The sequence below is a fragment of the Anolis carolinensis genome, chromosome 3, assembly GCF_035594765.1.
Source record: "Anolis carolinensis isolate JA03-04 chromosome 3, rAnoCar3.1.pri, whole genome shotgun sequence".
Taxonomy (NCBI): Eukaryota; Metazoa; Chordata; class Lepidosauria; order Squamata; family Dactyloidae; genus Anolis; species Anolis carolinensis.
In genome coordinates this window covers 51,399,332-51,471,420 of record NC_085843.1, presented here as the reverse complement: position 1 = coordinate 51,471,420, position 72,089 = coordinate 51,399,332, and the positions used below count along the sequence as shown (strand labels likewise).

The following is a 72,089-nucleotide window of genomic DNA, read 5'->3' as shown; positions in this document are numbered from 1 at the left end:
AACAGCTATTAAATAGGACTTCATACTACTAACAATAAAATCTGAAGGAAAAGCAGATGTATTGTTAGGTTCTGGGTAAATCTAATTAGTTAAGTATCACTGAATTAAATCCTACAGTATAGAGATTTGTGATAGTAATATTGTGTTGAAACATGCTGTAGATACCACAAGTGATCTTTTATACAAGGGTAGTATTGTTACCATTAGTTACTGTTCTTTTGCATTGTCTTATTCTTCCGATTCTTTGAAATTGCAATGTACATGTACATCATTGTGCATGAATATTGCTCATTTGTTCTGCTCTATGTTGCTCAGGGTTTTTTTGTTGTTGTTTTTTGTAAAATTATAGGAAGAAATAGTGCCTTGGTATATGCATCTTGTCTATCACTACTTCCTTTTCAAGTACATATTGACAATTTATGATTTTTCAATTAACAATACTTTTTTATTTCAAGAGATTGCATAGGTTGCTTATGCAATTTTGTATGGGATGGGTCTTGAAATGAAGCACTGAAAGTCATGCAATGCATTTTTATTTATGTCCCAAATTTCAATCTAACTTCACAACTGAAGTTCTTGACATAACTTTGAAAGTTTTTTTCCACAGTGATGAAAGATAATGGTGTTTACCAGAAGGAATTCCATCTATGTTTCTCAGCTGCCCTTCACAGTGAAGGGCATCTTAGATTTATATTCAATAGTCTTTGCTGACTTCCAGCCAGGGGTGTAAACTGAGGGGGGCAAAATAATTACACTGCCCTCCTATGAACTTTTCTTTGAGTCCCCAAATTTCTAGCATAGCAGTAACCTAAAACTTCAGTTGAACATTAAGAAATAAAACTTAGCCATCTGTAGAAAAAGAACAGGGAAAATGCCAAGTGAAGGCAAACACAGCAGTGATGAATTCTAGATGTGAACAGTTTTCATCATCTTACTCTCTGTAATACAAAAAAAGGGGGGAATGTGGGATATTTTCATTAGTAGTGGCAGAATTCTTATTTTGCCTCGTCCCACAGTTATACTCTTGCTCTACCCTTGGCATTATGTTTACAATTAATTAATTAATCACACTCCTGATGGCACTTCTCATTGGGAATACTTTATAATATGAGTTCAGAACTAGAATCAGAAATTGAACTGTTTTCTACTCGTTAAGTAAACATTTTGAACAGGATTAGTGGCAGTAGCAATAATAGAAATATCTATTTAAACAAAGACGAGCCAGTTGCTTTCACCATAAAAATACATTCATATCTAACACAACCATAGTCATTGCATCATACTAAAAGAGATAAAGATGAATTATATTTTTATGTGCTTTTGCAAACATTCAATATTTAAATTGGGTGCACATGTACACATCTTGTCCAGCACAAAAAAGCAAAACCTTTATTTCATCATAATCAAAGCAGCTCTGCTGTTTGTGGTGGGAAACAAGATATGTATTGTTTAAAAATTTCCAAGTTGGGCAACTCTTTTAACTGTTCTCTAGTACTAAAATCTGATTGCACTTACTAAAGTACTGTAACCCTCCCCCTTTTCCCCTCCTTTATCTGCATTGGTAATACACACATACACCCTTCTTCATTTCTGTCCCCACATATACTTCTTAACTCCATCTGGATTCTTTCCCCATTTTCTCAGTTGCTCATCTATATCAATGTCTTCATCCTTTCCAATATTTTCAGCAATATTTGTGTTGATTGTTATTGTCATCACTCTTCATTTCTAGTGTCCAATTTCCTCCATCCATCTCTTCTATCCTTCTTTTAATAGTCCTATAATTGTATATTTTTGTTGGGCATAACCACATAACTATAGATATAATGAGATATTTTGTGATAGGACCAAAGTCTAAACACAAAATTGATTTATACTTCTTTACACATCGCCTAAAGGTAATTTTATACAAAGTAATTTTATATATGAAACAAAGCTATGTACACTGAACTGTCACAAAGCAAAGGTGTCAGTTTTGGAGTATTTTGGATTTTAAAATTCCAGATATGGGATACTCAACCTGTATCATTTCCCCAAAAATGCTGCATTAAGTCGTATTTGGAAAACAGAATCATGTAGCTAATATTGCATGGGTTCCAGTCTCTGATACACACCCACATTGACCTTACCTATTATTAGCTGTGGCACTTCCTACCAATTATTCCAGCATTATTCAGTGCTGACAATAATTCCCTACCTTTGGGTTTGGGAAAATGCAGCCATGAGCAAAATTGTTCTCCATTTGATGGCAAGCAAACTGAAAACATTAGGTACAAATTCAGTACAGCATGTAATAAGGATCAGTATCGTAGGACTGGCACAGTAGCAGGACCACCAGCAAAGTTCCCTATTGCATGGTGTTTAGCAATATTCATTGCTGGTCCACAACCTCCCTGTAATGAAGCTTGTTAATAGCCTCCAGTCATGCCACAGTCTTCTTGCAATGCAGTCTGGGCTTCTGTGGCACCATCCATTCCTTTTCCCTGAATAATTTTTAAACTTTTTATTCCAAAGAAAGCACTTCACAATTGTGAAGTGTATTGAAAATAAAAAGGAAAGAAAGAAAGGGGGGAACAGCACAGTAACTCATTCACAAATGCAGCTTTGCACTACCAAGACATGCAACAGGGTCACTTCACAATGATATACAGTTTTTTGGGGTTTGGGGTGGGAATCAATGGTCATCTTGTAAACTGCTCGGAGATTGCAGCTAATTTCTGACAGTAAGTAGTCACTATCCTGCATGACAGGAACACCCCAGAATACCAGCTCACATGCAGTAAGCTTCCTGGTGAATCTAAGATTCACAAAGGAGCAGGATGTTTTGATTAGTCGGGATGATACAGAAAGTATGTCATATCATCTTTTTTCTCCCCGAGTCCTTACATTTGCTTTTCCTCCTGTCAGAAATTAGCTGCAATCTCCGAGCAGTTTACGAGATGACCACTGATTCCCACCCCAAACCCCAAAAAACTGTATATCATGTGAACTGTCCCTGTTGCAGTACAAATGCTTTGAGAATGGCTTTATTTTGAAGGAACGATTAAAACCCATTAGATCCAAGTTGTTGCCTGGTAGAGAATGATGTAAAAGGTTTGAAATGCTCGAGGCGTTTTGGACTGTCATGGCTCTGGGAAATGTCATGATTAACATTTGCACTTTGAAATGTATCATAACACCGTTTCTCCAAGGTAATTTAAAAGTAAATACTAAAGTTGCTAGAAGTCACTGGTTAATGATTTCAGTCTTAGAGTAAGTGCTTACAGTTTTGAACTCCAAGAAACTATGGGAGACTAGGGTTTGAATCCTTGCTCAGCAATGGAAATCTGACGATTTGATGCCGTTCTTTATTTGTTTATTTTAGTTGCACATCTACAAGGGTGATGAAAAAAACTTTTTTTGAGTAAACTGTCCTAAAGATCTATAAAGTTAGAGGTTATAAGATCTTAATAATTTTTCCAAACATTAGTACTTAACAAGTTTGTCCTCTCTGGATATACTTTATGTGTTTCAAGTCAATAGGCCCTTTTTCAAGGTCCAAAGAAAATTCAGACTGAAGTCCAAGTTCAAACCTGCTGGTAGACATCCTGGATTGGATGTCTTTTAGGAAGCAGCTGAAGACCTGGATGTGGGACCAAGCTTTTGGCCCATCCTAAGATACGGTTGATATAATCTGATGTATTCGCTGGATTAATGTGTAATTGAATACAGACTGGCTCTGACTTTTGGCCCAATGCTACTGGCCCTGTTGTAATGGCCACACAGTGTTTTACTGTTTTAAATGGAGTATGATATTGGTTTTTAAGTGTGTTTTTACGATCGTTTGTTTTACTATATTTTGTATTATATGTGGCATTAATCTTGCCATTATGTAAGACCGCTCTGGGTCCCCCTGGGGGAGAAGAGCGGTATATAAATTAAATAAATAAATAAATAAATAGGCTGAATAAAATGACAAATGCAAGAGAAATGGCTAATGAATGAATTGATGTTTCCAGAGGTCATTTTGTTTTCATTTCCAGGGTTGATGACAATAAGATGATACCACAAAATTGAGTGGAGTGAGCATCTCTGCAGTAATGTCTTTGAACAAGATACAGTTTTCCTACTAATGGAAAGTTAATTTTCAACATGAGGCTTGAAAGTATGTAAGGGCCAATTACATTTCATTTCTTGTGGAGTGGCAGTGGAAAGAGGAGAGAGAGATTGCATAGTTTATTGTGTAAATCTATGACTGCTCAGTAGAAAATCAGTGGCTCAGAATTTTTACTTTAACTACCATGGGCTTAGACAAGAGCCAAAGCATTAATCCACAATCTTTTATGGAACTGATATCACTAAAATGTAAACTTTCTTGAAATAACACATGTAGAAAAAGGTAATTTGGATCTATACATTTCTTTAAAACTCTAAACAGATTCTAGCTTAAATAAAGAGTTCAAACCAATAGAGAAAATATATAACAATATAGCCAATGCCTTGATAGCATTTTTGTAATTTGTTATTTTGTTTATTCCCTCATTTTTTCTCAGAACTGTGACTTAGAACACTATACAAAAACTAAGAAATAAGAATTATTTTTAAAAAGATTGTGTGGCATCCTATACTGTAGTTATGAATTTGTAGCCTAGAATCTTTAACTGCTATGTTTTCAGTGATACAGGAGTCCCTTCACACTTTCAAGGGTTAAGGGCTCAGGACTCCTGAAAAAATAGAAAAATGTGAAAATAAATAAAAATATCAAATGCTATTTTAAAACTTAAGAGAAAGCTTTTCTAGGGATTTGCAGGATCTCCAGTGTGATTCCGTGGTCAATTTTTAGAGGCTGATCTATAGAACAGTGTTGAAGAACCTACAACAAAGCAATAAAGTGGGTGATAAACACAGCAATCTGCAAATCTGCGAATGCTTAACTCGTAAATGTGGAGGGATCACTGTAATTATGATAGCAGAACTGTTGTGATTCTCGATAATGTCCCAAAGAACCCTCCTTGATAGCCAGCAGCCATGTTGAGCAATGGAATTCAGTTCAGCAGACTTCACTGAGACAGTCCTTAAAATGGTAGGCTTTCCACCAGAATGACAACATTGACACAGAGAATTGTAAGCCAGAATGGAAGGAGGGAAGGGCACAAATATCAATCACAGGTGAGACACTTAAGCAGGCAAGGCACAATTGGAGACAGGGATAGCCTTGTCTCTTCCATAAAAGGTTGTGCTGAAAAGCAACTGCCTATTTTGTATTATTTTCTACTCCTAGGGCTAGAGAACGTAGGTCAGATTGGGGTTCAGATGGACTGGACAGCATGCCTAGAATCTGGGCTAAACTCAGCCAACAGGGTGACATGGCAAATCTCCTCTGCCAAATTCCTACCAGGGCCCCATCTACACTGATCACACATGTCGGTGTAGAGGAAAATCAGCTCTGTGGTGGCACAACACTGAGGGAACAGATACATTTCTTCTGAAATTAAACTGGCCATAATTGTCTGTTTCTGGAATCAGAAGACCAAGGAACATGGGTTTTGTTGCCATGGTATCTGGTCACAACATCTGCACTGTTGCAGTGGTCTCTGGTCACAACATGTGTCCTACCTTTCTGTCGTTGGACAGGGCAATTGGGTGCTCTGGAAAAGAAAGTGAAGAGAGCCCCCCCACCCAATGCCCTATTTCCCCAGCTAATGCCTTTTCCCAGGCTGATCCTCCTTAGCTACCGCATTCAGGCAGAATCTGCCGCCATTAGGATTTTTGGGCTTATTTTTGATATGACATTGCATTAAAAGTATAAAATCCTTTTAATATATATTCATTGTGATACAAGTGATATTATATAATTTGAAAGGATAAATCACTAAACCCACCAAACCACTATCTATAAAGAAAAGAAAAAGAAACTATTGACTCGCTGCAAGGCAGTAAGTTTCCAGATTGACTTGGGATGTAAGTTTGACAAGAAAGGCTTAAACAAACCTGTGTATGCCCGTTATTTTCAGATGATTTACTTGCCGCAGTTGCTCATAACATAAAATACGACAATCTGTCATTAGTATAGAGTAAAAAACCAACAACAACCAAATTCCCAAGATATTATGTATCATGTTTAAACAGTGAGAACTTGCTGCTATTATTTATTCATGTCGCTATAAATTATTCTCATCAAAATGAACCTAAGTCACGTAAATGCTGATTGGGAAAGTAACTGCTAACCCTTTGGTTACTCCTGTGGCATTTATTTACCTTTCTTAATCAATTTGTTCTTCTAATACTGAAAGCCAAAGATTAACAGGGTTGAAGAGTCTTAAATCAGTGTCCTGCAATGAAACAATGTAGTGAAAACATTTATTATGTCAAAGGTGAAGTCACAGTCTGTAAATTGTTGATGACTTAACATTATTTCATCACTAGAGTGTTAAGCTTTAGCTTGTATATTCAAATATAACTGTAGAAATGAAGTGGAAGGCTTTCTCTTGTGCTTAATGGCTTGTAGTCAGGTAATGCAATCTATTTTAAGTCTGTTTATTCAGAGGCAAACACCTTTGATTTTACCAAGACTTCCTCCCATGTATACTTCCTATTGAAATCCATGATAAAATGATAGTTTCTGAGAAAAAAGCACCAGATCATCCCATCTTGAAAACTAAGAAGAATCAAATCTACTTAATATTTGGATGGAGACCACCCATGAATACTAGGTATTGTAGGCTATATTTCAGAGTTATGGATCACTGCTGAGCAGAGCCGGTCCAACAATGAGGCGAATTAAGCGGTCGCCTGGGGCGCAAAACACACGGGGGCGCAGTCAAGACTGTTTTTTCTGTTGATTTCTTGTAAACATGATGTTTTGGTGCTTAATTTGTAAAATCTTAATGTAATTTGATGTTTACTAGGCTTTTCCTTAATCTCTCCTTATTATCCAACATTTTCACTTATCAAATGCTTTTATTTTTCAGTGATTGGTTTGGGGGGGGGGCGCCAAAATTCTGTTCGCCTACACTTGAAAAATACCTAGGGCCGGCTCTGCTGCTGAGTATTCCTTGCCTAAAAGAATTAATGGGCTTACTATAAGTCAGCTTGAAGACACATACACAGTTTGAGAGAAGCTGAAAGTCACCGAATTTTCCTAGAAGGAAAGTTACTGACCAGGCATGGAACTCCTATCTTCTGTTATGGACTTTATCCCACAGGCATGAGGGAAGAGGTGGGGGAAGCAGGAGGGAAAGCATCCTTAAGAATAGGGACCCAATCTACCCAGGCAAGGTCCATCTTTGGGGATGGCAGTCATCCCACAACATTTTCCCATTTTTCATCTTTCCATCGCTACCCGCCTCTGGGATGGCATGTGGCCACCCCAACCCCCCCTAAAACATCCCCTAAAAGTTGTAAAACCTTACCTGGTCACTATTACAGCAGTCCTGGAGTCCTCCTGGCTCATAGAAATGATGTGCCAGGAGATGGGGGGCAGGAATGATTATCCTCCTGCCCCCCGCCCTCCAATCTCCTAGTGCCAGGAGTAAATGAATAAATGAATGAATGAAACTTTATTTATAGCTCACCCTATCTCCCAAACAGGATTCAGGGCTGCTTCCCATAAAATAAACAATTGCAAACATTCAGTGCCAAAAAATACATAAACAAATCAAAAGCAACTCAATACATTATAAAACAACTTAAGTAAACAAGACAATACATTGCACTCTAGGACACCAGGATCGCCGTAATGGTGGTGTGGTATGTTTTTACAACTTTTAAGGGCTGTTTTGGGGATTTTTGGGGGGAAGGGGATGAGGGTCATCTCGCTCCTCCAGGCTTTTTGAAGCATGAAGAAGCAAGATGAGTGTGAGGACTGGCCTCCGGGTAGTCCCAGGACTACCTGGGAGTCAGTTCCCACAGGACCAATACCCCATTAGGACAAGGCCTTTCAGGAAGGCCCGGTTTCAATGGAGTATCGAAGTAATTTGGGACAAAGCAGGGTTTACATGTTTTCTCCCGAATTCATTCACTTTTATCTGAGGTGTCCCAACCAGGAGGAAATTAGGGTGGAATAAGGTCTTATGTCTATCTTTTGGCATCCTCTTTAGCAAGGCATTTTGTATGCTGAAAGGCCACAGACTATTAATTAATGGATGTGGTGAGAAAGTAATTAGTCTTTGTATCTGATCTCTGGGATAATGCTGGCTTTTGAAAAATATTATTATGAGCCTTGATTTAGGTTAGGCCAGGAAGTTGATGGCTGTCATTCTGCTAGTGTTTTATGCAAATGTAAAGTCCTGTACAAGAAGCGCCGGTGCGAAGTGTGTTAAAGCACTGAGCTGCTGAACTTGCAGACCGAAAGGTCCCAGGTTCAAACCCCAGGAGCTTCTGCCAACCTAGCAGTTTGAAAACATGCCAATGTGAGTAGATCAATAGGTACCGCTCCGGCGGGAAGGTAACAGCGCTCCATGCAGTCATGCCAGCTACATGACCTTGGAGGTGTCTACAGACAACACCGGCTCTTCGGCTTAGAAATAGAGATGAGCACCAACCCCCAGAATCAGACATGACTGGGCTTAACGTCAGGGGAAAACCTTTACCTTAAAGTCCTGTACACATAAAATTATACTGTTCCAGCCATGGCCTAGCATTCTAGTCAGTTTACAGTTGTGTAAACAGAGTTCTGTAAGTTCAACAGTTGAGCATATAACTAGACATTCTTGTACTACTTGATTCACTGAGTTTGCAGAAGCTGCAAACATGGCACAATATTCATTGCACAATGTCCGTATTGACCAGAAAAATGGTGTAGCACAGCAATGCTTAACTATGTCAATGTAGATATTCACTACGCAAATATGATATAGGATCTTGGCTCGTGCTTGCATTTCTGAATATGAATGTAATTGCTGCAAAAATAATTCAGGTTAATGTGTGTTTGTTTTTTTTGTTTGCTTGATTGCTTATTTATTTTTGTACTAAAATAAGCCAAGTCATATCTATATAGCACCTAAAGGTTTTTCCAGATTTATATGGACATTTTGAGAAATCAATTTTTGTCTGCCTACGTTACCTTCACAGAGGATATGGGCAGCCTGGATCTAAAGGGAAGTTATTTTTTCATTGCTAATGGAGTTGAAATTTTATTACCTTTCTTGTAAAGTCCTTTGCTCCTGATACTCACATTGCCAAGTGGTCTTTATTGATATAATTTTGGCTACCTCAACACAACAAAAATAACATCTGACAAAAGATAGGCCTTTAATTCTAACATTGTCAGTTTCCTTTTTCTCTATGATTTTTAACATCTTTGCCTGATGAAAAAGCCAGTGAAGCATCAAAAACGTACATGATTCATTTTCTGTATTTTGGTTGACTGGTCAAGGTATCACTATTTTATGAATTTTATTGTAAACAGGAAAATAACATGATGGATTTTCTTCTTTTTGCTTGAATAATATAGGTATCATTATTTTGTAGCATTTGTTGTAATAAACAGGATAAATTGTTTTATTTTTATATCTTTTTTCAGTTTGCTGGGGAGGGGGGTTGGAACCATATTTTTATACTATTCTGAAATCTGTAAAAATTAAAGGCAAAAAATAGGCATTGTCTATGTTGATATCAGTACATGATCCTATCCTGAAGTAACAAATGAATATATAGCAAATGTTTCAAATAAGAAATATGAGCAATTTATGTGTATGTGTCAAAGCACTTTGTAGGCTGGCAAAAAAAGAGGTCAAGCTGAAGAAGAAAATACTGTCTTTTAAAACACTGTAGTTTCATTTATACACTCTCCTTAAATTTAATGAAGATTGAAATATGGCTATAATGTGATGAATAGTGTCTCTTTCAAATGGTGATGTTAAGCACTAATGTTTCTAATGATATAATCTTTCTCTAAACCTTTCCTCTTGTTTTAGTTTTACTGATGTCAATAAACAACATAGCAATTCAGTACATGTCTATTCAAAATTAAGACTCATCACTCTGAATTCAGCTTACAGTGTGTGTGCGTGCAGGATTTTAGCTAATTCTACCTGAACATAACAGTCGTCAACATCTACCTGAAATCAGTATAAATGTATATAAAAAGCTCCCTTGTCTTATGTCATCCTCAGATTGCCTTGGCAGAAGTTTTGTGCATCTTCACTTCTGCATGGAACAAAAATCTGGCCTTGATGACAGATCGACATAACTGGAGGCACTATTACTATCAGTTTGATCCCCATTGTTTGAGAAAACCTATTACATGATAGGGCATTACGTGATAGGGCTGTTACCATTTTTAGTGGTTCTTTTAGCTGGTCAGATCTTGGACAGCTTTATTAGAGTAAAATGTGGAGTTGCAGATCTCCTTTTAACCTTTTTGCTATTATTTTTGGTTTCTCTGACTTTAGGGAAGGGGAAAGAGGGAGGAAATGGGGAGTTTTCTGTCTGTCTAACTTCACTGGGGAACTCAGAGGCAAAGTGGTTCTATCCATCACCTGCCTCTTGAGCACAGTTGTAAGCAGGATGTGGCATCTCACATTGAAAAGAAATACTTCAAATGTATTTTTTTTGGGGGGGGGAATAGACCCTAAAAATATGATGTTCTGGATTATTCTTTGTTCTTATCCATTAGAAATGAACACATCAGGGAACCTGGCAGAAGCAAAGTTCACAGATGTTGATTCAACTCTTTTGACCTTGACTACATTCTATACATTTTTTTTGTTAGCATTTCCCCCCTCTAAATTCTACCTAATATATATATATATAATATTCAGCTGGATAACTGCCACATCTTTAAATTTACTCACAAGGTCACAAGTACATTTCCAATACTTAGTTGTACTTTCACTTGTGAGAAGTTACACTCTTTAAAGTAGTGCCTGATGATGATGATTCCATTCATGATTTTAGTCCAAACTTTAAAGGAATTATCTGAGGCATTACATTTATTTTGAGAATAGAGTTCAGCACTTTAGGCGGTTGAAAGTTATGATTAAAATCTGGAATGGATTTACTGTGTCACCGATGCTGAAATCACAGGTTGACAATGCCATAAAGCAAATAAAAGTTGTTGTTTTTTTCTTTTGCCATTCTACAACTTTCCAAGCTGGCTCTCTAAGCTTCATAATCTACTGTTCTATCCCTACTCATTGAAGGAAAATGATATTTCCATCTTCTAAGATTTAGAATAGAACAATGTAATTATAATATTTCAACATAATTTTAATGGTCATGGCTTCATCCTATGGGATTTGAGGATTTGTAATTTGGAGAGTCACTCAGCATTCTTTGCCATGGAGCTAGGAGACAGCTCTAGAGATCTTCACAAGAAATTTTAAATAATTTGTGAAACTACAAATCCCAAGATCTAATAAGATGCAGCCACAACAGTTAAAAAAGTATCCCAAAGATATAATTGTGCAGTTGTAGATAAACCCCTGTTATTTCGATAGATTCACAGTTAAGAGAGTTAAAATGCTTTGTCACCTTCAATCAGCCAGAGCTCTGGCCTTTGAACTGTTTGTATTTCCTCAAAGAGCTTCAACTCTGACCATCTCACTATTTCCTGCGATGATAATCATTGTCTGGTGGATTTTCTCCTTCACATAGCCTTAAAGTGATAATGTAGGACAGAAAGTCACAGTCCTTTCCAAACCATTACTTAAAATGATTTATTATTCTAATTATTCGGATACACTCAAATATACTCATGAGCTTATTATGTTTGTTGTGACTTTGATCTATTTTATATTTAGCCAGGGGGCATGACCCTTGAAGAAAAGGCTTAGATAGCAAGGGCAGTTGGTTAGAAATAAAGTCCCTAATAAATTACTTATTTTGAAAGTAAATAATCTGTGCTGTTGTATTTATTTGTGAACTGTGGCAAAGGAATGAGGAAGGAATTCAGTCTGGAGACTAAATTAAAATAAACAACAGTGAAGACATAGTTCTACACTTTTGCCAACAACTTCAAAATAGAAATAAGGGGGTAATTTTGAACTCAACTTGCCTCTTTCATGCCCTGAAATGACCTCAGTCTTGAGAAGTGAAGTACAAGCAAAGAAAAAAGAAAAAAGAAAAGAAAAGAAATCTAACCAGATATAGCTAGAAGTTTAGAAGTTGTTTAGACTTTTATCCTTTCCTTTTCTTCCTCCAAGGACCACAAGTGATGACAGGCAATGGCCTCACTCCACCTTTTTTCCTCTGGGCAACTATCTAATATAGATTGGATTGAGAGGTTCTGAGTAGCCCAAGATCAGACAATGACCTTTATAACTCAGCACTTATCTGAATAGCAATATTCCCAGTCCACGAGAAGTCAGGCTGATCACTGCCAAAACATTTATGAGGCTGCATGAGTCAAAATCAAATTATGAGATATAAGCTTATCTGCTTTGATTAGTTACACTTAGAATTTTCCATTCAATTATCAGTTTTTGACTGAAGTTCCCATAAATTCATTAAGAAACAAAACAACCCACCCCCCACCGCAACATTGTGATTGAAGATAATTTGTTTTCCATAATGCAAGGAAAATACTTGGTTCTTATAATGCAGTGGCTCTCAACCTGTGAGTCCCCAGATGTTTTGGCCTTGAACTCCCAGAAATACTAACAGGTAGTAAACTGCTGGGATTTCTGGGAGTTGTAGGCCAAAACACCTGGGGACCCACAGGTTGAGAACCACCATTATAATGCAAGGACACTTCTTGGTTTTCTCTGTTAGCATAGATGTTTGCATGGCACAACAATTCATAGAGGAATAATATCAATACACTATGCTATACTGCTAAAAATTTTAAAAATTCACTCAAACCCATAATTTGTCTATAATGTGTCCTCCAAATATAAACTGACAAAGTCACCTCTGAGTATTCCTTGCCTTAAAAAATGCTATGAAAGCTATATGCTTACCATAAATCAATATAAAGACACATAAATGTAGAGAGATCTGTTTGATTTTAAAAGTGTATTGTATTTTCCATGATCTCTAATTTTTACTTCACATTCAGAGGAAGTTTGCCTTCCGAGAGACTGTGACATGCCAGGGTCATCTAGTAGGTTTCTGTAGTCGAGTGGCAATTTGAACTCTGGTCTCTAGAGTTGTAGTCCAATGCTTAGACAACTACGCTACAGCGGTTCTCATACGAAACTATTTGACTGAAAAGGCAAAAATAAAATATATACAAAGTGGAAAGTTATGGTTTTTCTTGATCTGTCATGAAATTTCTACATCTTGAACCAAATCTACCCTTTTATAAGTTAAGACTTATACATTAGAAAGTGAGGTGTAACAGAGAAGGAACAATAAGTACATGAGTTTCAAACAACTTCATATGGCCAAGACAACAAAGTGCTGAGCATTGAACTAGCATATTTGGGGGTGTATCATATCCTTCTACAATCCCAATCTGGATTGTCATTCACTATATAGCTATGTCCCCTCATACATGATGTAGTAGTTTCCCTAGTTTTTAATGTCCCTGCCTTAAAATAGTGAAATGTGTGTTTTATTCCTCAAGGCCTTACTGGCAGTATGAGTTGCAAGATTATTATTCAGGTGCGTGGATTGTTCCAACTTTTTTGCCTTTGCCCATTTCAACCCTCAACAGTGTCTCGGCAACAAAATAAAACTCTCAGTTGAAGACGTTTCCCACCTTTGTAATTGCTGGCACCTACCATGCTTGGGCATATGTCATTTAGTACTTATAATTGCTCAAGGCTGAGCAGTCTCTTGGACTGAGACTCTGAGTCACCACCTTAAATCCCTCTCGGTGCCTCCGACATTGCATCAATCCAGATCACCAAGGGAAAATGTATCACACCAGAGGCCTTGATGTTTAAAATGGCAGCCCACATCTACCAATAATTATTTCTGGATAAGTTTGCATTTAAGGGACTATTGAGGTAAGAGAAATGCACTAGCACAAGCAAGGAGTCAGTCCTGTCTATTTTACAGAGTGAAAGTCCAAGTTGACTTCTTTTCCCCTCTTTCTGCACCTTCTATCTGGAGGACAGGCATGCCCTTTGGACATATTAAGGTAAAAAAATGTAGTTGTGCTTCGCATTCCTCACTACAGTCTGACAGTGAATCTCTCCAAGGGCTTCTGGACTCAGCCTCTCACACTTTACTTTTCCCTCGTTGCTCTGCCATGTCTCTGTCTGATGTCAGTTCTGAAGTTTCATCTAATTTCACATGCATGTCCAAGGAAAGAGACTGGCTGACAAAAGGTATGAAATAGAAACATACAATATTTGGAATAGAAGAAGATACTCTTGAAGACAGCATTGTCAGATTTCAGCCCCTGAAAGAAGGGGGGAAATAAAGGGTTCTTAACAAAGCAGCCAACAAAGTAGTTAAGTTACAGTAAGGGTTGTAATAATCATATTACTCAGCCATTTTACTATACTCTCAGAAAACAGAATGTTGATGAGCAGCAAAAGAGATTTAAAAATGGGCTTAAAGCTAACCTTAAAAACTGTGACATAGACACCAAGAACTGGGAAGCCCTGGCCCTTGAGCATTCTAACTGGAGGTCAGCTGTTACCAACAGTGCTTTGGAATTCAAAGAGGTACAAATGGGTGGGTGGTGAAAGGGAGAACCATGTCAAGAGAAAGGCTCATCAAGCCAACCTTTGTTGGGACTGCCTTTCATTCAGGGCTTCCCAGTTCTTGGTGGTAAACAAGCCTTTCAGGGCTTGTTTACACTTGTCTCAAAACTTTGTTTTTTTTCTGAATGCACAAGCACCCCATTCTCACATTAGCAGGAAGCCTGTAGTGGCAATGCCATGGAGGAGGAGACAATGAGTGGATGTGGTCCAGGGCTGTTTTTGCAGATTTGATATGTAAGCGTTGAATGCAGGACTGCACTGAGGGCAGATTAATGCAAGCTAAAACACTGCAACTTAGAAACAGCAAATGTTTTGATTGCTTATTTATTTTTGCTTGAATAGGATTGGAATCAGGGAATTCCCTACTCTCAGTACATAAGAAAGCCACTGTGCTAAATCAGCTCTCTTGGGGTCAGTCCATCTTCAGTACTGTGGGATGCTAAACATTTCTAATGATGCCATTAAGTTACAAAGAGACTCAAAATTCATAGTATTGCAAAACTGAGAAGGTTATAACCTTAATTTTCCCCAGTTATTCTGTGGGAAGAAATAGAGGGATGGAGGAGAAAACCAAACACCTGGTCCAGCTCCCAGTAGACTACTCCTTCAAAACAAGACTATGTAGCACCACTTACCCTGAGGGATGAACACTGGGGTGCTTCCATATATCCACTGCCATGTAGAAGAGAACAGAAGAAAAAGGGAGGCCGGCAAATATAATATCAAATCATTGTCCTGCTCGAGCTGTGCTGGATATTTTTGTTTTAAATGTCTGGCTTTTGTCTGTGTTACATATTCATATTGTGAGCTGCTTGAAAGATCTCAGTAGATATGCAGAATCCAAATTGATATAATAAATACATATTTAAAAACTTTACTTGGTGAACATGTAAAATAAGCTCTTTTAAAAATTTCATTGATTTTAATTTAACTGCATCCTGGCAGGTTTCTTGAGCATCTATATCTGTCTATCTATATCTATATCTAAATATCTGTCTGTCCAGAAATCCCTCACTATCAACACTATCAGTCGAGAAGCCACCACTGAGAAGGCCCTGTCTCTTGTCTCCACCAGTCGTACCCGTGAAGGAGGTGGGGCTGAGAGCAGGGCCTCCCCGAATGATTTTAACCCCCGAGGTGGTTCATAGAGAGATATACATTCAGACAGGAAAGCTGGGCCAGAACCATTTAGGGCTTTATAGGCTAACGCCAGCACTTTGAATTGAGCTTGGAAGCAGACTGGCAACCAGTGGAGCTGGCATAACGGGGGTTGTGTGCTCTCTGTACCACGCTCCGGTGAGCAATCTGGCTGCCACCCATTGGACCAATTGAAGTTTCTGAACAGTCTTCAAAGGCAACCTCACTTAGAGTGTATTGCAGTAATTTATACAGGATGTAACCAGAGCATGGACTACTGTGGCCAAGTCTGACTCCCCAAGGTACAGGGGCAACTGGTGCAAAACCAGTGTCTGTCATGAGTAGTGGACTGGATGATGGCAAACAAATTGAAACTTCATCCAGAGAAGACAGAGGTACTCCTGGTCAGTTGGAAGGCAGACCAGGGAATAAGGATTCCGCCTCTGGCGGATGGAGTTACATTTCCCTGAAGACACAGGCTCACAGTTTGGGGGTTCTGCTGGACTTGGAACTGAACCTGGAGGCCCAGGTGTTGATGGTGGCCTGGAGAGCCTTTGCACAATTAAAATAGGTGCACCAACTGCACCCATTCCTTAAGAATTCAGATCTGGCTTTGGTGGTACATACCTTAGCTACACCACATCTGGATTACTGTAGCACGCTCTACATGGAGCTGCTCGGAAACTCAGTTGGTCCAAAGAGCTGCAGCCAGGTTGCTAACTGGGGCAGGCTACAGGGAGTGGCCAACTCCCCTGTTGCAGCAGGTCCACTGGCTGCCAGTCTGTTTCTGTGCACAATGCAAAATGCTGGTTATAACCTTTAAAGTCCTAGATGGTTCAGGTCCAGGCTATCTGGCTGACCATATCCCCTTGTACAAACCTGCTTGGGCCCTGAGATCTTCGGGACAGGCACTTAACTCAGTCCCACTCCATCTCAAGCTCGGTTGCTGGGAAGGAGAGACTGCTCCTCGACTCTGGAAATCCCTGCCCAGGGAAGCCAAAATGGCCCCCTCCCTGCTGTCCATCCAGCAGCAGGCTAAAACCTTTTTATTCAAAGAGGCTTTTAAAGATGCAGATTTTTAAGATCAATTCAGGAGGTGTTGTGGTTTTTAACTTTGAATTTATTTTAATGGTTTTAAACTGGGATTTTAAAATACTTTTTATATTTAATCCTGTGTTAATGTCTGCTTATTTGAATATTTTAAATTGTTATGCTGATGCTCTTATGTTAAGCTGCTTTGAGTCCTCTTCAGTGGAGATAAAGTGGGGCATAAATAAATATAGTAATGACAATAATAATAATAATAATAATAATAATAATAATAATAATAGTTGGAGAATGTGCCTGATTCTTATGCATAAAGCTAAATGAATCACGAGTGTTATCTCTGATCAACAGTTCTGGGTGACAACTTTTGTTATATATATATATATATATATATAGCTAAGAATTAGTTGCCTTTTGAGAGAGATTATGTATAACTCTGGAATTGTTCATTTGTTCAGGTGTGTCAAACATTCTATTAATAATCTTTTTAAAAAGACACTGGATTCCTAGTTCAATAACTATCTAGCAAAAATGAGGAATGTATAATGGCATGCTATGAAGTGTAAGATATCTGACATGTTATTGGTGTATCTTTTGTTCTTCGTTAACTGAATTCACATAAAAGTGAGACATCAGACTGAAATATTCATCTATCAGCATGGCTTTGAATGCATTATACTACAAATGGAGGATTTAACTTTCTGTTGGAAATAAGACAGATAACTGCCATTTTAAATACGATATTGACTATGCTGCAATTCTACTCACTGGGTAGAAAACTCTGAATGTCATGGGGTTGCATTAGCCTACCAGAGTACTTGGAGATTGTACTCACCACCCCATTTCCAAAATTGTTTTTGGCTCCCAGATGCCTTTTAAGCACCCTATATGGGTTTTCTGAGGGCATTTAGACTTTACTGGGCAAAACTGTACAAAGATCTCACTTAGTTTAGTGTAGCTTCCTATATTCCTACTGTCTTCAGACCTTCTGTATGTACATACTAAATATGCAAAAATAATGTAGGACTTTTCTGTTAGCTGCTAGCCCCATCAAAACTAGGGGTTATGCCACCCAGCTATATGTGCATTCAGTGTGACATCTGCAAAGGAATGCCAACACACAATGAATGTATTAATGTGAAAATGACAGAACCACTGGCACATGCAGATGTGCAGGCAGGACCTGATTCAACAAAAATGTAAAATGTCCCCCCCCCCTCCCCAAGGTATCTCTGTATGAGCTCATTCACAAAGCTTCCAACATTTCACAGACGAAAACTGTAGCCAGGCAACATCAGAAAATGGTCAAGATGGTGATAATTATTAATGAGAAAGAATACACAAACTAGGAGATGCTGTAGGAATTTGCTTTTGATTCAGCCTAATGGAAAGGGGAATAATAATAATAATAATAATAATAATAATAATAATAATAATAATAACAACAACAACAACAACAACTACCTTATTTTTGTACCCTGCCTCCATCTCCCCGAAGGGACTCAGGGTGGCTTACATGGGGATGAGTCCAATAAACATAGTTAAAATAAACACAATAAAATACATAGACAATAGCATAAAACAGAATAAAACAACAGCATTATAACAAAATATAAGAGCAACCATTGAACCAACCAATAAACCTGAAATAACAATCAGTTCCTGGGCATGGGTGGGTGGGCTGGTGCAAATCAGTTTTGAGGATAGGGCTGATGGATAAAGTGTGTGAATCAGACTGCAAAATTAGGGATGGCGGGCAATGTAAAATGGAGCATAATATCTTTAGATAGAGAACAATAGTAAAATGTAAGGATGAGATTTTATGTCCTAGTTGGGACCAAGTTATCTGGGGGATTGTCTAATCAAAAGCACAGTGGAACATCCACATTTTCAGATCTGTATGGAAGATGGGCAAGGTGGGTGCTAGCCTAATCACTCTGGGGAGGGAGTTCCAGACCCGGGGGGGGGGGGCACCACTGAGAAGGCCCTCTCTCTCGTCCCCACCAATCATGCCTGTGAGAGAAGAGCCTCCCTAGAAGATCTTAGAGATCACGCAGGTTTGTAAGGGAAGATGCAGTCACAAAGACATGCAGGCCCCGAACTGTTTAAGGCTTTATAGGTGATAACCTGCACCTTTAATTGGGACCAGAAACTTATTGGCTTAGTGGAGCTTAGTGGAGCTGTTTAAACAGGCAAGTTGACCACTTCCTGTAAATTTCTCCAGTTAACAACCTGTGGACCTGTGTCTTTAGGGGGATTGTAATCCCATCAAGCACAGGTTGCCACTCTATACCCCAGTTGGCCAAGCAACTGACCTGGAGGACCTCTGTCTTGTCAGGATTAAGTTTCAGCCCATCACAGCGGTCAGGCACTGGTCCAGGACCTGAAGGGCTCCCTTGGAATTTGGTGGGAAAGAGTAGTAGAGTTGAGTGTCATCTGCGTAGAGATGCCACTGAACTCCAGAACTCTGGATGACCTCGCCCAGCGGTTTCATGTAGATGTTGAAAAGCATGGGGAATAGTATAGAACTGTGCAGGACCTCACAGGTCAAAGGCCAGGGGTCCAAGCAGGAATCCCCCAGCTTCACCAACTGGGTGCGGCCCTCCAGGAAGGAGTGGAGCCACTGCAGATCAATGCCCCCAAGGCCCATTCCGAAGAGCTGCCCCAGAAGGATACCATGATTGATGGTATCAAAAGCCACTGAGATATCCAGGAGAACCAACAAGGACACACTCCCCTTGTCAAGTTGTCTGCGGAGGTCATTCACCAAGGCGACCAAAGCCGTTTCGGTACTGTGACCAGGCCTGAACCCAGACGGCAATGGGAAAATTCTAACTCCTATTTTTGTTACCCCCTTGCTGAATTGATAAAAAAATAGTAAAAAAATCAACCCAAAAACTTTGCCTCAGCTTTTCTATGGCCAATGTATGTATTTCACTCTTATAATATAAGAAATCACCCACCGGCAAAAGACAAGAGCTTAATCCATCCTGGAAGAAACAAAATGAAGCACTGAAGAATCATTCTCAACTTATCCATGAGTCATATAAAATTCATAATTTTGATATGACCCATAACGTGCACTCAACTTTTACATAGTATTGACTTATATATGAGTATATAGGTAAGCTAAGGACAAAGGAGAGAAACAGGAGAAAGAAGCTGGGACACTTTTAAAACTGCAGAAAAAGTGGGATGTCAGAAGATTAATTTGAACTGACCCTTCCAAATCTAGACAATTAGGGAGCGGCATTTGCATCCATTACAACTATGCTAAATGCTAGTTTCCATACACCAGATGCTTTAAACTCAGACCTTAAACACAGATGTCCTTTAAGACCTTCTCTACTTAGAGGTATTTCAGCCAGGGCTGTAGCCAAGGGCATGGGGTTCAACCCCCCCCCTCCCAAAAAAGACTTTTCAGGTTTTTAAAAAACCTAGTTTACTCATGAATTTTAACTGGTTAACCAAATCACTGCTGAAGTTTATCTGTCTTGAGTGTCCACTGAAGTTTATCGATGGAGTCTGATTTTTAAATTATTTTGTGTTGTGGGACTAGTCTTCATGTTTCGCTAAAAAAAGTTTCTGGTTTTTTTTTCTGGCTACAGCCCTGATTCAGGCCTAAATGTTTAACTCTCATTTTAAAAAGTACTTTTTAAGTATGCAGTTTTTGAGAGAACATTATTTATATATGTATTTTTTTCTTGTAGAGCTGTAGGGAAAAAATGTAGACATAGCTTTATTTCAACTTAAATAAGAATGAAAGAACTTTACACAAAATTGTAATGTTCTTAAAATAAAACAGTAGCTTTCTTTTATATAAAATAGTAAGTTCTTTAAATATTTTCTATGCTGATCTCTTAGCCTCTGTTTTTGCTAACAGCACACTGCACTGAAGGAGACTGATGGGACAACTGATAGGATACACACATGTGCAGTGTACACAGCTAGATTCCCACAATGTGGTGATGTCCAGAACAAGTTTGGGATGTGGAAAGAGGACATCTCTCTCTCTTAGAAAGAGGACATGTCTCTCTTTCTAAATACAGACTAGTACTGCTGTACAAATATATTCCTTGGAACATAAGCAGAAACTGTGGGTGATTTGAGACAAAAAGCTCTTATAACGTCATAACTTTGCTGTATAGGCTGACTTTTCACACAGCCTATTCTATTGGATTTCAGGTTGCAATTAACTTGACTTTGACACTAACTTCTGTTAATTGGGAAAGGCTTCCTCTGAAAGTCATTATGAATTAAAAGTACCACAAAAACTCAACACAGTTGATAATAAGATGTGCTATTTTTATTTAAGGGGGTTTTCTTTTCTTTTCTTTTTTTTAAAAAAATCACACTCCCTCAGTTTCTGGTAGGGAAAGGAAAGAGCAACTCTTAAGAAAGGAAGACATGGGAAGATTCTTTATAAATAATAGTTATCATTGGTGATGAAGTCATAGTGATAGGATCCTGGGATGGACTTGCACAGGGAAAATGGCCATATGGATCCAGCTTGTCCCTCAAAATGGAGCCAACTGAAGCAGCTCCTCAAAAACATGAGGCAATTGCAGGACATTAACATATGAAAGTTGTTATCAGAACCTCCTCAAGCTGGGGAAGGGAGAATGAGGAAAGTCATAAAACTGAGTCATGTTTCAGCTGGGGAGCACTAATACACTCCCTGGGAATACCTTGGCTTCTCATATCTGCAATGGGATACACCACCTTTGACCAGCTAACCAGCATCCTGATTGGGCTGATCATTCTTGCTGTTTTCAGGGTGCCTGGAATGGGCTTTTTTCTGAACCACTAGGAACTAGTGCTGATGTCCCCTTGTCCTCCCAACAGCTGGTAAAAGATAACTCCCTCTGAGCTGGGAACCTATGCTATGAAACAACAACAACATATTGTAGAAGGCTTTCATGGCTGGAATCACTGGGGTGTTGTGTGGTTTCTGGGCTATATAGCCGTGTTCTAACAGCATTTTCTCCCAATGTTTCACCTGCATCTGTGGCTGGTATCCTCAGGAAATCCTCTGAAAATGGCAGCTACAGAGGCAGGCAAAACATCAGGAGAAAATGCTGCTAGAACACAGCCATACAACTCGGAAATGACACAACACCCCAACAACAAGATAACTCATCAACTCTGTACCATCTAGGACTGTCAGGCCAGAATCCAAACCCTGGAAGCTATACACTGTCCATAGTAGAGGTGTGCACAAAGCCAAAAATCTGATTAATTTGTTTTTACAAAATTCGTATGACCCCCCCTCCCCCGTTTTGATTCTTAAATGTTTTGAAAAACTTGCAAGCGGTCTGTATCATATCTATCACAGAGTTCCAAAAATGTTGTTAGTGTTTCATTATGTTATTTTAAAAACTTACAAGAGCTAAGCTAATGCTATACCTGGTGGAGAAGGAGGCTCTTAGGGGCTTGGAGTGGCAATTCTCCATCTGTCACCTGCCTTTATGAGAGCAGGCCCTGTCCTGTATTGGGCCTGGTATGATCTACATGCCTGATAGGGGAGGAGACCCCGCTGAATGCCTCTGGCGTGAGAGTACCTGTTATCCTAAGCAGGGCCTTCTTTTCTGTCAAATGCAGGGCAGGGCCTGCTTGCTCCATCTGCCTCCCAGTCTTACAAGCAGGACCTGTCCTGCACCAGGGCTGAGGAGAGAGGTAGCACTAGCACAGGAGGCCTTTGGTGGGGCCTCCTCCCCCGTCAAGCATGCAGCTCACCCCAGGTCCAGTGCAGAGCAGGGCCTGCTTGCAGCCCTCGTTGGGGCCTCCTCCATCAGGCATGTGGCTGCCGTGAGAGGGAGGCTGATGGTGAGTGGGAGAGAGAGGAGGGGAGACCAGCCCTGCTGTTGCTGCAAGGATATAAGGAGGGATAAGGAGGTGGACACAGAGAGAAAGGACACTCAAACCAAACAAACTTCTTTCTGAAAACTCAGAGGTGGGTATTTTAATTTGTTGTGTTTGACGAGGGTGGCTCGGTGGGGGGGGGGAGGGGCATAGAATCATAGAATCATAGAGTTGGAAGAAACTTTGTGGGCCATCCAGTCTAACTCCCTGCCAAGAAGCAGAAAAATCGCATTCAAAGCATCCCCAATAGATGGCCATCCAGCCTCTGCTTAAAAGCCTCCAAAGAAGGAGCATTCATCACACTCTGGGGCAGAGGGTTCCTCTCCTAAACAGCTCTCACAGTTTGGAAGTTCTTCCTAATGTTTAGGTGGAATCTCCTCTCTTGTAGTTTGAAGCCATTGTTCTGCATCCTAGTCTTCAGGGCATCAGAAAACAAGTTTGCTCCCTCCTCCTTTTCCCTCAAATATTTATACATGGCCATCATGTTCCTTTCAGCCTTCTCTTCTGCAGGCTAAACATGCCCAGTTTTTAAGTCATTCCTCATTGTTCTCCTGGCCCTTGATAATTTTAGTCGCTCTCTTCTGGACACATTCCAGCTTGTCAAATCTCCCTTCAATTGCGGTGCCCAGAAATGAACACAGTATTCCAGGTGTGTTCTGACCAAGGCAGAATAGAGATATAGCATGACTTCCCTGGATTTAGACACTATACTCCTATTAATGCAGGCCAAAATCCCAGTGGCTTTTTTTCTTTGCTGCCACATGACATTATTGATGCATGTTTAACTTCTTGTCCACAAGGACTCCAAGATCTTTTTCACTTGTACTGATGTTGACCCAGTCATCCCACATTCTATATGTTTGCATTTCATTTTTTTCTGTCTATGCATAGTATCTTGCATTTTTCCTTGTTGAACTTCATTTTGTTAGCTTTTGCCCATCTCCCTAATTTGTTAAGATCGTTTAACAGATTATCATAAAAAATCAAAAGAGGGTCGTAAATCTGGTCATAAGTATGGATTTAACAAAACATGATTCATGCCCCTCTTACAATTTTTTGCACAGCCCTAGTCCACAGAATTGTTTAAGAGGAACAGGAGGAGACAAGGTAGTTCATGTAAACCCCTAGAGAAGTGACAGAGCCATTCCAAATTAGTCTGCGGCACAGCCAGCACAGTAATGTATCTGTTTATATCTTTTCAAGGTATTACTTTTGTCCTGAGATTCTTCCCTCTTGTCCTAGGAGAGAAGAACAGAGTTTGAGATCTAGTAACTCACTGATATGGCAACAACAGAGCATACATTAAAAGAGAGAAAAGTGTAGGAAGTTCATTATAGCTGCAATTGCAGTTTCTATCAGAAAAGCAATAACTTGATAGCACTAGAGCCATTCAGAGAAAATGCTGGGAACAGAAAGCTGTCTTAGATTTTTCAGTTGTTGACAATTTGAGTTCCTTTTTTTCTTTTGAAAGGCATGAGATATTAAAATGATATTGAGACAGGAATGCAGATTACAGTGAGGTAGGAGCATGATGGGTGCACATTTGCGATGTGATTTTTCCTGAAATTTGTGCACTCAACTGTGATTTGGAATTGACATAATGGGAACATTTTTGCCTGATCTGTTACTAGTAATACATCTAAGCCACGGCATTCTTCAGAGCCTATGTTTAACAGGCATTTTCTTCCAAGTGGAAATTATCTTCTCCTTATTGTGACAGGGATATATTTGATCAGAGGGTCAGAATTTACTCTTACTTTTCTCTAGCCACAGCAGAGGAAGTTTATTTGAAGAATGTCAACCTCCACCTGCAGGCACGAAGGGAACAGATAAAAAAGAAACGCTGGGATTGTTGTTAAAAGTGAATTCTCTCCCTATGTAGAGAGAAACAAAAATATCTGTTCTGATATGAAAGACTTGTTGCATCGTAAATGATACAATTGCTAGAAAATCACTTTTGCTTCAAATGGCATGAAATATAAGCTATGAAACATTATATGGATGAAACAATTAAGATTTCTTTTTCCTCTTAGGCAAAAGTTATCATTGAGTCCCATATAATAGTTAAAACAATCTCTTCTCTAACCAGGTCATATTCACACAGGGATTTTATGCGGTACTATAGTGTTGGATTTTGTACAATGATATGTAGGCTGCAAAATATGAATTATATAAAATTATATAAATTTCCATGAACTAGCAGAGCCTCAGTCTTGAAAACACCCAGAGGGCTGTTTCCTCTGTCCCACCTTTTTCTTTGTTCATCAGAACTCATCCTGGGAAGTAGACTGACCACACAAAAGGGATTGTGCATAATCTCTTTACTAAATATATTGCCTTCAGGAGATACAGCTAAGAAGGAAATGACTAAGGACCCCAATCTCCCTGATACGATCAAGGTGAGCCAAGCCCATTCATAAGATTTCTCTGTTCATGAACCCCCAGAGGTCCACGTCATTCATACATTCTCAGATTTGTATTTAATACTTTTCTCGCAATCTAGCAATGCCAGCAGATTGCCCTTTCCAGATTCTGCAACCTCAAAGAAGCCAAAGAGGCTGCATCCCCTTCGCTTTCCAAAGTATAGCCTGGAATGTCAGTCTAGCCACACCTGGATGTGTGTATCTAATTCACCTAATCCCATCACAATGGGACGGGGGGGGGGGGGTGAGAGGAAGGAGCACCCATAGATGAAGATCCTTAATAACACAATTAGACTGAAGCTTTTCCATTGGTAAATTTCCATTTCATTGATATATTCCTGCTGTCACTGAGAAGCTTTTCTCACTCTCACTGATATCCACTGATGAGAATCAGTGCACAAGTTTCGAGAGATGCTTTACCTATTGTACGGTTTATTAATCATAATTTCTTATTGTCTTTACTGGGACCACACCTCTCTGTGTACCCAAGACAAATTGTTAAGTCAATCAGTAATTCATTTACATGTTACCTCACCACATTCCTAGGGTTCTCGCCCCTCTCAGGAATGGAACAGTGAACAGGCTCAGACTTCAAACTACGTAGGATCCTTCCATTTTCACTGAGTGGCAACCAAATTGTGTTGGGAATTTTATAATGTTCTTAATCAGAGACCAGATGAGGGACTTTATATGAATATACATATGGAAGACTTGGCAATTCACAGCTATGGACTGGTTAAAGCACACCTGAAGTTATTGCAGTATGGTTGCAGAAAGAATTGGGTCACATTATGGCAGATTTCAGGAATCCATATTTGCAGTATGAGGGAAAACCAGTCTTGAACATTAAATAAGGGATTGAATGAGACAATATGTTAAATGAGCTGCATGCAGATAAGCTTTCCTTCAATTTTGTTTACCCCCAAAGAACTACCAGGCCCCAATCCAGTCCAGAGTCACTTGTACACAGTGCCACAGGATGAAGATGCTTAAACATTTGCTGTTGTCATCGTCTTTGCTGTTCCTACCTCTGCACAAGACCTAAAATGAATGAAAGAGAAAAATCCACTAGCATGAATGGAGTTTCTTCTTTTTAAATTTCCTGATGAGTTGTAGTGTAGTGATTTGACCTTTAGACTATGACTCTCAAGATCAAAGTTCAAAGGGCTGCTTGGCCATGGAAACCCATTGGGTGCCCTTGGGTAAATCACATTCTCTCAACCTCAGAGAAGGGCAAATTCTCTGAACAAATCTTGCCAAGAAAACACTGCAATAGATTCACCTTAAGGTTACCATAAGTCAGAAGTGACTTGAAGGCACAGAATAAAAATGAGGGGTAATATTAACAGGAGAAAAACAACTGGTGAAAATTTATGTCCCTCTCTCACCTCTGTGTGTTGTGCCTGATTCAATCCTCTGCAAGCATATTTCAGATTCTTTTTTTAAATCCCTACATTTCACTGTACATATTTAGCATCTTTTTAGGTCAAGTAATGGCTCTGCCATTTTTGCTGCAGTAGTAACATGTATGCCCCTCTTGATATTGAATGAAGCACATGAGTATATCCTGCACTTGCTTTTCATGTCACTGCACTACTATCCATTAATTCTTGGTGAATCTATTCAATCCCATATCTTAAAGACTGGTTCACCCTCTAGTTACCACTGGAACATCTGGCACTAACTAACTAATTAATTAATTAATTAACTGCTCTGGCATGTTAAAACTAATGAGTTTTGAACTGCTTGTTAGCAAGGTATTAATACCCTTCATCATGCCAACATACCTCCTGCAACCACATGCTATGCAAGTTTAATCAGAAGCAAGTGGCACCAAGTTCAATGAGATTTACTCCAAGTAACTGTATAATGGATTGCAGCAGCAGTGTGCTCCAATCATAGGGAAACATCACTCAATTTTGTATTGACCAGCATTGAATGCTGCAGAAAGCAATTTTTAAGTGATACAGAATGTATCATGATCAAAGCAATTCACATACAATCGTTCTCTGTAAGTTAAGTGTTATGATGATGATGTTAGCTGAGAAAAACTGAGGACTCCTTAAAATAAGAGATAGTAGAAGAAACACATTGCTTTCAAGATAATAGAAACATGGGATAGTTAGTCCTCAGCCCTGTCTTGCAGATAGGTGATAAGCATGTGAATCATAAAATAGTAGAATGGTCGTAAGAAATATATATTTTTCCATTTCTGAGCAAGTTAACAACATATGCTACAATTCTGAATGAATTAAAAGTGATGCCAAAATTATTTTACATTATTTTTAAAGAATGTAACTATCACACCATAATTGATTCATATAACAAATAAAGTCTACAACTGCATCCAACACCTCTATAACCAACAGAACGGATATACAACATTGAAAAGAAAAGTAATGAACACCTATCTGTGTGTCACTCATCCAGATGAGTAACAGCAAGGCTCTCTCTCTCTCTTCCCCCCCCCCCCCCTTCCTCCCTACCAGCATATAATGCAAAGTGCCATCACAACTAGAAAAGCTTCCCTACATTAAATATTTCTTAACTGCATGTCCTTGGAGTTTCCGTGAAACATCTATTCACCTCTCTGTCCAGGAAAAAATTCTGAATAAGCTAATTGAAACAGGCGTTGGAGGTGACCCCATGAATTTCATAAGATTTTCTTAGCCAAGGAATAGATGAAGGTGGTTTTGCCAGGTTCTTCTGTCATAAAGCTTACAGCACACTTAGCAAAAGATAGAGTCCCAGGAAAGGTTTAAAGGTTCTAAAGGTACCAGATACCACCTGACCTTGGAAGCTAACCAAGATCAGACCAGGTTAGTACTTGGATATGAGGCCAGCAATGAATACAAGGTGCTGTATTTTGTATTTTAAAAGAGGAACTGATAAAACCATCTCCGAGCCTTCCTGAGCTTAACAATTCTATGAAGTTTGTTTTACCATAAGTCAACAGGTGGCTTTAAGGCACCTATGCACATAAGGTGTTCTAGGCTCTTGATGATAATATTCCAGAATCAGCTCACAATATACACATTTTTTTTCAAAGTTGGTATCTATAAAATAAACATTCATCCATAGTTAAGCTAAATATTTTAAATACTGAATGATAAATGTGAATGTCTTTCTTTCCAATCCTTTGTTAATGTAAAAATATGCAATGTCCAACAACACTGACTTTGAGTTAAAGTCCATTTGGCAGGAATGCAAATTAAAAGAACTGTACATGTAATTTACATGTACAATTACCAAAAGTTTTTCAAATACAAAATTAATCCCTTGCAATGCAATGAGAGCCAGTGCGGTGTGGTGGTTTGACTGTTGCACAACAACTTTGAAGACCAGGGTTCACATCCCTGCCCCGTCATGGAATCCCACTAGGCAATCTTGGAGAAGTAATGCTCTACATGTGGTCCCTATCTTCAAGAAGGGAAAAAAGAACGACCTAAACAATTACCGTCTGGTCAGCCTCACATCGATACCAGGCAAGATTCTGGAAAAGATCATTAAGGAAGTGGTCTGCGAACACTTAGAAACAAATGCGGTCAGTGCTAATACTCAACACGGATTTACCAAAAACAAGTCATGCCAGACTAATCTGATCTCTTTTTTCGATAGAGTTACGAGTTGGGTCAATACAGGGAATGCTGTGGATGTAGCATACCTGGATTTCAGTAAGGCCTTCGACAAAGTCCCCCACGACCTTCTGGCAAACAAACTAGTAAAATGTGGGCTAGACAAAACTACAGTTAGGTGGATCTGTAATTGGCTAAGCGAACGAACCCAAAGGGTGCTCACCAATGCGTCGTCTTCATCATGGAAAGAAGTGACAAGTGGAGTGCCGCAGGGCTCTGTCCTGGGCCCGGTTCTGTTCAACATCTTTATTAATGACTTACATGAAGGGATAGAAGGTACGATCATCAAGTTTGCAGATGACACCAAACTGGGAGGGATAGCCAACACTCCAGAAGACAGGAGCAGAATTCAAAACGATCTTGACAGACTAGAGAGATGGGCCGAAACTAACAAAATGAAGTTCAACAGGGACAAATGCAAGATACTTCACTTTGGCAGGAAAAAAAATGGAAATCAAAGATACAGAATGGGAGACGCCTGGCTTGACAGCAGTGTGTGCGAAAAAGACCTTGGAATCCTCGTGGACAACAAGTTAAACATGAGCCAACAATGTGATGCAGCAGCTAAAAAAGCCAACGGGATTCTGGCCTGCATCAATAGGGGTATAGCATCTAGATCCAGGGAAGTCATGCTCCCCCTCTATTCTGCTTTGGTCAGACCACACCTGGAATACTGTGTCCAATTTTGGGCACCGCAGTTGAAGGGAGATGTTGACAAGCTGGAAAGCGTCCAGAGGAGGGCGACTAAAATGATTAAGGGTCTGGAGAACAAGCCCTATGAGGAGCGGCTTAAAGAGCTGGGCATGTTTAGCCTGCAGAAGAGAAGGCTGAGAGGAGACATGATAGCCATGTACAAATATGTGAGGGGAAGTCATAGGGAGGAGGGAGCAAGCTTGTTTTCTGCTGCTCTGCAGACTAGGACGCAGAACAATGGCTTCAAACTACAGGAAAGGAGATTCCACCTGAACATCAGGAAGAACTTCCTCACTGTGAGAGCTGTTCGGCAGTGGAACTCTCTCCCCCGGACAGTGGTGGAGGCTCCTTCTTTGGAGGCTTTTAAGCAGAGGATGATGGCCATCTGTCGGGGGTGCTTTGAATGCGATTTCCTGCTTCTTAGCGGGGGTTGGACTGGATGGCCCATGAGGTCTCTTCCAACTCTACTATTCTATGATTCTATGATTCTATGATTCTACAGCCACAGAAAAAGTAAAAGACAAGCTCCTTCTGAAGAAATTTTGCCAAGAACACCCAATGGTCGGTTTGCCTTAGTACTACATAAGTTGCAAATGATTTTGAAGACACACAATAGCAACACATTCAACAAGAAAGGAGTAGCTAATGGTATTGACTTCCGGTAATGGCAAAGATGGCGGACGCAGCCGAACGCTGAGGCTCTCTCTGCAAAATCTTGCGTTCGGTCCTCACCAGGCACTCAGGTTGAGCCAACTTACAGCTCCCCCTCATTTATGGTTGGAGACCAGTGAGGCGCGAAACTGTTGGACCTCCGAAGCCCAGAAGCACCTCACAAGAGGGGCTTCAGTTAAGGAGGTGCTAAGGAAGGCGGAGTGCGGTGGAGGCACCCAGGTACGGCTGGGATAGAACGCCTGCCATTATTTTAAACTCAAGAAGAAAAAGGGCAGAACTGGTATCGAAGAAAAAAGAACTTTTCGTGAGAAAAGAAACGGACTACGGCAAAGCAGAGGCTATTTATGCTTGGAAGGAACAGGAGAATTGGACTTTAGTTTGCATTGTCCGCAAGGATAGTATACAACATACAAAGACTCAAAGGGAAGGTGAGGACTGTTTATTTTAAATTCATTTCATCTTACTTTTCTGTTCCAATGCTTCAAGTGTGGGGGAACAACAAAGCGGGAAACATGGAAACTAAATATAAGTAATTGAACAACAACAAACAAACAAACCAACCGGGTGGCAGAAGGCCGATAGAAGGGAAGATCCGGTGAGAGAGAGGAGAGGAGAGGAGACGACGGATCGGGGCCGGCCAGGGAGGCACAGGACGCGGGAAACAGGACGTCGGACATCAGGACGTCAGACGTAAGACGCCGAAAACGTCAGACGTAAGACGCTGAAACGTAAAAGATCGGCGCGACGCGACGCGAGGACGCGAGGACGCTGCGGGAAGGCAAGAGTGAAGGGAGTGAAAGGAGGAAGACGGGCGGCGCGGAGCTCCGAAAGCAAAGGGGCAAAATAAAGGAAGCCTTCAGGACCAACAGAGTGACTGAGACGTAGAGGACAGAAAAGGTCAAGATTTATCATACCTGTTAAATAAGCAAAATTCGAACGAGGTGAACTATAAACTGGGATGGCAAATGGTGTATTGCAATACTGGCAAAGGTGAATGAGTGGATTGGAGGTATTAAGGAGGTGTGCAGAGGGTGGTGTAGTACCAACATTACCAAAATAATATATCACTCCTCTTCTCTCTCAGGGGAGAATTGGGTTTTCTTTTTTCTTCTTTTCTTTTCTTCTCTTTCTTTTTCTCCCTTGGGGGAGGGAACGGGGGAGGAGTGGGGGAGTAGAGAGGGGAGTATCTGAAAGGGATTTTAGAAGCCATGAATATACCAAAAACAAAGATGGACAAGGATAAGGAAAGGAGAGGAAGTATAAGTGTAAGAAAGGAATCACTGACAGAAGATTATAGCATCAAAGATGTGATGATGGAGATTTTAAAACTACAAACAGAGGTATCTAAAATTCAGGAAAAACAAGATAGACAATATCTCAAGATGAGAGAAGAGATGATAGAGATGAAAAGGGATATAAAGGAAGAAATACAAACTCTAGTAAAGGAAGAAATAAATAGAATAAGAGAAGATTTAGAGCTAACGAAAGAAGGTTGTAAAGAAAGGGAAAAGGAAGTGGAAATAATTAAAAAACAACAAGGAGTCCTGAGAAAAGAGATGGGGGCAATTGAGAAAACAATAAATATAGTTAAGACACAGCAGGAAATCTTAGAATCAAAAGAAAAAGAATTCCAATTGAGATTTCGAAATCTAAGAGAGGAAAAAAATGAAAATATAAGGGACAAGATTGTGGAAATTGTATCAAATATTACACAAAAAACAAGAGAAGGGGTAGATACTAATATAGATAGAGTGTACAGAATACAATCAAATTATGCCAAAAAATATAACACCCCAAGAGATGTATTAGTTTATTTTTGCAAAAAGAACCTGAGGGATGAGGTTTTGAAGGGAAACGCCAATAATCCAATAATTGATAGAGGAAACAAAATAGCAATTCTTAAAGAACACCCCGTATCAGTATTGGAAAAAAGGCGCAAGTATTTTTTCTTGACAGATGAATTAAGAAAAAGGAATATAAGATTTAAGTGGGAGAAAAAGGAAGGCCTGATGCTGACATGGGAAGGGAATAGGCATTGGATTATAAGTGAACATAAAGCAAGAGCGTTTTACGACAGACATTTGAGGAAGGGAGCGGGGGGAGAAGAGCAGGAGGGGAGGAGGGAGGGGGGTGAGAGGGGGGAGGAGGGAGGGGATAAGGACGAAGAGATAGGTAGACAAAAGAAAAGAATAAGAGAAAAATCACCAGAAGATTTTATAAATTTAATGGATTTCGAGAGAGGGATAGTGGATAAGGAGAGCGCAGTAAAAGAAGATGATGGCGCAAGGAATTAAAATATACTCTAACAATATTAATGGTTTTAATTCTCCTAATAAAAGAAGCAAAATATGGCATCAACTGAAAAAAGGGAAATATGATGTGATTTGTATGCAAGAAACACATATTTCAAACAAACATGTTGCACATTTAACACAAAAGAATCTGGGAATAACGTACTATGCATCGTGCGCGGAAAAAAAGGGGGGGTAGTAACATATGTGAATGACAAGATTCTATCTAGAAAAATATTCAACGACCAAGAAGGGAGGATGTTAGGGGTCATGATAGAAAGGGAAGGGAAAATTTTTTTAATTTGTAATATATACGTTCCTAACGGGAGTAAAACAAAGTTTGTAGAAATGTTATTTGAAAAAATATTGGAACAGGAATATGATGACCTTCTACTAATGGGAGATTTTAACGGGGTACTGAATTCAAAATTGGATAAATCTAAACAGGGGAAAACTAGGGAAGGGAAAGCTATAGGAGAATTGCCCAAAAAATTTAAACAAATGAAAGAAGATCTCGGACTACAAGATATATGGAGGTTTAAACATGCAGACGAAAGAGATTATACATTTCTCTCTCACAGACATTCAACTTGGACTCGGATAGATATGATATGGGGTACAAAGTCAATAACGAGTCAAGTAAACAGAATTAAAATACTGCCCAGATTAAATTCAGACCATTCTCCTATAGAAATGACAATAGAGAATAAAGGGGAGAGAAATAAAGAATTTAATTGGAGAATAAATGATTTACTATTAAAAAATGCATCGGACCAGAATAGATATAGAGAATTACTACACGAATACTTCGAAATCAACAAGGAGGAGGACACACCAATCGAAGTGATATGGGACGCCAGTAAGGCGTACATAAGAGGACTTATGATTCAGCAGAATGTCATAATGAACAAAGCAAGATCCTTAAGATACAGGAATTTACTAGAGGACATGGAGAAATTAGAAACTAAACTAAAAGGAAAGCCCCAAGATAAAGAAATTAAATTAAAAATTGAAGTGGCCAGGAAAGAAATAGAGGCATTGCATGTGGAGGAAATAGGAAAAAAATTAAAATATACTAGACAATACCATTTCGAGAACGCGAACAAAGTAGGTAGATGGTTGGCAAGGAGGATAAATAAAAAGAAACAGGCAAATATAATTAATAAAATACATGAAGGGGAGAAAACCTATTACAATAATGAGGATATAGAGAAACAATTCCTAAAGTATTATGAAAGATTATATTCAGAAGATAAGATCCCAAAAGAAAGGATCACAGAATATCTAGGAAAGCAAGAAATTCCAAGGATCACGGAAAGCCAGAGAGAGATCCCAAACAGGAGGGTAACACAAGAGGAAATAAATAGAGCCATCAAAAAACTTCCATCTAATAAAGCACCGGGACCCGATGGATTCACAATGCTATACTATAAGACATTCAATGAGATTTTAACCACCCCACTCCAAAAGGTTATGAATAAGATATTAGAAGGAATAATCCCAGCAACCTGGAAAAGTGCAAATATAACATTATTACCAAAGGAAAAGGCAGATATTACCAAGGTAAAGAATTTCAGACCAATATCGCTTCTGAACGCTGATTATAAAATATTTACAAGTATCTTAGCAGCAAGACTTAAAGAGATACTAAAGGAAAGGATTAAGAACGATCAAACAGGCTTTTTACCAGGCAGACATATGAAGGAAAACATCAGAAACATTTTGAATGCCATAGAATATTACGATAAAAATCCTCAAAAGGAAACAGCTTTTCTATTTCTCGACGCCGAAAAGGCATTCGACAACGTCAACTGGTATTGCATGTTAGAAATTCTTAGAGAAATGGACGCAGGTTTTTTCTTTATAAAGGCAGTAAAGGCGATTTACTCTCAACAAACGGCAAGAATAATAATAAATGGGAAACTGTCAAGTAGTATTAAGATAAACAAAGGAACAAGGCAGGGGTGTCCACTCTCCCCGCTATTGTTTGTGATGACCCTGGAAGTCCTATTGGAAGCAATCAGGAAAAACAAAGATCTTCAAGGCTTAAGAGTAAGAAATCATAACTATAAAATCCGCGCCTTTGCCGATGATGTAGTTTGCTTGATAGAGAACCCACTAGAACAGTTTGAATGTTGGTGGGAGATAATTGGAAATTTCGGGGAGGTAGCGGGATTGAAGATCAACCGAGAAAAAACAAAAATTTTAACAAAAAACATGTCGCAGAAGAACAAGGAAAATCTTGAAGTGAAAACGGGGATAGAGATTGTGAAAAAGATAAAATATTTAGGGATAGAGCTGACGGCAAGTAATGCTCAGTTACAAAAAAATAATTATGAAAAGAAATGGAGGGAGATAAGGGAAAAAATGAAAAAATGGGGGTTTCTTAAACTCTCATTATTAGGTAAAATAGCTGTAGTTAAGATGAAAATCTTGCCTGAGGTTTTATTTCTCTTTCAGAATATACCGATCCTGAAAAATAAAAAAATGATCAAAAACTGGCACAAAGAAATAAGTAGATTTCTGTGGGAAGGTAAAAAGGCCAGAATTGCTTTAAAACATCTGAAAGACGACGTGAAAAGAGGAGGGCTGGGGTTACCAGATCTACAATTATATTACGATGCAGCAGCATTGAGCTGGATCAGAGATTGGGCTAATCTAAAAGATAAGAGAACATTAGATCTGGAAGGATATGATTTAAACAAGGGATGGCATAGCTATTTATGGAAAGAAAAAGACAAAAAGGAAAAAAACTTTAGAAACCACTACCTAAGATCAGCCTTGATAGGAACATGGTATAGGTATAAAAGAAGATTCTATACAAAGACCCCGATATGGTACTCACCTTTAGAAGCTGAGCACAGAAGGGAAATACCAAGGGAGAATTGGTTAACGTACGGACAGATGTTAAAGATAGAGAATCAAGAAATTAGATTGAAAAGATATGAAGAAATAAGACAGCTAGAACCAAAAATGACATGGTTGAATTACTGGCAAATAAATGAAAGCTTTAAAGAGGATTGCAAGATAGGATTTGAAAAGAATGAAACCTGTTGGGATAAAATGTTAAAATTAGAAAAGAAAATAATTAAAATATTATACAATCAGTTGCTAATATGGGAAACGGAAGAAGTGCAGGTTAACAACAGGATGACTGAGGCTGATGGACCATCTAATTGAGACCAAAATGTAAGACTTCAAAAACTAGAATTGTAAAAGAGACATGTTCATTTGCAATCAAATGTTATTGAATTAGTGGGGGCAGGGGGGGAGGTAACAAGAAAATCAAATAGCACTATTCTCCCCAAAGTCTGTTTATATTTGAAGATTTTCAGGTGCTATGCTGATAAATAGAATCAAAATACTGAAATGAAGCTGATTGATTAGGCAGATTGAGGGGTGAGAGAGTCCTGTTTCCTTCAGGGCCCTGGTGTTTTCAATACAGAGCTTGAGAATTGCCAGAGACAAGGGAAAATGCTATTTTGCAGATGAAAGGATTTTCTGTACCAGATGGACACCGAGGATTAGGCAATTTGGTCATTTTCTGCCTCTTCCATGAAGACATCAGAGAACAGAAACGGAAGAGAGTCTGTGTGGTAGAACAGATCTTATTTAAAGATATATTGTTTCAAGAAATATTGTTTCAATTGTTTGAAGCCATAAACATTTCTTGATCTGTGCCAGATTTGTTAATATCCTCTTGGCCATAAAACAGTATATAAAATAGACTGGTTTTGATTTCTCAAACCACTGAAGGAAAGAACCTTTGGGAATTCATATTAGTGTATTTCAAAATTTGGAAAAGTTCATTTTGGGAGCTGCAACTCTAACCAGATGACCCATGCCCATAGTTTCTGGGAAATATTGGGACATGTACTCAAAAAGAGTACTGTCCTAAACAATGGGGTATTCATATTCATCAACATCAATTGCTTCTCTTTTCAGGAAAGATTTGGCCTGATATTATATAGCTTCACATATTTAAGCTGCAGTGCTATCTATGAAAGTGTTGTTCATTAGAACAGCTCCAGAAACAAAATCTGCTTCAAAATTTTATTGTCACACATTCAATTATTATTATAAATATATGTAAACAATGTAGAGTTAAAAGGGGTTAACAATGCATCTTACAGCTAAATCTTTGCACCTGTTAAGGTCAGCCAAACTGTTGTCTTGACATGGAATTAACAATCAGCCACTTCAATTGTAATTTGTTTATAAGCTGAGCTTTTCTGTATATGTTTTCTTCTGACAATTGAATTTTAGAAGCAATGGAAGCCAAATTAATTTTTTAAAAAGATGTCTGAAACAACCCTGATATTGAAAGGGAGAGATTAACTTACACCTTTGACCTTCACAATGAAAACAGCAAAACCAGATTAGATGCTAGAGATCCAAGGCACAAAAATTCTGCTTCTCAGTTTGCTTAATTTATTCTTCCATTAAGCTCCCAAGGTAGCCTGTCTATGAAAATAAAGAATTTTATGAAAAAAAGGAAAAGATTTGAAGACCAAAAAAAGCTACTTAGCTCTACGCCTGCACACACGCCTGCAGAAACACACATACACTTTCATATGTACATATTTTATTTATGTCAGTCTTTCTCCACCACCTTTGCTTTTTTTTGACATTTAATTAACCAGATGCCTCTGATGTCAAAACAAACATAAAATATGGCTGCTAGCAGGGAATATGAACCTAATTAAGATGAAGTTTTGGACAAAACATAAGACAAGTTCTGAATTTTCATCAGGGTCTAATCCACTTTATAAAACATTCCCAGATGTTTGTGAGTCTCTAAGACCATCTTTGTATCTGGCAAAGCTAATGCTTATATTGAAAATTGCAACATTAATCATCTTTGGAAGCGGTGATTGTTATTTGTAATATCAATCCCAAACTCCTTTGTTGGCATGGGTCCCTTTACTTCAGTGCAGTTTTAGAGTGGTAGGAGTTTAGCTACCATTTTCAAAACATTCACATTGTATGAGCAAATAATGCTCATAGCAGATAATGCCAATAAATTTTAATTTAATTCTTGTTCTTGAGATCTTCTCTTTAATAAGTTTGTATTTAGATAAAATATTTTTCATTGGAGAATGAAAAATGTAAACATGACTTTGTAGAACAGAAAATTGCATCCATTATGAACTGGCCTGTTTTATTTTCTGTTTTGTGAGAGAAAGGTTATAGAGGGGGTATGTGTACAGGAATAGTTATTTAGCAGTGAGGGAAAAGAGGGCAGCATCTATAATTAAGCAATGAATGGAGTATCGAGGGAAACAAGCAGGATAATTGATGAACTAAGTAAGAAAAAAGGAAACAGGGCAGGATGTACATCCATAGGATGTAACTATGACAGCTAAAATGGTTTCATACTTCTATAACTGTTGTGTGATTGCCATGTAAGAAGGATTTGTAGACAGGTAAGAAGTGAAAACAATATTCACATTTATGTTTCCAGATAGTTGGAAGAAGAGCAGCAATACCTTTGCAAAATTTTCTTATGATATTCAAACACCTGGACGTGTAACTCTGTCTGGCTGGAGGGATCTATATATCTATATTTCTATCTATCTGTCTACATAATTGAATTTCAGAAATGTGTGTGTGTGCAAAAACACTTTTCTTCTTCCTGTGCATAAAATATTTTATGTAAGTTTTACTGAATTAGCACTTCCAAATAAAAATGACAGTCTGGGGATTTGCAGGTTTGAGCTTCTATACAGAACAGCATTATCTTTCTTCTAGGAAGAGCCCCCATCTGCCTGACATCATCCCACAAATTGTGGGAAGCCCAGATGGACACACACTTATTCCTTTGGGCCCCTTTAAAATACTGTCTGTCTTAAAAACATGATGCTTGGGATCAGAGTACACACATAACAGTATCTGTAGGATGATGATATCTCAATGATGTTTGCTTCAGGTCATATGATACTTTGATTTAAAGGGGTGGGAATCATTTGATGGTTAGGAAATCAATGTTTGACAAGGGCAGGAACTGAGAAAAGGACATGAAGACTGGAAGAAAACATAAATTGGCTTAGGTGGCCCAAAATAGAAGAAATCTAACATAGGAAATTGCACATCAAAAGGGAAAGCTTCTTGCTTCATGTCAAGCTTTGCGCCTGTACAGTATCCTAATCAATTCTAGCTTTTAGCAATTTCAATTAGACATAAGTGCCGACCTTTGTGCAAACCTTGCTTTGATTTCTATGGACCAAAGCTCTTCCTTATTTAATTGTTGATGGTTTGAAGACTACCTGCACAGAAGCCATGAGCTTTCATTTTGACCTGGCCTTGGGAAATGATGGTGTAAAACATGGATTAGGAACATTAAATAAATATGGGAAATGACTATACAAATTTCTGTAGATGACGCATGTACAGTTATGAGCACTGCAATTGAATTACTACTAACTAGTTGGAGCCCCGGTGGCGCAATGTACTGGTAGGACTACTGACTTGAAAGTTGGGTTGCTGACCTGAAGATTGCCAGTTTGAATCCAATCTGGGGAAAGTGCAGATGAGCTCTCTCTGTCAGCTTCAGCTCCACGTGGAGACATGAGAGAAGCCTCCCACAAGGTGGTAAAACATCAAAAACATTTGGGCATCCCCTGGGCAATGTCCTTGCAGACAGCCAATTCTCTCAAGACAGAAGTGACTTGCAGTTTCTCAAGTCTCTCCTGACACAAACACACACAAAATTACTAACTAGACTATAGATATGGAAATGATACTAAGAATAACATTGAAAGGAATCAATATTTTTATGAATAAAATGTAGCAAATCAATAGTTAAGGCAGTAAAACTGTATCCCAGAGCGGAGATAAATTTAGATCATATGTCCACTTTAAAGCATATAAAATTTTCAAAGTAGGAAAATATTAACATTACAAATAAATAAATAAATAAATAAAAATAAAATCTAAGATCCTGCATTAGGGGCATACCATAAAGTTCCATGCAGGAAGGACTATGATATATCTCCTGTCTTGCATTTCCCAACTACAGGCCCCCTCTGTTCACGGCTTTTAGTAGCATGGTGCCCCTGAACTCTGACACTCTTGATCATCAAAAGCTTCTAGCCACACACACAAAATCATCTTCTGGGATTTGTGGAAGACACTATGATGTTCTGGTGTATGCCTTTGTCCTTCTGTGTATGGCTGAAGTCACTGGAGATGCTTCCACAACATTTCCCCTTCTCCAGTGACCACAAATGGCCATGAAGATGGGTCCTGCTGGAGTGTGGGTAATTGCTGGAGGGAAGTAGTGAATTCCTCTTGTGCAATGAACAAAAGCATTCAATACAGTGCTATGGTCTTTCACTTATGCCTGATGCTAGTCAGCATCAGATATAAAGAACTGCATAAATAGATCTGAAACTAAAGCAGAAAACCAAAGAGAAATGGTGAACGGAATAATATATATGTTTTAACTTTGTTCATATTTTGTTTTTGAGCCTGGTTCCATGTTAGCCGCCCCAAGTTCCTTACTGATTATTCTTTTAAATTGGGGTTGCTCTTTTATTTTGTAATGTGTTGTTTTATGTTGATATTGTTATTGTTTAACATGTTGATGTAGTTTTACCTGTATTTTATGTTCTGCTGTAAGCTGCCCCGAGCCCCTTGTGGGAGATGGTGGCAGAGTACAAATGATGATGATGATGATGATGATGATGTTAATAATAATTGGATGGCATTTTTAAAAAGTAGAGAAAAGAATAAGTAAATAAGTATTGTCAAATGGACAAAAATACTGGACATAATATTCAAATTGATCAATGGGGAAAATGTGGACAAAAGATCTAAAATTAAGTTATGATCTTAGACAAAATTTTATAAAATGATGTATTTATTGTTTGAAACTCCAGAAAATTGTCAAAAATATATGCAACACTTCTAACACTTACTGGAAGCATGGTGACAAAGATATGTGGTGGATGTGTGATAGAGCAAAAATGTTTTGGTTAGAGATGCATAGTTTATTTGTGGATATTTTGAGTTGTAACATTAAACCAAAACCAGAACTTTTTATTGGGTCTGTTAAATCACCAGTAGGACAAACTATATAGACAGATTTTGCAACGCAGGTACATGGTCTCGGAAGCGGGACTGCTGTTACTTTTTGCACAGAAGTTGAGTGACACAACTAGTCTGTTAATGAGAAGATCTGATGTTGAAAAAGTATGATCTAGCTGAAATGGACAAATTGACAACTCCAATTAAAGAAAAAAAATAAAACTAATTTTAAGCAGAATTGGCAACTGTTAATGGTATTCTCAACAGAGGAAGAGGAGGTCAGCAATATTTGGGTTTGAAGAAAAATAGATATTATATATATATGGCAAGTATGATTATGCTGTAGAAAATCTGAGGAAACAGGTTAAACAATTAATAGTTACCATCAACTGGGTAGTCATGCCCTATCACCCCCGACCACCACCTTTTTTGAACTATTGATTTTATTGTGTGGTTTATTTGTGTGTGTGTGTGTGTGTGTGTGTGTGTGTGTGTGTGTAACTGTAGTTTATTATGTAATTGTGTGATTAGTTGTAATTGTATAATGTAATTTATTTCTATGTATTTTCTCTAGTCTAGGATCTTCTGTTTAATAAAGATATTTGAAATATAAGAAAGAAGCATTTGAAATACACATTTGATATAAGCTGTTAACATGTCATCACACAAGAAGATGAAGAACAAACTTATAAAGTGAATGGATAAAGACCACAAAATAATAAAAACCTCAAAACAAAGAGAACTAGATTATTTCAGACATATTATGAGAAGTGAAAAATACAAATTATTATGGTTAGTTATTGAAGGCAAAGATAAAAAGGAAAAGAAACATGAGAAAAATTAAAAGATAATGGTTTAGTTAGAGCAACAATATCCAATTCTAGATTAGCCATGATAATATCCAGGGTGTAGGAAAAGGAGGAGATACAACATTAGGCTTGCTGCCTCATCCCCTACCCTCCAAAAAAATCCCCTCCTGAAGATGCAATGTCTTGAATATGTATATGACAGAGAATTTACAGGGAATATCTGTACCCATTTTTGTTTATTTATTTCCTCTATTTATACTCTGCCTTTCTCTATCCCAAAGGGGACTCAAGGCAGCTTACATATAGGCAATTATTCAATGCCTTAAACATATAAAATTCCAAACATTACAGTTAAAATTAGATTAAATTAAATCATATGAAATGTTTAATTTAATCAATTATTAAATTAAATATTTACCTACTGAATTTGTCTATTACAAACAGGAGATAATTTCACTGTAGTTACTTTATTTGGAATTCCCTTTTCCCATATTCAGAACAAAAAGATAATGTGGTTGAAATATCAGATATGGGGGAAAGTAAAACAAAAGATTTTACTGACCTAAGAATTTATTATATTATTCTATACTAAAAACAGCATGAAAACCTATCTGAAGTGATCAAAAGATGGCGATCTTGTGACCAGGTTTTATCTTCCATACAACCTTGTGTTTTTAGTTGCTATTTCTTAAAGAGATTCAGGAATGCTTCTTTACTACAGCCGTTCCACATATAGTGCCCTCTAGTACAGCCTTATATACTGGAAAACACTTTATAACCTAATGTTTTGGATGCCCTAATTCCAGCTCGTTAATAATGCTGGCCGAAGTGATAGAACATCTGGATAGTGACCAAGGAAGGGTGCCTTAGGATCTTTGTTTTCCAGGCAGACATGCTCCTCCTCTGATTTAACTAAAGATTTAATCCCATTCTTTATGAATTAACACTGGTATCGACATATCTGTCAGATATGTATAAGCACTGTCTTTAGTCTAGATCAGAACTTAATCAGTCTACTGTCTCTGAATTAATTTTTTTCCGATATTCTGCTAGTGCTGGCTAAGAGTAAACTATGGAAAGGTACATTAGTATCCCATTAACATTGCAGAAATATTTATTTCTTAGAGGGCTTCATTTATCAGCCCTACATATGAATGCACTTCCCACATGCATATTTTACATCAGCAGAACATACGTTTTATATAGGGAATGAATAAAAATATCAGACAGGTTGTAGGCATACAGTTCCAGTCATGTGAAAAAAAGCCTTTCTTTGCCAGGTTCATTTAAAAAAAAAAAAGTCAAACTGAAAGATTAAGTAGCTGTAAGCATATTAATTGTTTAGCTACTTCTAAAGACAAATACATCAATGGACAAGTTACACTGAGCCAGATGCAATGCATCATTGTGCACTTTTAACAAATGTCTTTTGCACAAAAATATAATTGACTTTGTAGGCTTAAGAAAAAATAAAAGTCATGTATAATTAATCATTCTAGCATAGCAATACTTACTTATCCTGTTTTGCTTTTAGATTGGCATATTTATTTATGGCTCATTTTTAGCAAAGTAAAGTCAAGAGAGCAGTACCTTCCTGAGAAGTGAATGCAATGAAAACTTGTGGGCTGAGCAGAGTTCTGCTTGGTTCATGAATAACTGAAGAAACAAAACTAAGTGGAGCAATTGACACAGGAAGATAGGAGGAGAATTCAAACAGATTTCGATAAAAAAAAGAAAAGTGGGCTGAAATTACTAGAAAAATCAGTAGAGACAAATAGAAAATTCTGCATTTATGCAACAAAACCCAAATGCACAGTTATGGGATGGGGGAAGACATACATGGCAAAGTAGTAGTACACATGAAGGACCTTGTGATTATTGTTGATAATAAATTAATCATGCCTCAGTAATGCAAATAGTTTAGCCTAGACCAAAGATCCCTAAGCCTTCTAGAGGACCTTTGAGGCTTCCACCATGCTTTTTGGCTCTCCCCAGGCAATTTTAGACTTAGGGGAGCTCCTTTTCCCCCCTCCAAATTCTAAGTTACTAATAAATGTACCAATCATCAATTACTGTTGCAAACAGTAATTCTTGTGCTTGGAGAGGTAAAATGTGCTGATGTCTAATGGGAACAATTCAGTTCTCTTAGCACTAAGACTTCTAAGGCTTCGAAGAATAAGTTATGCAAGCTTTAGGGTACCATGAGGCTTGAAACAGAACAAGAGAGAACAAAGCGGGATAAAGGACAGGAAGGTTATGTGTCCCAGCTGCAGAAGTTGGTCCTAAACTGGGTAGGCAGAATGCCGAGGCTCCCAGCTCCCAAGAACCACCTAGACCCACAGAAACAACTGAGTAGTTAGTTAATCACATTAGGGAAATTATATATTTTATATTTATATTATAAACCTTTGGCTGGATGTGATTCAGATTGCTTTGCTACTTTGTAACTTCTCCTAAGTAAAGTTGGTTGCCTTCATATGTAAATGATACCTTTCTTTGTAAACCTACCATCTCTCACATGTCATATTGCTCTGTGTACATGTGCATAGGCCAGTGGTTCCCAACCTGTGAGTCTGCAGGTGTTTTGGCTTACAACTCCCAGAAATCCCAGCCAGTTTACCAGCTGTTAGGATTTCTGAGAGTTAAGGCCAAAAAATCTGGGGACCCACAGGCTGAGAACCACTGGCATAGGGCATCTTCATTTCCCAAATAATCTTACACTGGATTACTAGTCAAGCAGTTTTAAATTAATGGGTTGTGGCAGTCAGTCTATACGGTCTCAGGGCCATTTCACACTGCCATATAACCCAGAATATCGAGGCAAACAATCCACAATATCTGCTTTGAACTGGATTATCTGAGTCCACACTGCCATATAATCCAGTTCATACAGCTGTGTGGAAAGGGCCTCAAAATCCTATTTGAGAGTGTGATGTTTTATCTTTTTTTGTTGTTGTTTAAAAAACCTTTCAGAGTGTTTGGAGTTGCACTAAAAAATCCCATGTTTGGGTTTTCAGGATGAAAGCTGTTTGCATGTCAGGGTGCTTCCAGACAGGGCTTAAACTCACAACAAAGCAGGTTTAAAAAACCTGCTTTATTGTGGGTTTAAGTCCCCATGCCCAAACAAAAACCCAGACTTTCTTAAGTGTGTGTGTGTGTGTTCATGCCAACGTGGTAACTATCACACTGGTATGGGGCCACCCCAACCCCCCCCCCCCAAAAAAGCCTTAAATTTTTAAAAAACTTTAGCAGGTTACCATGGCATGCCAGGAGGATTGGGGGATGTGTGGGACCAGGAGCAATTTGGCCCCACAGCATCATGGCAACCCAGTAAGGTTTTTTAAATGTTAGGGCTTGGGGAAGGTGGGAAGGGTGTGGTCACCATCTCACATCTTTAGGCTCCAAGAGTCCAAAAGGTGCAAGATGGGAAGTGGGGACTGATCCCTGGGTAGTCGCGAGATTACCCATGGGTCAGTATTCACAGAGCACATACTCCATTAGATTTGGGCCTTTCAGGAAAGCGAGAGTCTAGCCCTGGGTTCCATATTCAAATCACTATGCCATGTTGGCTCTCTTTACTAAAATTATCTTTGTCTTATTGCTTTATTATACTTGCTATGTATATGTTGCATAAGGTCATCTTCCTTTTTCATATATGAGGAATCAGAGCATAAAGTCTGTTTCCTTTTCAGCTTATAAACAGAGAAGTGATGGAGAGGTAAAGGGTACAGTGTTGTCATTGGCCCTTACTGATTCTTCCAATATTTCTTGTAGGGCTTTGCCTAGCAGAAATACAATACATCCGGGAAACCTGACAGTTAATGCCAGATTGTAAGACAATAGGATTAAAGTTTAATAAAAAATAGCCATAGAGGTTACATTTTAAGACAAACTGCTTTTTTTAATCTTTTCTTTACAAGCAGAGTCCAATGAGATCAGCATTATGGAAACCTTATTGTATTGAGTGATGGGTGATATACAAGTTAGCTACATATTTGGCATCATTGCTTCTTTCTTATAAATTGAAGACATTTGTATTGCACACAATGTATTTGATTTATCAGTGGTTCTAAGAAAAAGGTCACGAAACAAGAGAATATCCTGAGTTATTAAACTGCATATCTGTTCAGTTTATGAAAACACTTGGGCCTGCAAATGACAACTGGTATTGGAGAAAAATATTTAAAGTTGCTATTTGCATTTAAATAAGCTTTGAAGAACGGGAAATAAACCCTGATTGTTTCCAATACAATATTGTCCTTCTGTGGAATGATGGTTCTGAAGGACCCAGCCTCTGAAAATGAATGAACAATTGTCCAAAAAAAACTTATCAAAGCCAAGACATAAAATCCTGTTTGTCAAACAGATGTTCAGATGAAGGTAAAGCAACCAGATATGTGCTTTCTTATGTTCCTAAAGAAGACTTTTAGTCCTCTCCCTCCTTCTCATTCATTGGCTTTTTAAATTTAATTTTTGATCTGTGTGCTCTTAAATTAATGAGGCAGTAATATAAGTCAAAAATGTACCAACTGGAGAGGGTTAGAAATTGACACAAGTCTTTGTGCCTGGTAAAAATGTCCTTCTGCCCACTGAAATACATTTTGAACTCTGAAATCTGCCAGCAAAACTACGCTTGTAGCTAAGGTGTAACTGTAAATGTGATTTCAGTTTCTGCAAGAACCACAGGTTTGGGTATGTCAAGCTTTCCAGAAGGCCAGATGTTCTCCAGAGGCAAAATCAGAGGTTTTATTCCCAATGACCAAAAAGGATGCCAGTGGAAGCAACTCTCCAAAGAACTGACATACCACAACTGTAAATATAGAGCATATTTGTTGTATTTTGACAGCTATCCAAGTGTATCACATTGACTAGCTCAGAAACTGTCCAGCTAGGATCTGTTTCCTGAGTGATCTAGAACTCTGTCTGATATCATCATTGGCTGGTCTTCACTGTGGCAGGAAACTTTAACAAGCTGTCATTGGATTATTTTGAAGAATGTGTCCATTTATTGATCTGCCCAAGAAAAGGGTGTGACTGGAAAGAAATGTGGTGGGTCAATTGATAATGAGCTTAATATTCTAGCTCATGTTGATACAATTGTGTAAGTCCAGATAAACAATGGGTGCTTTAAGGGAATTGCTATCTCAATGGGTGATGCAAGGATTGACTTGTTGGAACATAGGAGAAAAAATGTTCCCAAAGATAGCCCAAATCATAGCAGGTGAAACAGAAAAAAGGACCCAGGGGGCTATGACTCTCACCCTGAAGCCTCCCAGTTCATTGTGAAATTATGATAATTTGGATAATCATTTCCTGAGGTCTGAGGTGTGCTGAGGCAACGTTCCCAGGAAATTCATGAGAGGATATTACAGGACAAAATGGAAACAGCAAGGTGGGCACTCTATATGTTCCCTTGGAGCTGCACCTTATAACTTATAATTGTGGAGTATCATTTACAATATAGATTGCCCCACTCCCCAAAAGAGAGGAAGACAAGGAATTGGGCAAAGAAGATGCTAAGTTACTTGACATTCAATCCTCTTTCACCAAAGGACATGCCATAATTCCAGTAAAAATTAGGTTAGATTTATGGTAAGAAAATACAGTACTTCTGATTACCTTGGATTTGAAAGGTTTTATGCCTATCTTTATCTAAGCTAGTATTGTGTCATCTGATCCTAGATTTTCTAAACTTGTTGGAACTGCACTTTAAGACTACAGTCTGATCATTCAGAAGACAGTCATATTTAATATGCATACATCAGGTTGCGTAAGTTTTATCTTTCATATAATGTCTTTCTGGATGTTTCAGGGAATGTTCCACTCCAATCATAGAATAAACTGATAAAAATGGCAAAATGATGTTGCTGCTGGCTTGTCACACAATTGGCATGCTCTTCTGTGGAGGAAAAAAATAGCTGGTTCTTGCATGGTAAGCTAAGCATATACCAATGTCATTTATTCACACTGGCTTGTCATTGCATGAGGCTAGAAACTCAAGGCTATTGTTAATTTTACAAGCCTTTTCTAAATAGTCATATATAGGTCAGATTTTTTTCATGTCAGGAGCAATTTGAGAAACTGCAAGTCACTTATGGTGTGAGAGAATTGGCCATCTGCAAGGACGTTGCCCAGGGAATGTTCAGATATTTGATGCTTTACCATCCTGTGGGAGGCTTCTATCGTGCCCCCACATGAGGAGCAAGAGCTGACATATGGGAGCTCACCTCGTACCCCACATTCGAACTGCAGCAGTCTTGCCAGCACAAAGGTTTAACCCATTGTGCCACCAGGACTCCATAGGTCAGATGATTATACAGAAGATAAATCAGATGATTATCTTCTTCATACACTCATATTAAAATAGTATAAGTCACTGGACTTGCTAAATTCTATGGCAGCCTAACAGTGCAGAAATAAAGAGAAAGCATTTTGACAGATGCCAGGGTGCGTGAAAACCAGTAGCTTAGTTGGGTGGCATTGAAATAAGAATTTGTGTTCTCCTTTCATTAATAACATTCCACATTTTCCTAAGCAAGAGGTAGGAGAGAAGGTCAGGAAATGTATACTAGCAAGTCAGCCCAGAATTGACTTCTACTATTCTAAGAGTTTCAGTGCCAATAAAGCTATGTAAAAGTCCTTGCTGAAAAGGCCTATAACTTTCTCTCAATGGTACAAAGAAAGGCAAAGTATTCCCTGATTTGAAGAACCCTAGCTGAACTAAAGGCACCTTGGCAGTGATTGTAAATTATATAGGCAACAATTTTGATTCATGATTGTTACTTTAACATAAATAATTAGATGCAAAGGCAGACCGAGAATAAATTATGCTTTCCAAAGCCAAACAATAGCCCTGGAGTGAGGTTCTTATATTTTGTTTTTAATTCACAGGGCCAGCTAGATGGTTCCATCCCTTCAGAGCCTTAGTTTTGATATTTCTTGGTCCTTCTGAACCTTGGGGGATACATTTCAGTTTAAAGATAGCATTTCGCCTCCAAGGAGTAGGAAGGCTTTGATCCTTTGCCTTCCTGAAGTCCGTCTCACAGCCATGTCTCCATGGATTCATCATATAATGAAGTAGATGTATTCCTGGACATTACTACTTTTTAGGCATGTGTGATGGATAAAAAACTGTTTCAAAAGTCATTACAAAATTAGGGGGTGATGGTGTTAATTTTCTAAAGTATGTTTAGTGAAAATTTCATTACTATAACCAGAGTAACAAAATTTTGTTACTTTTTGTTATAGTAATTTCACGTAATTACTATAATTGGAGAAACTTCAGGGGCTCCTTTCTCTCTTATTTCTACAATCTTTGCTGTGAAACTTGCTACAATAGTAGAACACATTTGCCACTGTTAGCCCATCAAGTTCCAGCATGTTTCTCTTATCCACAGACTTTTAGGGAATTTTCAAAGTTTTTATAAACAACATTTACAAAAGAAAACTGTAAGAACTATCTTCTTGAATTTTCTATACAATGACACAAGATAAGAGGGGATCACTCCCCCAACTTTCAAAAATATTCATACATCTACTGATTTTAGGGAATTTTAAAAAAGTTTTAACAAAAATTGTTTTAACACCACAACATCTACCTCATTGAATGTCTCTCATATTAACCAATAGAAACCAATATTAACCAATTCTACATTTTGATATAATCCTAGAATTGGAAAGGACCGTCCTATCTCCCCAAAGGGACTCAGGGCAATTTCCAACAAAAAATAGCAAACATTCAATGCCAGAATACACTAACAAAGAGAAATAAACCACCCCCCAGATCCCAAAAGAAAATTCACAACTATAACAAAATTAAAATTATGACATATATATCACTGCATATCTAACATTAAAACAGGACAGAAATTTAAACAAATCTAAAATCTGTTTAAAATTAGGGTCAGCTAGAATAGAAGCCTGCTGTTGCCCATCTTAAATTTAAATAACGGTTTTCTGTAGACATGTTGTTATGACTTGGCAGTTAATGTCTCCAGGCATCCTTCACTATTTTGCTAATGGTGATGATAAAAATATCCAAAGATACAGAGGATGAGCCAGAAATGGAAAAGAGTGGGCAGCTGAAAAAAGCCTTTGTAAAAAGGAGGTACACTGTCAGAAACTTTGTTAACTGGGCTATGCCTGTAAAAAAACATGGCCTGTTCAAATATATGTGATTTTAGTTGGCAATGCAAATTGCAGGTTTTGGGCCTTATGCTGAAAATAGGATGTGACTCAGAAACTTAGATGTGCATGAAACTTGCACTGAAGGATAAAAATACACAGCTAAAGTAATGTAAAGTTTGAATGTTACATTCTGATTACATTTTTAAGGGCACACCTGTTTGGTTTCAGTACTAGTGACTTACCTATTCTTTTTACAAGAAGACCATATTTTCCAAATAATTATTGGAAAACTGCCTAGCTACTGAGGGAAACAGAAATATAAAAAGACACAAAACACACAGCTGGAAACTTCTGTTTTAGGGTGTGAATGACTATGAAGGGTTCTGTTTTGTATATTTAACATTGCACATAAACATGAACTCCCATCTATTTTCTATGGTGTTTTGGCAGTAGTTAATTGTTGTTGTTTATTTGTTCAGTCACTTCCGACTCTTCGTGACCTCATGGACCAGCCCACGCCAGAGCTTCCAGTCAGCCATCGCCACGCCCAGCTCCGTCAAGGTCAAGCCAGTCCCTTCCAAGGATACCATCCATCCATCTTGCCCTTGGTTGGCCCCTCTTCCTTTTTCCTTCTGTTTTCCCCAGCTTCTCCAAGCTTTCTTGTCTTCTCATAATGCGGCCATGTACTTCATCTTTGACTTTAATATCCTTCCCTCCAGTGAGCAGTTGGGCATTATTTCCTGGACTATGGACTGGCAGTAGTTAATAGTTTGCCATTATTCATTTCTTTCAGTCTGAAAAAAAGAGAGTTAAGGTAACAGTTCTACTGTCTGAAATGATTAATGAACTCACTTTGGATATGCAAATCTTCAGATTTTGACTGTGAATTAAACTACTGTGGCAACCTGTCAAATAATTTGCAAGGTGTTTAAGCAGTTGATGACACCTGTTTCCATTTTGCAGGTCCTTTCAAGCTTATGCTACTTTGACATCAAAGCAGTATGAACTGTCACTTTGAGTGATACTGTTTAATCTGAAAATTAAAGTTACCCTTTAATTTAAAGCTGGTTAATTAGGCTGTTTCTGTGGGGCAATTTCGCATCTTTGGGAACATTTGAATTATTCGAAATTAGAGGGAAACCCATCAAAACTGGAAGTGGCCACTTAATTCATTAAAAGTAATGACTATTTGGTAAATGTGGTTGTACTGGAGTAATAGGAGAATCAGTGATGCAGCGGTTGAGCATTGGACTATGAGCCTAGACTAGAGATTCGAATTTGAATTCTCACTCAGCTGTGGTTAACCTTGGGCAAGTCACACAGTTTCGGCCTCAGAGGAAGGCAATGAAAACCCTCTTCTGAACACATGTTGCTAAGGGCCCTTCCACAGAGCCATATAACTCAGAATATCAAGGCAGAAAATCTCACAATATCTGCTTTGAACTGGTTTATATGAGTCCACACTGCCATATATTCCAGTTCAAAGCTGATACTGTGGGCTATCTGCTGTGATATTCTGGGTTATATGGCTGTGTGGAAGGGCCCTAAGAAATCCCTGGGATAGATGGTTGTTGGAAGTCAGAAATGACTCGAAGGCTCACAACAAGAATGAAACTAAAATTAATTTGTGTAGCTTAGCTATTTACCTTTATTTTAACAAAAAGCTGTCATTTATCCATCCACAGATATCCTTCCTGACACTGGTCATAGCAATGGCTGATAGCAAGTCCAGAACAACTAGATAGTATTATAGATTCATTCCTAGTGTGTCAAAGAATCAGGGGCCTTCTAATCCCTGCCATGTAAGAAAAGCCCCATGAAAGCACCCTGACAGATGGTCATCCAGCCTCTGTTTGAAAGCCTCAATACTTGTAATGGTGTCTAATTACTTTAAATGAGAACTCCAATTTTCAAAGAAAGATTGGATTGCTAGAATCACTCAGCATTATATAAACAAACCCCTAAAAATGCAAGGGTTTTATTCATCACACAATGGCCACATCATGCACATTGCCATATAATGCAGCTTCATGAGGACAAACAATGAGGACAAACACTCACCAAAAAGCAAATGTCAAATTAAATGTTCATTTATTTTAGTGAAAACGATTCTTCATCAATGTTTGTGAGATAGGACAAGCAAAATAGCTATTGTTGTAAAAAAAAATAAGAGAAGGAATGGAAATGCCTCTTTTTCCGAAGCCTTGATATAAAGCAAGTCTAGCTAAACTGCAACTTCTAGCATTCCATTGCCCCTTGCTTTGCTTGCTAGTGCTGCTGGAAGTTTCAGATTAATAATCTGTATGGTATCAAACTTTGGAGCCCCCCGTGGCACAGTGGGTTAAACTGCTGAGCTTCTGAACTTGCTGCCCGAAAGGTCAGCGGTTTAAATCCGGGAAGCAGGGTGAGATCCTGCTGTTAGGCCTAGCTTCTGCCAACCTAGCAGTTCAAAAAAATACAAGTGTGAGTAGATCAACTCCAGTGGGGAGGTAATGGTGCTCCATGAAGTCATGCTGGCCACATGACCTTGGAAGTGTCTATGGACAACGGCAGCTCTTTGGCTTAGAAATGGAGATGAGCACCAATCCCAAGAGTCAGACACGACTAGACTTAATGTCAGGGGAAAATCTTTACCTTTACCTATCAAACTTTATCAATTCCTGGTGTAAAAATTATTTAGTGAAACTGGGTGCAAAAAGAATTCTGTGGATACTGTAAATCAGCCTGAACTCTCTCAAGAAAGTTAAGATGACTAAATTCAGACCACTGGATTATCTGAGTCTACACTGCTATAAAATAAATCCAGTTCAAAGCAGATAATCTGTGTAGAAAGGGCCTCACTAGAAAAGACTGTAATGCTTAGTAAAATGGAAGGCAGTAAGACAAGAGGAATATTGCAGTGCAGATGAATAGTCAGGGAAGCTGAGCCCTGAGCCTGCAAGATCTGAGCAGGACTGTTGAAAAGAACGTGATATGGAGGTCTCCTATTCACTCTTCTCCCCAAATTTTTCAGGTTAAAAAATCCTGTTTTACTCATGAATTTTAACTGGTTAACCAAATCTACATGCTAACTCTATGAGAAGCAAAAAAAAATTGAGTTCCTCCAGAACTACAAGCACTATCTCAGTGGTGACAAACATATGACATATGCCAGAAAAAAACAGTGCCCCACTAAAAAAAAATTGTTTAACCGCCCCGCCCCCCCCACCACCCGCCATCAACATTTTGTTTTCTGGCTATGGGCCTGCATGGGATCACGAAAAGTCAAGGCAGTTAACAATAGCCTCCACTCAGAAAAATAGTCTCACTAAGTCCAAGGAGCCTTGCTGATAAGTAACTGGGTTTAAGATTGGGGTCTTAATTAAACATAAAGAGTCTTAAGACATTTTTATTGCTGAGAATTTATTTACCTCTTTGCACTTTCCCCCAGCTGACTGAAGGGAATGATCTAAAAGAAAAGATTTTTATGGTTTCATTTAAAGCAAAGCCTTAGATTGAAGCATATTCACATTATGCCACAGTTTTCCTGTTATCTTGGTGAGCTCAGCAATAATATGTTCCCTTCCAAACGCTGTGAGAGCCAGAATAATAAGTTCTCAAATAAGATTCAAACCGCTTGGATTTCCCTTTGTACGTCAATGTCCCAAGTTGTAGGGGAGGAAAACTGTGGACCGGGAGGGAGCAGGTGGTCCTTGGCCCAGCAGAAAATGAGCTTTGGATCTGAAGAGAACAACGTGGCTTAAAGCAATTAATTTGCCATTGGCAGTGTTCTGTTCTTCCTACTAATCACAGCTGCTTAAGGGTTGTTCTGAAGTAGGGGAAAAGAAAAAAGGAATGATATCCTGCAGAGCAGACAGCTTCAATGCTGTTTTAAAAAATCCATCTAGCATATAAGTTAAAAGATCCTGTTAATGGAAGTGATTTAAATTCTAGTGCCAGGGGCACATTCAGTTCCTTTAATATACATGTTAATAAAGGACTCAAAGACAATTCCATGTCTGCCTGTCAAGCCAATGCTTTGTCAAAGCTATGACCTATGTTTTTCTTTTTGTTTTCTCTACCTGTTTTTCTAATATTACATGCCTCGTGCAGTAAAATATGATAGCATTGATCTATGGTAAGTTCATTTATTCCAGGGTAACTGGTCACTTTCCTGTCAATGGGGTAGTGAAGACACCCAATGTTGTATTTCAGAAGGTTCTGAGTTCTATATCCCCATTCCCAGTTGGTTTTGGCAGATTAATCATCCCCACAGGCATAGGGGTTGGTAACCTCCACTTATGAAACTAAGCAGGGCCAACTCTGGTGAGTACTTTGATGGGAGTTCACTGTTAGGAATTGTGGGAGTTGAAGTCCAAAACATCTGGAGGGCCAAAGTTTGCCGATGCCTGTGCTAGAGGCTATATTTCAGAGCAAGGCACTGGCAAAACCACCCCTGACCATTCCTTGCCTACGAAAGCCCTATGAAATTAATGCAGTCATCATAAGCTGGCTCAAAGGCACATACATGGAATATTAAAAACTAGTAATATGCACTGTAATTGAAATTGCAAAATCAAGATCAGGACTATTTGCCTGTTATTATTCGGTTCAACTTTTGCTTTGTCCAGTCTTTGTGCAAACTCGAGTAAGTAGAAGGCTGTATCATCCCACTTCATCACATGCATTAAATTCTACTGAGCCACCCACTTAAGAAACGGCAGCCTACTGTATTCATCACATGACATAGGCTTCAAATGTAGGGTAGAGATATCTTGGAATTTTTAAAGTGTTTTAAAGGGTTATCTTTTCAGACACTTTCTAAGCTGGTTGGCAAGTAACTTTTTTGTGTGTAAATTATCCACATAGAGATGAGCAAAACGGCCAATTCTGTCATGTGATGATATTCTCTCTGTTCTCCGCTTTAAAATGAAATGACTATGCAATTTGTGGGAGGAACTGAAATGCCCTTTTGAGAAAAAACTCTGCCATTACCTTTTGCTCACCTTTTGTCCAAGGAGAGAGAGGGAGAGAGAGAGAGGGGGGGAGAGAGGGAGAAAGGATGGCTGGCCTTGGCTACGGAAGGAAGGGAGGGGGGCATTGGCTTCATATTCTGGAGAGAGAAATCTCATTTCTTTCCCTTCTTTCCCCTTTCTTTTCTTCTTCCTCCTTTCCTCCCCTCTTTTCCCTTCTCTTCTCTTCACTTTCTTCTTTTTCCTTTCATTTCCTTCTTTCCCTTATCTTCTCTTCTCATTTCCTTTCTTTTCCTCTTCTCTCCCCTTCCCTCCTTCCTTCTACCCCTTCCCCCCCTCCTTCAGCTATTCTTTGACCCTTGTATCTCTTCTCACATCCTTCTATCTGGCTGGATCCTACAACAGTGTTATTCCAGGCATTCTCTTGTACCTTTTTTTTTTAAAAAAAAAATATTGACATTGCTTCACTTGAGTCTTTCCATTGTCATTGTGCTGCATCTGTGAGCTTTGGTTGCTGAGGTTTGAAAGGAGCTTCAGGAGCTGAGTTCAGAACAGGGATGGATCCAATATAAGTCTAAGGAGGGAAAGAAAGAAGGGGGGTCAAACAGAGACTTCTCCAGGGCTACTGAGGGGTCCCACCTCCCTGGGTGTGGACATATTTCCTTGGAACATCTTCCACTAGACTGGATGTGATTAGGGGTCAGGGGTGGGTTCCTTTCCTAGACAGACCCCTCTTTCCTGAGAAGGGCACTCTGGGGAGTACATTGAACTTTAATTAAATTCTTTTTTCAAAGCTTAGGTCCACCTGCTCCTTTTTCACATCCACTTTAACTGCCAGGAGCTACACTGGGTGAAGAAGATCTGTTCTACTGGTGATTCTGATTCGGATTCACATGGGTTCTAGTCCTTTCTTACAAATGATTATCTGATTAACAAACAGGATTTCTGTTGCTAGGCATAGCTCTTGGCTGTTAATTTAGTTTGGGGAACCAGGGCAGGTAAGTATATGAGTGCATCTACACTGTTGAATTGCAGCAGTTTGACACCACTTCAACTGCCATGGATCAGTGCCAAGGACTGATGAATTTAAGTATTTGTAATACTACATAACTTTCCATAATAACAGATATCTTTTATTGTCAGCAGTTTTTCTACAAAGAAAACAGGAGAGGAACAGTGGGCGGGGACAAATCTCAACTGTGTGATGTCAAATCAATGGAGGATTCCTTAGTAAAATGGATGGATTGAAAAGTGTGTGATGAAGGTAGAAAAATCATCCATTTAATTTCAAAACAGAGTCTGCTTAAGCTGAATGGTAAACCTACTCTCCCTAACCCTTTACCTATTCCATGGGATGAAGTCCTTTGACTTTGCCCCGATGTAAGATAACTGGATTGTTAGATATTATTTCTAATGGAAGAAAAGCTCTTTTTGAATCTACTTGTGCTGGGCAGAGTGTAGATCCTAATGGAGAGCAGAAATGACTCCATGCACAATTTATATTCAGCTTAAAAGTTTTCTTGCTTTTATGTCACCTGATATCTATATTCAGAAATTTTCACTATAACATCTTATGGTTACAGATATTGACATTTAATGTAGTGTTTCCATTGGTTTCCTGTTTTTGGATTCTGCTTCAAATATATTCAGTAATATGCATTATAACGCAATTGCAATCTTTGTAGGGCATAAATCTATTTTATTTTAATTGCCTCAGATGCCCTTGTGGAGATGGAGGTATTACATAAATACTTTCAACAAACATAAACCAACAAACCAACATACATTTCCTTCTCAAAGGCAAACAGAAATCTAAACAAGCAGCCCTTAATCCAATGCTTAGTCCCAAATAGAGTGGACCCAATGAATCAGTTAATTTTACATATGATTGGTGACTTACTATTCAGAAGTTGACTCAATTCTAGGTGGGACTAACCATCAGATTTAGACCATAATACCCTTGGCATATGTTTCAGCCCATGCATTAAAAGCCAGTTGAATCCAGCTTCCAGGTACAATTGACTGGGGGACTGTCTCTGTAAAGGAACATTCATTCTACGGGTAGAGCAACAAGGAATGCTCTAAATTGCTGTTGGTGAGCTGTGATGTTTTTGTATTTCTCAAAATGCATGTGTATTCTATATCGATACATCTCCCAAAGTCTAATTTAGCAACCTTTTCTAACAAGTATAATATTAGTTCTGTAACAGATTCTTCCAATTGTTCGTTGTGTATTAATTTTGCATTTGATGCCCAGTATTGATGTCCTTGGCAAATCTTAAATGCCTGGAATCTCTTTATATCATTTGAGTTATTGGCAGCAAAATCTGCTTCTCCAGAATCTGTTCATGTTGGCAAAGTCAGGAAAAAATTACGTAGGGATGCTATAAATAACTAATTTTGACAGAGTACAAAATTGCAGCTTTAGCATTTTTTTGAGGTAAAATCTGTTTTCAATGTAACTTGTACCCCCTGAGTGATACCAGGCAACGATTGGGGGGGGGGGGCATAGGATGACTTTTGTTTTGTTTTAAGGAGCTGGCTAAAAACCACATTGTGTCATATTAAAAAGTTCTGGGGAAAAGTGTCATTTGAGAACATGAAAATTATTGCTAATGGTCACATTTGTTATTGGGTGGGGTGAGGGGTGGATTCGGTTGTGTGTGCAAACACACAATATTTTTGTGCATAAAACATTGTTTCAAAGCTCTATTTATCTGCAAAAAATATCTCACAGCAACTGTCCATTTTATCAATGAGAAGTCTTGAGTTGGAAACCCCTTTCACAATGAAGGTGAGAAACTTAGGAAATTCCTAGTTATAAATACTTGTTAAAGTTTGGAAAGCTCTCTGACTTCTTGGATATTAAGAAACAGACCTTTGTGATATGATGTTTTGAGTGTGTTCTTAGAAGAAGGCACAAGTTACAGCAGAGAGATCTGAAATGAGATTTGCAGTGTTTCACTTGACTGGGCCACAGAATTATTACCAACTGAAACATCAAACTTAGGTTTGAGGGTTCACTTATGATGCCAAGTCAGGCAAACTGGAATAAATGCTGCACCTTCTGTGACATTGTCTATGTACAGGAAAGTAGGAAAGTAGGAAATAAATGATGCCCTAAAGTAAAATGTAGACTTTCCAAAGCCTTAACTGGATGGTACATTACAATTAGTGTCACAGCTTATCCCCGCAAATCTCCAGTGTTAGAGAATATCTCATTGGAGAAAGGGATGAGAGAGAAAGAAATCCAATAGAGGTTAGTAGCATTGAATAAAATCCCTTCCTACATAGGTAGAAGCAAGTATATATAGAATAGGCATTGATTTCAAGGGGACATATGGGAATAAAAGGACAAGCTTTTCAGTTATGGTCTCTCAATCTCTGTGTGAAACTGGTAAGGAACTTCAGCTAGTGTCAGTGACTCTTCAAATGGCCCCCAATCTAAGGACAGACGTCTCTACCTTGATGGAATATGCATCAGTGATAATAATAATGATGAAAGGTTAGGAAAGAGAGGACAAAGTGGACACCCACTCTATCTTCAGAGGCAAGCAATGCCTCTGTACAATCTGTACAATCTGTACAAAGATGATATCATCATTAGCCACCATGCCTATAAATTATTTTACAAACTGTTTGAGGCAAATGGCTATTATTCAATAGTGGCCCAGGAAATCTACAATGTCTCTATAGATAACTAGTGAAGCTACACTTTAACAGTATCAAATAGGACCATTAAAAAAAACTTCTCCGTGATTATTTAGGTCTTTGTATGTATGTTAATTGAAGGAAGAAAGTCACGAGAAATTCTTTTAAAAATATTTTTAGACAGAAAGACTATTTTAAAATTATATTTTCCCTAAAATCATATTTTTAAAAAATGTTTAGTTTCTGATCTTTTAAAATAGTAAACCAAGTCAGCACTGCCTTTGCTTTCTTTGTCCTAGAGAGAACAAATTAATCAAATCAGCAAATAAGGAGATCTGCAAAACTTAAACCTGACAATTTGGAGGGCCAACTTGTAAATGTTTGTATGGTCTTCAGGCACTTGAAATGTTTAGCCCACAACAGGCTATGACAGGTAGTCAAATAAATGCTGGACTACAAACAGGATGGAACCTTGTAGACGAACATACATAATGTCACTTGGACTACATCAGCCTTTTATCTTGTCAGGTTGGATTAGAGGGAGAAGGGAGAAATCAGCCATGATATATATGAAGAGTTTATCAATACCAGAATGAAAAAACTGTGTGTGTGTGTGTGTGTATATATATATATCAGAATTTTGTCTGCACTGTGATATTTGCATCAGCCATATCTTTGGGTATGTTTGCATGTCTGCAGTATCTTTTTGTCTGCCCTCATTTTTGTACTCTACTTCTTTACTACCTTAAAATCTGTTTGGTCTTCCTCCATGCTAGGAAGTTATTTTTGTTAGATTTATAGAAGTATGATGAGTGATGAGATTGCTGAACAATGCTCACTTTTATATGTATAGAAAAAATGTCAGCCTTAAGGTGGTTGGAAGACTCACCCCTAGATCCCTCATAAAAGTTGCTCTGAGGAAAAACATACCCACATAAATGAATCAGGTCAAAGATGGATTGCAATAATCACTCACCTCATTACCAAACCACTCAAGCAGCAATGAGTTCAACTGTCCATTACATATGACCATCCTCCTTGTTCCCTATCTGAGAGATGGACATCATCCAACCACAACAGTCCTGTTTGCTTGAACAACATGCCTGAGTATTGAACTAACTAGCCTTTCTCTATAAATTGCTATAAATTGATATTCTGCCTCACCTGTTTTGTTTTCTGGGCTTCACTGGCCTTGGCCTGAACTCCTAGTCTTTCAGTACATGGAACTAAATGATAATTAGTCTCAAATGCTGCAGTAACCCTAAGGCTAAAACACTTGAGAGTTTCCAAATAATTTCCCCTCAGAAGAATATTCAAAATATCTGGGGCTTGCAAGTTTTTGCTATCTATTAATACCCTTCCCACATTAAGTCCAAAAAGTTCAACTCCACTTACAATCACAGTCAGTTATGTTAAGGAAGAAAAACAGTTGACTGATATTTCCAAAGATGTTTCAGTGGATAGTTTTCATTATGCTCTATTTCAATACATTAATCCTTTGGCTAGATCTCAATTCACTACATGGAATGGACATCACTTGGTTTTACTCCCAGAGTTCCCTTGGGTCCAGGGGCTTTTGCTAACAAACCCCAGGATGTTGTCAATAAGGCTAAGGATTAACCAGCTTCTTGATATTCACGTTCCAGTGCATCCCCCACAAAACAGAATACCCAAGGGCCCTGGCTTCACCCTAATCAGAAAAAGGAGAATACAGATTGTTCTGATCAGAGCTGCATGTGTCTTGAAGGCAAATCCAAAATTAATTAGATCTGGGCTGCATAAAATTCATTTGGATTTGTAAACATAGTGACAGGAGTATAAGGATTATGCAGATGGAGGAAGGATAAGGTAACTAATTTGTAGGTTGATAATGCTTTAATAATGTCACAATGTGCTCCTTTGTCTTAATAATTGCCAAAAATAAGGATGATTTTACTTTGTGTATGTTTGTGTGAGAGAGATGTGTACTGAAGAGAGGAAAGGAGGGGAGAAAGTGTGAGAGTGATAATACAAGTGCAGAAACAGAAGAGTTTACCAATACCAGAATGAAAAAAACCTGAATGTGCATTTATAGCCTATGCATTTTACTATCACAGAGGTTCTACTGAACAGAATACAATCAATTCCTCTAGTCCTTTGAGTTGGCATCACAGGACATCCGCAGGGGGCATCATTCCCAGTAGAGCCATGGCTAAACACCACTCCTGTGACCTTGATGCTGCTTTTCTTTTGCTACCTGCTCATATCGTCTCTCCCTTTGCTTCACAGGGAAAGTCCCAACAAATAATAAGCAATGAAAGTAAGCAGAAAAATTAGCAGCTGCCAGGACCTCGTCAGATGATCATCCTTCTTTTATGGAAAGGGAGAGTGTCTCTGTAGGGATAAGGAAATGTTCCAGGGATGCTATCTTGTGCATATCCACTCATTTTTGAATATATATATATATATATATATATATATATATATATATTCTAAGACGCTATCTCAGTGTAGGGTCAGGGCATTTTCTTTCAAATGGGACACATGGGTTTTACTGTTATTGGAAAATGTAAAATTACTACTGTTGATTGGTGGCTTTGTATATTAATAATTATGTTATGATGAGTACAAAGGGTAAAGGTAAAGGGTTCCCCTTGACATTAAGTCTAGTCGTGTCCGACTCTGGGGGTTGGTGCTCATCTCCATTTCTAAGCCAAAAAGCCGGCACTGTCCAAAGACACCTCCAAGGTCATGTGACCAGCATGACTGCATGGAGTCCTGTTGCCTTCACATTTGCATGTTTTCAAACTGCTAGGTTGGCAGAAACTGGGGCTAACAGCAGGAGCTCACTCTGCACCCTGGATTTGAACTGCTGACCTTTCAGTCAGCAAGTTCAGCAGCTCAGCAGTTTAACCCGCTGTACCACTGGTGAGTACATTTTGCCCACAGGTTCACTGGAACAAACAAGCCCTCTCACCATGACAAGGTGACAATCCATCGAGGGGGCCTGTATGTATACATAGGGATCAATGTACATACAGTATTTTCCACAGTTGGGTGTAATTTTTTTTAGTAGAACATGTTCATGGGATTTTTCTTTCACTTACTGAATTTATTATATATATGTAAGTATGGACCTATGATACCATACTTACATTGTCTCATGGGTAAGTCGATCCAGATTCTTTGTGTTGATTTTTCACTAAGACTTATACATGATTATATAGTATATTTCTGTTACTAGCACAAGATGCTTTATTGCCTGAGGCACCTCTGCCTCTTAATGTACACATGGCCAGTCAAGGTATGCAATGGGACTCAGAATATCTTTCAAGAGCCTCTTTCATGTCCTGGGAAAAACACTGCCATTGTAAGTTAAATAAATTCATTTATCTCTCATAGTACCCAAAAATCTGTTACCTTGGGCAGCACCACATTCTAGAAAATAGGACTGACAGGACATTCAAATAAATTGATTTGCCTGTAGAATTTATGACAGAAATATTCAAATGTGAAAGTGTCTTGATAAAATAGACCCTTTAAAAAGATAATCAGAAAAATAACTACCATGAGTAATATTGCATTATGGATCTTAATTTCTTCAGCAAATTTCAGTTTAAGCTTATATTCCATCATTATTAATTAGTAATACTCCTGTTGTTTCCATCTTTAATCATTTTCACAAGATTACATTGTATTGTGAAGTAAATGCATCATGCCTTTGAAATATAAGCCTGCCAAAATATGCTGGAAAGGAATATTTGGCCTTCAGATTTCAAGTCTAAAGAACAATTAAATGAAAGAATTATCAGCCTATGCAAGCAAGCAAGGGCAGTGTTATTTTAAGCATTTTGGAATATAGACAAAATTTATGTGAGATACCTTTTTGAGGATTGGCTGGATTACACACTTCTCACTTACTGTGTGTAGAAGATCCAAGGCTCAGAAGATTGCAAACTTGTTATCTGCAGTGCATATCACAGAGTGTCATCAATTTCTTATTTCATTTCATTGCAGATTACAGCTTTACAATTTTATGTCCTACATCAATCTCTTTTGTCTGTATGAAGATTTTCAATATTAATGAAACTCAGATTTTATCAGAGCTGACTCATTTACATGGAATTCTGGGCTCTTAACCATATACACAAAAAAATTGTGAAGAGTGCTGAGAAAATCCAAAAGAGAATTTTGGACAGGATCTAAAAATGAGCCAGTGCCAATGAATTCCATTCCAAATTGTTACGTACATTTGGCAAATATACGCATAACTGCTTCCAATCCTTCCTCTGGTTACAACTTTGGTGCCTTTAGTTTCCATATTCCTACCGAAAGTAAACTTATAACCCTATTCACACCTAAAGTAATTTAGTGAATGTATACCAATGAAGAGCAGAATGTTCTATTGTCATTGTTATCAATCTCTGCACATGCTAAGCATTATTTTCCCCAAAATAACTTACTCTAATACAGTAGAGTCTCACTTATCCAACACTCGTTTATCCAACGTTCTGGATTATCCAACACATTTTTGTAGACAATGCTTTCAATACATCATGATATTTTGGTACTAAATTCGTAAATACAGTAATTACTACATAGCATTACCATGTATTGAATTGCTTTTTCTGTCAAATTTGTTGTATAACATGATGTTTTGGTGCTTAATTTGTAAAATCATAACCTAATTTGATGTTTAATAGGGTTTTTCTTAATCCCTCCTTATTATCCAACAAATTCGCTTAGCCAACGTTCTGCCGGCCCATTTATGTTGGATAAGTGAGACTCTACTGTATAACAAAAGATTGTCACCCACAAGATTTTGAATTTTTTCTCCACATAATTTTGACAATATATTAATAAATAACAAACCTTTATTTATATCCTGCCACCATCTCCCAGAGGGACTCAGAGTGGCTCACAGAACATTCAAGGTGTAGCATGCCAAATACAAGTGCAAAACAAAACACAGACAATAAATAGTCCACATAATATAAATTCACAGTACCCCTGGTAAAACCACAAAATACAGCAATTGCTGTAAGTAAAACAGTAATATTTGATCTCAGAATTAATAAAGTGCTTAATAAAGAATCTGAGGGTTCCCATATGTATAATTAAAGAATCTAAGCCCCGTCAAAGCTTGTTGGAAAAGCCATGTCTTTAATTGAGTGCTGAAGGGTTTGGAGGGCAGGGGCTAGCCTGATTTCTGACCTATGATACCAAGGAGATAACTGTACAAAATGTCTATCACAAACAGAGATAGATAATTGGAATACAATTTCAATAAGAAATATAAAAAATGATACAATTCTGCACTTCACATTCATTTTGATTGTCTAGAAACAAAATCTGCTGAAGGCTAAAGGCAGCAAATTGCCTTGAGTTCAATGGTCTGTCTACTTTTACTAGTCACATATAAGGCATCCAGAGGAGGTTGGGTCCTGTGGACGATGCTATGACTCTTCCTCAGAAGAACAGAAGAAGCAAATTGGGGGGGGGTGTCCAGATGGTTCCATGAATCTATTTTAAATGGTTGAAGAAACACCAGCACATTGAATTATGTTATGACAATCAGCAAGTATCAAGATTGATGTAGGAAAGTGGCCAATATTTATGCTGCTTTCACCTCAAGAAATAATATCTAAAAAACATGTGTCTTTGGAACTTCTGCCAATGAAGCTATATGTATTACCCACAATGTTTTTGTATTTGGGCTAAACTGCAGCAATTGCTTGGGAACTTGAGATAACCAGAGCACCATTGTACCAAAGAAACTTGAAAGTTTATCTGGAAAGTGGATTCGCAGTCTGAGTTATGAGAGTGGGCCTCATGTGGTACTCAGCATGGAAGATAGTAAGGTTTATGCATGGGGACATAACAGATATAGTCAACTTGAAATGGGATCACGAACCAGCGTGTCATACCGATTCAAGTTTATACCAATTTATTAATCAAGAAAGTAATTGAAGTGACTTGTGAATCACATCATTCTTTAGCACGGTCCTCTGAGGGTGATGTATATGCTTGGGGCTATAAGAATTGTGACCAAGTTGGGTCTGGATCAATATAAGGCTACTCTAGAGACCTTTATGGCTAAATGACAGAGTAATCATTTCCAGAAACATTTTTCTTTTAAATCGACTTCTTAATTTTAGCATATCAAAGTTGCAATCTATTGCAACTGATCCACAGCAAGTTCAGAACAGAAACAATTGTTACTTTGTTTACTTATTGGAAGAGCTGTAACTCAATAATTAAGTACATGGTATGCATGCGGAGTGAAGATTTAATCTCTGGCATTAGGCAGGGTGGTAAATGGTCTTGTCCAGAACTCTGGAGAGACACAGTCACTGCAGGTAGAGCTCAATAATGTGCTGGACTAACTCTGTGGAAAACAGGCTTATATTCTCTTAAACTGGTTTGAAAACACATGCAGTAATGCAGTACTAAAAACTGAGGGACTCATCATGGTAGTTCTCATAGCCACACTGCTATGGAAGTCCAAAATTACAGGCACATATGTTGATTCATATTAAGAAATTAGTTCTTTCCCCTTCATTTAGATCAGAACTTTCTAATGTTAAAGGTTCTTATTTGCCTATTTCAGACTGAGACTTCATCTGCATAGGAGATTTAATGTAGTTTGACACCATTTAACTGTCATGTCCCTGGGAGTTGTAGTTTGGTGAGTCACCAGTGGTCTTTGGCAAAGAAGGCTTGAAACCTTATAAAATTACAAATCTTGTGATTACATAACATTAAGACATGGCTGTTAAAGTGGTGTCAAGCTGCAGCAATTCTACAGTGTAGATGCACCCAAGGTCATGGCAAAATATATTCCAATACAACAGGGATAAATAGCAATTCTGAGAAATCCATTTTCCTTTCTGTAGTATAGTTGAGTCTACATAAGGACTATATCCTAACTCAACTGCATAATATCCCTGTGACAGTTTGATACCACACATACCTGTTTCAATTCCAACTGAAGAAAGCTTGAAAAGCCACATGAGACATACACACCCATTATGTACCCACATTGACTCAAGAGGGCATTTTTACAGTGTGTACATGTTCACCATATCAGTTTGTGTCTAGTCATCACATGACTGCAGCAGGTGCAGAGGCCCCTCAGTTTATTTTGAATTCTTACCATGCATGTGCATATTTGCTTAATGAAACAGCCTGCTTTCCTGTCATTCTGATTGCCCCCCTGTGCTTTTATAAAGTGAGGTTGGTAGAGCAGGAGGAAGTGAAATGTCAACCTATGGGCATGTGCAACAGTATGGATGCAAAGGTTTGCATACAGACACCAAATCTTGGGGGGGGGGGGGGGGGGTTGAGGGGGAGGAGAAACAAAAAAATTACTTTTTCCAGATAGACACAAACAAAGGAGCTTTCCATAAGAGGACAAATCAGGTGGAATAGGTGATCACCTGACCTAGCACCTTCTTGTATATCTTGTGTATGGACAATTCCATTTCTGTTTAATAAATAACCACACTTGCAGAATGAGAGTGCGCCTGCACTGTAGTATTAATGCAGTTTGACACCACTTTAGCTGCTATGGCATCCTGGGAGTTGCAATTTTACAAGGTCTTTAGCCTTCTTTGCCAGAGACTGCTGGTGTCTCATCAGACTAAAACTCAGATGCAGCATTGAGACATGGTAGTTAAAATGGTGACAAACTGCATTAATTTCACTGTGTAAATGCACCATAAGCTCACTGTTGGTAATTAGGATACTAAATGAGATTTCTAAGAAAAGAGCACAATGTTTTCACATTAAGAAACTTTTACAACCACAATTCTGCATTATATCAGTTTTCAGTTGAAAATTTCAGTACATTATTTTTCTTGGCACATCTGCCTACCTTGAAAGTTTTCAAGAGATGTCAGGTCAATGCACAGAAAATGTTTAACCTTGTGGGGAGGAAATGAAAAAGACGCTTCCTTGACTGACAATTTAACTCTGCAGTCCTCCAGCAGCGTTTTGCAATTGCTGTCATGAATCTAGGCAAGCAACCACAGACTCAGGCACATATGGCACTATTTTGGTTGCATCAGGATTCACATTCAGACAACCAAATTTTCTGTCATTATACTTTATATTACATATAGAATATATATTGAGCTGATATTCAACAACTTTTTAAAAGGCTCACATTAAACATTACTCCAATATCAAAGTTACATAACCCCTGGATTCCTCTTTTCCATCATTTTTCAGAAAGAAGTCAAGGTACATTATTTTTCTCAGCACATCTGCCTGAACCTACCTTGAAAGATTTCAAGAGATATCAGGTCACGGCAGAGAAAATGTCTAACCTTTTGCTGATGGGAGGGAGACTTTTCTCTGAATGACGACTTTATGAGCTAGTAGGTCCATATTTTTAAAAGCTGTGTTTGCAGTAGCTGTGATGGATCTATGGAAGCACAGCCTCTTGAATCAGTCCAACTCTGCAGACAGTTTTACTGGACACGCTAATGGAGTGCAGAAACATTTCAAAGTTGGGAAGCATGTTTAGGAAGTAAGAGGCAGGTAACTATTACAAAAATGCCTATGTAATTGATTATCTACTTAGAGAATGCAGTTTTATGCTTCAAAATAGATCCAATGGGACCATTTATGTTGATACTCTACCTATTTATCATGAAGAGAAGTACGTAATCTCTTCTGCAGATATAGTAGAGGACAGACTCTGACACACATTCCTAGTTTTGGTCATGTATTGCAAAGGAGCAAATGAGAACTAATTTGTGCGTAACAACAAAAAACACTTCTGCTGTACTATGCTAAAATGGCTATTTGCAGTGCCTCTGCTCATCGGACATTAAATTAGTTTGTTGTTGTTCAAATGAGTGTTCAGCCGTGGTTGTGCCCTGGCCCACACTATCTGTAGTTTAATATATAGGAATCTCTAGCAGTACCAACAGCTATTCTTGAGAACAGGTGAGTAAAGTGTGGCCCCAGGACTGTTTTGTGACCCATAGGAATCCATTATATTTTTTAAAGGCACAATGTTGCTACCAAATGCTTTCAAGTGGCTGTAGGGGCATTTTCATCATGCTCCCCAACCCAAGGCCATTTTAAGGAGAAGCCTGGGAAAAAGGGAACAACAACAACAGATTTGAAGTCACTTCCTGTAGCTAAACAAATCTTTTCATTGTTCTAAAATAACAGGCTTACCACAAAAATAATGCCTACATATTCCCTATAAAGCATTTGGAGAAAAATATATTTTATGTCATGTATGCAGCCCTCCAAATTCTCCATTAGAGAGACTAATATGGCCTCCTAGTTTCCAATAGTTGCCTGCTGATGCTCTAGAACCACCTCCATGCCTTCACTGTGACATACTGTAATGTTGTAAATTGCATAAAACACTAGTGCAATTGCTGTTATAGGCTTTTAAATAATTTCCAACTTATGGAGATCCTAAAACAAACCTATCATAGAATTTTTGGGGTTGAAAGTATTGCTTTGTCCAAGATTACTCAGTGGGTATCCATGCTGAGCATGGACTCAAACCCTGGTCTCCAGAGTTGTAGTCCAACACTCAATGCTAGTAACACTAGTCTTAGGGTTGTTGTATGTTTTCCAGGCTGTATGGCCATTTTTCTAGAATACTTCTAGAACATGGCTGTACAGCCCAGAAAACATACAACAACCCTGTGATCCCGGCCGTGAAAGCCTTCGACAACACATTGAACACTAGTCTTACTAATATTATTTGTATGTATTGAATCCTTGGTGTGTTTGGGCATTGATCTGTCCAACCTATTTGCTAACCACATTTACTCTTTGACACAAATAACCATACTTGTGTCAAGAACCTTTGCCCAAAACACAGCACTGCAATCCCAAAACTTAATTTGTCTTTGCATAATTTCCTGTGTATGGTTGGAAACAATAGCTTCCCTTCTATTTCATTCTTTGCTCATTGGCAAGCATTGACTTTCTTTCCTTATTCTGAAAACAGCTGGAGTCAGCACAGCTGTTTTTATTTAAACAACATACAAAGTATCATTAAGACTATATTTCACTATTTTCACCATGGATAGAGCTTGCATGTCAGGAGATTTTCTTCCAAAGAAGCAGCAATCAGAAGTTTAGAACAGGCTATAAGAACAGCAGTTTTGCAGTTTACTACTGACTGAACTAAAGGAAGGGGAAATCTAGTTCTTCCTCTTCTCCGAAATGGTTAGGCTTTTTAAAAAGATGACTGAAGATCGGGTTCAAGAGGGAAAAGGAAAAGCTATTTAGAACTGTGCTCAAAGGGCTTAAAGACTCAGCAATGAAGGATTGGTAGACTTACCATTGTCTGTTCTCTGGTGATGGCTCATTTATATGGCATCAAAACATTTATATAGGGATTGTCCCTGTCAAGTGCCATTAAGAGATTAATCAATAATTCTATTTGAAACGTATAGCTCAATAGTACTGCCACGCATGTAGAAATGCATAGGTTAATTCTCTGGTATCTCTGGTTAAAGGATTCCTGTAGCAGTGCTAAGAAAATCTATATTTCACACTTTACAGATTCATCATGTGTAGAAATTGACAAAATGATGTTTAAGTTACCACGTACGAGAAAGTATCTCCTTTTATGTTGGTGTGATATTAATTACCATGGCAGAAGGCATTGTTCTTAAGGCAGACATCCCTTCTCTGGGGTCCTATCCTTTCCCTCCCAATCTCCTTACTCTCAAGGAGACAAAAGGCATCTGTTTTAAGACAGAACCATTTCTTTCTAGGGACTCCTTTCGCTCTCAATCTCCTTACTCACAATCACGGGGGTCTGAAACCTAATAGGCACAAGCTCTGGAAACCAAGTGCTATGAGAGATGGCTCAGAGATGGAGAAGATTCATAAATATGATAACTAGGATTTGGAGGTCTCAACGCCTAGCCCTGAGTTTCTAGTTTTCATGGGTCATTTCCAGGCAGGAGATAAGGATGCAGATTATCCAATTTTAGTGGGCTCAGCTGTGAGCAAGAGGAAAGGGCTGTGTGCAAATCTCCAACACAATTAATAGAACAGCAGTTTGCTACAATTTGTAAGACTTTATAAATGTGTCCTGGAGGTCTCCAATTCATATGGTCCATAAAACCAAGAACGTTATATGTACTATCTCTTATCCCTAAGTGAAATGGAATTGTTTTTTATTTTACTTTGATCTGGAAATGCCCCCTATTGCTTTTTTGTTTAATTCCCAAAGAGGAAGCTATGTCCTTTGTATTTGGTCCAGAAACCTCAGGTCCTGGGGCAATGCTAAATTTATCCCTAATTATTCTCTCTAAATATCTGAAGGGTTGTCATATAACAAACAGAAACTTGTATTCTGCTGCTCTAGAGACTGGACTATGAGCCAATTGATTAAAATTACAGAAAATGATATTCAAGCTAGACGTAAAGAAGGAGTTAAAGAAAGATCTGCTCTACAGTGGGATACACTACTTAGATCAGTGGTTCTCAGCCCGTGGGTCCCCAGGCGTTTTGGCCTACTACTCCCAGAAATCCCAGCCAGTTTACCAGCTGTTAGGATTTCTAGGAGTTGGTGGCCAAAACATCTGGGGACCCACAGGTTGAGAACCACTGACTTAGATGGTGTTGGACTCTCCCTCTTTGGAAGTTTTGGGACTGAGTTTGGATGGTCTTCTCCTAGGAGTGCTTTTGTTCTGTACCAATGTATGTCAGGGAATTGGACTAGATGGCCGCTGATATCCCCTTTAAATCTAAGATTTGGCTTGAGCATAAATGGGCCATTAAACCCAGCGTTCCGGTAATGATAGTGCTTTGTGCTCATAGATGTTGTTAACCAAATGATTTCTTTTAAAAGAGAAAGGATTTGTTCCCTGGATATTTGAATTGTAGAAGTACTTTGTCTTGTCTTGTTAAATGTGGGTTTATAGAAAAGGCTAAGAACGGGAAATAAAAATGGAACCGGGATTACAGGCAGCTCAAGGGACTATGGCAAATACTGTCAGAAGAAGAAAAAACACATTTTCATCCTTTCTTTTGTCCCAATGAATCAAAGTCTCCCTGATTGGTGGTGTCACATTGCCCAGATCAAAAAGAAATTAAGTGGCCAGCCAGAACACACTTTCTATCAAAGACCTGGCAAACTGCAAGATATAAAAGCCCTGAGGTCTGTGTAAATCTCCATCTCACAGACAGCATGTAAGAAGGTGGAGTGAGGGAGGAAACTATCACAGGCAATCCAATCCCTCACAATGTGACCATTCAGTGAAAATAAACATTCACAACTCACATTCTTAGCTTTCAGTAAAGCTGTTTTATGTCTTTCCATTTGCATTTTTTAAAAGACTGTATCAAAGTGATGAGCAGTGTTGCTGTAAAAATGGAATCTCCAGCTCTCCTATTTATTTTCACCATTAAACTGTTTTACTGTGTGCACTTGAGAAATAAACATTCCAGATTAAAGTTGAACTGAACACAGGGAAATAGTCATTTCAATATGTTTCCCAAATGCAATATGCTTGTCTAAGTTACATCATCACTGAGGCCCTTTCACACTAAACATTTACAGCACGTTGATTCCACTTTAATTGTCACAGCTATACTGTGGAATCCCAGAATTTGTAGTTTGGGGGGTGGGCACTAGATTTTAAATATATATCACAAAACTACAAATCTCAGAATCCAATAGGATGGCATCATGGAGATTATACCCATATCAAAATATTATAATTGTGTTATGAAAGGGTTCCTGGTGTTTATCAATCAAGATCAATGCTAATACTGAGAAATAAACACTAGAAATTAAAGTTAAAATGAACATAGATAAATAGTCAATATATATGCTGGACATTATAGCCTTATATACTAAAATTCTGATAGTTTCCACCAAAATCCTAATAAAACAAGCCCTAATAAAACAAGCCCAAAGTTGTGACTATTACGCAAGGGAAAAATCTGTCATTGATTCTCTGGTTTCTTGGGGGGTTTTTTAAGAAAAGGAGGAAAGGTGATCCAGCCTCAAACAAACAGTTTTTTTAAACATTGCAGAACCAGTTGGGGCTGATTTTCCCTCCCTCCTTACTTCCTTCTCTGAAGGCAAGGCAGCTTAATAAAAATCATAAAATCGAGGTCTCTGAAGCTCCAATCTTCTCTCTTTTCTCCTTCCTCCAAGGCAATGTAGTTTAAAATACCTGAAATGGAGGTTTCTGGAACTCCAATCTTTTCTCCTTCCTCCAAAGAAATCCATTCCAGTTTTTTAAAAATCTGCCTTGCCTTGGAAGAAGAAGGAAGGAGAGAAGAGTTGGAGCTTCAGATTCCTCCATGTTATAGTTTTTAAACTGCCTTGCTTTTGGAGAAAGATGAAAGGGAAAATTAGCCCCAAATCGAGGTGCAACTATTATGCAAGGAAAACAAAAATATAATTTTGACACTCAATAATGGGTGTATGTGACTATTATACAGGGCCGGCCGGAGATATTTTTTAATGGGAAGCGGGGGTGCTGAAAAGCGCCCCCGCCACCGGCCCCGCCTCCCACGCCCTGGCCCCGCCCAGCGTGCCCTGGCCCCGCCTCCCACGCTGCGTGCCAAGGCACGCTGGGCGGGGGGGGAGCGGCGTCAGAGCTGGCTCCGCCTCCGCTACTCCCGCTCGCCCGTCTGGCCTTTCCTAGCAGGCCAGAAAGCAGCGGAGGTCCCTCCAGGCCGCGATTGCGGCCTGGAGGGACCTCTGCTGCTTTCTGGCCTGCTAGGAAAGGCCAGACGGGCGAGCGGGAGTAGCGTGAAAGCGGGGCCAGCTCTGGCGCCGCCCCCCCGCCCAGCGTGCCCTGGCCCCGCCTCCCACGCTGCGTGGGAGGCGGGGCCAAGGCACGCTGGGCGGGGGGGGAGCGGCGTCAGAGCTGGCTCTGCCTCCGCTACTCCCGCTCGCCCGTCTGGCCTTTCCTAGCAGGCCAGAAAGCAGCGGAGGTCCCTCTAGGCCGCGATTGCGGCCTGGAGGGACCTCCGCTGCTTTCTGGCCTGCTAGGAAAGGCCAGACGGGCGAGCGGGAGTAGCGTGAAAGCGGGGCCAGCTCTGGCGCCACCCCCCCGCCCAACGTGCCCTGGCCCCGCCTCCCACGCTGCGTGGGAGGCGGGGCCAAGGCACGCTGGCCGGGGGGGGAGCGGCGTCAGAGCTGGCTCCGCCTCCGCTACTCCCGCTCGCCCGTCTGGCCTTTCCTAGCAGGC

The 72,089-nt window shown here is 38.8% G+C and overlaps 1 pseudogene; it reads left to right on the top strand.

Annotated features, from left to right (window-relative positions):
- The first annotated feature begins 34,556 nt into the window (after nucleotides 1-34,556).
- On the top strand, nucleotides 34,557-63,958 carry LOC134297381 (RCC1 and BTB domain-containing protein 1-like; annotated as a pseudogene).
- The last annotated feature ends 8,131 nt before the right edge of the window (nucleotides 63,959-72,089 follow it).